Source organism: Simochromis diagramma, unplaced genomic scaffold (assembly GCF_900408965.1).
Source record: "Simochromis diagramma unplaced genomic scaffold, fSimDia1.1 OVJJ01000702.1, whole genome shotgun sequence".
Lineage (NCBI taxonomy): Eukaryota > Metazoa > Chordata > Actinopteri > Cichliformes > Cichlidae > Simochromis > Simochromis diagramma.
The window spans coordinates 78,825-147,230 of record NW_024387239.1 but is presented as its reverse complement, the minus strand read 5'-3'; the positions used below and the strand labels follow the sequence as shown (position 1 = coordinate 147,230).

General features: G+C 40.5%; 3 protein-coding genes and 1 long non-coding RNA gene across 4 annotated transcripts; 2 read left to right on the top strand and 2 right to left on the bottom strand.

Moving 5' to 3' along the window:
* Nucleotides 1-16,618: 16,618 nt before the first annotated feature.
* LOC120747007 lies at nucleotides 16,619-21,290 on the bottom strand. The gene is made up of 6 exons (XM_040052580.1): nucleotides 19,492-21,290; nucleotides 18,343-18,753; nucleotides 18,167-18,252; nucleotides 17,624-17,760; nucleotides 17,033-17,157; nucleotides 16,619-16,690 (listed from the first exon to the last, which is right to left on the bottom strand). Exons 2-6 carry the CDS (start codon nucleotides 18,523-18,525, stop codon nucleotides 16,619-16,621), a joined length of 603 nt encoding a protein of 200 aa, XP_039908514.1. The 5' UTR covers nucleotides 18,526-18,753; nucleotides 19,492-21,290.
* Nucleotides 21,291-22,952: 1,662 nt separating this feature from the next.
* On the top strand, nucleotides 22,953-28,775 carry LOC120747016. Its single transcript, XR_005699022.1, has 3 exons — nucleotides 22,953-23,234; nucleotides 23,836-24,544; nucleotides 28,765-28,775. It is a non-coding gene; the product is annotated as an uncharacterized LOC120747016 (long non-coding RNA).
* A 634-nt stretch (nucleotides 28,776-29,409) lies between these two features.
* Nucleotides 29,410-31,832, bottom strand: LOC120747006. Its single transcript, XM_040052578.1, has 4 exons — nucleotides 31,327-31,832; nucleotides 30,616-30,696; nucleotides 29,519-29,992; nucleotides 29,410-29,418 (listed from the first exon to the last, which is right to left on the bottom strand). The coding sequence occupies exons 1-4, from the start codon at nucleotides 31,654-31,656 to the stop codon at nucleotides 29,410-29,412; spliced, it is 894 nt and encodes a 297-aa protein (XP_039908512.1). The 5' UTR covers nucleotides 31,657-31,832.
* Nucleotides 31,833-31,841: 9 nt separating this feature from the next.
* LOC120747005 lies at nucleotides 31,842-36,236 on the top strand. The gene is made up of 8 exons (XM_040052577.1): nucleotides 31,842-32,169; nucleotides 33,704-33,754; nucleotides 33,893-34,499; nucleotides 34,579-34,798; nucleotides 34,926-35,137; nucleotides 35,250-35,397; nucleotides 35,476-35,585; nucleotides 35,922-36,236. The coding sequence occupies exons 3-8, from the start codon at nucleotides 34,320-34,322 to the stop codon at nucleotides 36,234-36,236; spliced, it is 1,185 nt and encodes a 394-aa protein (XP_039908511.1). The 5' UTR covers nucleotides 31,842-32,169; nucleotides 33,704-33,754; nucleotides 33,893-34,319.
* Nucleotides 36,237-68,406: the final 32,170 nt, after the last annotated feature.

The window sequence follows — 68,406 nt, the reverse complement described above, 5'->3', positions numbered from 1 at the left end:
TATAGGTAGAAATCATTAGAAAAAATTAGAAACGCCCAGCCAGAATTTTTTGGCTGAATTGTTTTGCACCTTCCCGTCCTCATCATGAACAAGCAAGCTCCAAGGAAACTAATCTCTCCCTGAAGACACCGAGTGCAGTTTCAGAAGCACGAGCATGAACATCAACAGTGGACAGGAGTCCAAGAGACAATACCAGAGTTCTGAGCAGAGAGGTCCAGCAGCGCTGTGGGCAAACGGCATCAGAAAGAGAAGAACCACCATCTAGGTTGGATGGATGGAGATGCGTTTCCAGCAAGCTGCAACCTCACTGTGTGTGAAGGACTTTTGAGAAGACTGTCTGAGTTTGACATTTGCTATGTTTGGAGTGAGATGGCAATGAAAGAGACAGTGGGACAAAGAGAGACATGGGACAAAGCTTAAAAAAACTGACTGCCATTGGACTGAAAAGTGGGAGAGAAGGCCCCTCCGTTCCTTCTTGGGCCTACGGGTACATCTTTCGCCATCTTACAATGCTGTGATTGCAGCCATTCCCCAACTCTCTGTGAATGGTACTCATGGCCATTGATCCGTGGGCTTTGATCAGTGGGTTTTGTCAGTGGTTGTTGATCAATGGTCATTGATTCTGATTCTGATTCTGAGAATTTGCTAATTAAGATTAAGGAACTGACCTCCCAGCCCATTGTTCCTTCAGTGGGCTGGTTTCAGTCATTATGCAAATGTACTGTTTATAAAATTGGGGAACCTGCAGTCAGCTGAGACTGAAGAAGTCACTTGGATGAGTGAGCACATTTCTCCCCCACAATGCTACGTCCAGATGAACAGAATCAACTTTTGAAGATTTACTTAACTGGATGATTGAGCAGCATTGAAATCCAATACAGACTTCATGATGGTGGCCTGATATCCAAAATACCCTAGTAGGCCCTGTGATCACTGCCGGCGTGGAGCCTGATTGCCTTTGTCATAGAATCCAGAACTGGCAGGTTCACCACTGGCATTTGTGGTCCATAGCAGTAGTGCTGCGTACCCATGCAGTGATGCAGCTGGTCAGTTGTGCTCTCCACAATGCAGCTGTAGAACCTGCTGGGATCTTGGCCGACATACCAAATTTCCTCAGCCTCCTCAGGAAGTACAGCCACTGTTGAGAATTCCTGACCAGCAGTGTGGTGTTCAGTGACCAGTGAGGTCCTCAGTGATGTAGACGCCAGCTATCTAAAGCTGCTCACCCTCTCCCTTCAAGCCCTAGGATAAACAGTGGCAGGTAAGGCCTCCTCTTCTTCCTGGTGTCCACTTCATCTCCTTTGTTTATCAGTGTTGAGGGTAAGGTTGTTGTCAATGGAAAATTGTATTTAGTAGTCAGTATAATCTTTTAGTGATATAGTTTGCATATGGTAGATCTGCATGTAGTTATTTGTATTAGGAAATATTCAACCATGTATACTTAGAGGCATTAATTAATTGTGTGTGATCTCTACAGCTGCAAAGGCTTGGTGTGTATTCCACACTAGAATGCACACCCACATCCTGGGAGCACGAGAGAGGTCATACTTTCTCTTATTGTTTTACGGCAGGTTAACGTGCTATGTTTTTTTGTTTAAGTGCTTCTTTCATATGATGAACTGCTGGACTTCCTCACCATGTTATTTAGGGTGAGGGGGAGACTACCCTTTCCTGACCAAGGATGTACCTTTTGTGTTTTTATGACCCTTTGATCGCAGGCCACACACACACCACCACACACAACACCCACCACTGAAGTATAACTAGCTACAGGGACAACAATGAGACCCCCCTCCCCAACGTGTGACTGTTTTTCACAAGTTTTGCATGTGAAACAGTGTCACTACTTAACAGCGTACGCTATGTTACTGTTTGTGTTGGGAGACCCGATCCTTGGGGTGGACCAATTTTTGACGCAGCGTGTTTTGGGGTTTAAAAGCCACAGAGACAGTGTTTAGAAAAAATGCGTCTCAACTGCTCCGATACGCCTGACACATATGGGATCACTACAGGTTTTCGCTTAGGCAGCAGTTGTCCTTCTCTCCTCGATCGGCTGGAGCTTTCTTTTGGCGTCTTCCCATCTTTGACAAAAGTCCAGCTGGGATAACCACATTTACTTAGGGCCTTCTTGATGTGCTGTTCTTCTGCCTCCCTGTGTCAGTGGGGATGGTGTTCGCTCTTGTTACCCCCACTTAAAAATGAAGTGTTGACTGGGGTGGGGGGTAACACAAAGTGAAAAAAGAAAACATAAACTACTGGAAAATAGATGTCATTAAACACGATTTATTGCACAAAACTACTAAAATATAATGAACACCGGGAAGCTCTTTTCTTCAGGGTCTCCAAGGCCAAAACAACAAACAAAACACCCCCTTTAGCTAACAAATCAAACCAAGAACTCTCTAACCAAAAACAAATACAACAGCTGAGCTCCCTGTCTAGCCAAAAACAAAAAAGGCAGAGAACCCCTACCTGCTTCCACAACGATGAACTAATTAACACAGTAAGGGAACACCTTTGCTTACAATAAAAGAGAGAAAACTAAAGTTTCACAGAGTGTAAGCTCTTTCTCACACAACACACACACACACACACACACACACACACACACACACACACACCACCAACACACACACACACAAAGGCTCGCTGCCCAAAACACGGTAGCTCACAGCTCTGGCAAATGGTGATGAAGTGGCAGGGTGTGGCAGTTTTAGGATGGCAGATTACTATGCCGTTGGCTGACGAGCTGCAACACACCTCAGCTCTGGCTCATGAGGCAGTACCTGCCAACACAAGAAAAGGAGAAAAAAAACCCTCTCCTCTCAAGAGGGAGAGCCACTAGAGCGTCACCGACCATAACCAGCTCTGTGTTTGTAGCGTCCTGATGACGCCCAGTTTGCTGCTCCAGTGGATGATGAGAGTCAAACCTTAAATACTGATCCCTATGTTGTCGGTTTACGTACACGTCAGCTTTTATGATGTCCCCCATTACTGATGGAAATCTCACAGTCTAAGAAAGCTAATCTGCCACTTTTCATATCCTCCCTGGTGAATTTGATGTGTTGGTTCACCGAGTTAATGTGATCCGTGAAATGTGGTACGTCCTGAGATTGGATTTTCACCCAGGTGGCATCCACATATCTGAACCAATGGCTTGGTGGTGTTCCAGGGTAGGATAGCCAAGCCCTCTTTTCCACTTCTTCCACATATACAAATTGGCCACGATGGGTGAAACGGGAACCCATGGCACACCCATGTTTCTGCCCTGTAGAACTCACCCTTGTATGTGAAGTAGGTGGAATGAAGACACAGTTACAAAGCAAACACACTGGTCGATGCTGAGAGTGGTCCTGTTGCTGAGGTTGGGGTCATCCTGTAATCTCTTACGGACTACCTCCAACGGCTTCCGCGACTGGGATGCAAGTGAAGAGAGATGTAACGTCGTACGAGACCATGGTTTCATTCTGCCTCCATAATGACATTCTCTTACCTTCTCAACAAAATCAGGGTTGTACTGGATGTGGTGTTCACAGCTGCCTACCAGCAGGTTGAGGATTGAAGCCAGAAACTTGGAGATGTATAGGTGACCGAGCTGATCATATAGACAATCGTTCTTAAAGGTGCACCCTGTTTTATGTAAACCATACAGACTTGGTGTAGACTCCCCTGGGTACAGCCTGTGCTATGAGGTCCAGTCAATAGCATTGTCTTGTTCTAACTGCCTCAGACAGCCTATCACCCTCTTCCTGTAGCCACTTCCTGGGTCTCGTTTCAGGGGCTCATAAGTATTTTCATCACTGAGCAGTGACAAAAACCCTTTAGCAAGGATGTTTTTCTCTGTTTGGGTGAGCTGTCTGTCAGACAAATTCTTCACCCACTTGTCCACATCCTCAGTGTCGCATCCTTCTCTCTTCTGGCCACTGAGGAAACTCTCTGTATATTGCGGTGGTTTCCAACGTACAACAAGTAAGTCAAACTTCCTTTGTTGCCTGGTCTTAGACTTCTCAGTGAAGTCAAACACCTTTTTAAGAGTATTCTTATCTAGAAGCATCTCTGTCAGATCCGCTCCTCTTGAGATTTTAGCATGTCGATGGTAAAACCTGTTTGCCTCACACGTTCATTAAGCAACTGATGCTGTGCCTTCTGGAGGATTTTTGTTGCTCGGAAGCCTTTAACTGAAGAGCTCATTTGCAGACTTTTAGGAGTAATCCTGTTTTGTCGGCATCTGAGGCTGAATCTCAGGTGGTTTCTGTAATCCGCCATCTTACGTGCTGTTTGCTCCCTTGGGGCCTACGGGTACATCTTTCGCCATCTTACAATGCTGTGATTGCAGCCATTCCCCAACTCTCTGTGAATGGTACTCATGGCCATTGATCAGTGGGCTTTGATCAGTGGGTTTTGGTCAGTGGTTGTTGATCAATGGTCATTGATTCTGATTCTGATTCTGAGAATTTGCATAATTAAGATTAAGGAACTGACCTCCCAGCCCATTGTTCCTTCAGTGGGCTGGTTTCAGTCATTATGCAAATGTACTGTTTATAAAATTGGGGAAACCTGCAGTCAGCTGAGACTGAAGAAGTCACTTGGATGAGTGACGAAACATTTCTCCCACAAAATGCTACGTCCAGATGAACAGAATCAACTTTTGAAGATTTACTTACCTGGATGATTGAGCATGCATTGAAATCCAATACAGACTTCATGATGGTGGCCTGATAGTCCAAAATACCCTAGTAGGCCCTGTGATCACTGCCGGACGTGGAGCCTGATTGGCCTTTGTCATAGAATACCAGAACTGGCAGGTTCACCACTGGCATTTGTGGTCCATAGCAGTAGTGCTGCCGTACCATGCAGTGATGCAGCTGGTCAGTGTGCTCTCCACAATGCAGCTGTAGAACCTGCTGAGGATCTTGGCCGACATACCAAATTTCCTCAGCCTCCTCAGGAAGTACAGCCACTGTTGAGAATTCCTGACCAGCAGTGTGGTGTTCAGTGACCAGGTGAGGTCCTCAGTGATGTAGACGCCCAGCTATCTAAAGCTGCTCACCCTCTCCACTTCAAGCCCTAGGATAAACAGTGGCAGGTAAGGCCTCCTCTTCTTCCTGGTGTCCACTATCATCTCCTTTGTCTTATCAGTGTTGAGGGTAAGGTTGTTGTCAATGGAAAATTGTATTTAGTAGTCAGTATAATCTTTTAGTGATATAAGTTTGCATATGGTAGAATACTGCATGTAGTTATTTGTATTAGGAAATATTCAACCATGTATACTTAGAGGCATATAATTAATTGTGTGTGATCTCTAACAGGCTGCAAAGGCTTGGTGTGTATTCCACACTAGAATGCACACCCACATCCTGGGAGCACGAGAGAGGTCATACTTTCTCTTATTGTTTTACGGCAGGATTAACGTAGCTATGTCTGTTTTAGTTTAAGTGCTTCTTTACATATAGATGAACTGCTGGACTTCCTCACCATGTTATTTAGGGTGAGGGGGAGACTACCCTTTCCTGACCAAGGATGTACCTTTTGTGTTTTTATGACCCTTTGATCAGCAGGACACACACACACACACACACACACACACCACTGAAGTATAAATAAAGACCAGGGCAAAGCTCAGCGCGAGTCTCTGAGACTGCCCTTGCTAGCAAGAACTCTGTGTGTTTCTCTTCTCTGAGTCTTTACTGAAGAAGTGTTTTAGAACATTTTCCCTAACATTGATTTGGTCCTTCGAGCCGGAGCAGAAAATACCAGAATTGTTATCTGTGACTCTGTTCCAAGATCCAGCACTGATTCCTGACGCCGTGGGGAGCCAGCACCGAAGCCTGTGCACAGCCCTCTTGGATGAGGAGAGAGCCCCAGGACGTTAAATTCGGGTCTGGGCCGGTGTTATAATCTGGTCCACGGCGGTGGGATTCAGTCCGATGATCTGAATCACCAGTGGGACGTCAGGGGTGAGAAACACTATTTGGTATATAAAGACGGCCGCAAAAGTTTAAAGAAATGTGATAAAAAAAAAAATTAGGTTTAAGTTCGCCAAAAGGAACCGTGTTTTGACCAGTTTTAGAGGTAGCCGAAATTATCTCGTGACAAATTAGGTTTAAGTTCGCCAAAAGGAACCGTGTTTTGACCAGTTTTAGAGGTAGCCGAAATTATCTCGTGACAAATTAGGTTTAAGTTCGCCAAAAGGAACTGTGTTTTGACCAGTTTTAGAGGTAGCCGAAATTATCTCGTGACAAATTAGGTTTAAGTTCGCCAAAAGGAACCGTGTTTTGACCAGTTTTAGAGGTAGCCGAAATTATCTCGTGACAAATTAGTTCACAAATGTCTATGTGTGTGTATGTGTCTGGAAGTAAGTTGATTTTACAGCACAATACGCTGCTGAACTACTTCCATTTTTGTTTTCTTTGCTGAGGCTCACGTGCTGGTGACAAAGGAGAACGGTTGAGTTTCATCTCATAAAACTGATACCGCTTCACCGTTAGGGTGAAGTCGAAGGCCGTATCAGTAAACCAATCTGAAGTCAAGCGTGCCAGCGACGGCCCAGCAAAATCTTTGAAAATGGGGGATAAACAAGTAATATTAACACCTGATGAGAAATGTCTAGAAAAACAGCAAGCCGGAGCACGATTAATCCAAAAGAAAGAGAGAGGAATGCATCGTGGAAGAGCAAGAGGTAGAAGAAACAAAGTAGACAGTAACTCAGAATAGGATAGCAGCTCAGGTGAAAAGAGCAGTTCAGACTAGGAAGAACATAATAATCCTCACCCAGTGAAATTAGAGATCACAGTAGTTTGAAGTTGTTAAAAAAGGGTTGGAAACAGACCCGACTGAATAGATATAAATGCAAGAGGAGTAAAGTAAAATAAACAAAAGGCTAAATTACAACTTAATTTTAATGCATTCAAACCAATAATAAAAAAGATAACAACCTATAAACTGGTATTAATAATGAAAGCAGATAATTCACAACAAGAACTAGATAACTGTGATAACTGGAGTGTGCAGCGTTTCCGTGAGCAGTTTTCCTGCATCTTGACTTGTGTGTAGAGTGTTCATAGCATCAGCATTATGTTTTTGTTTATTTGTTTTGTTGGGTTGAAAAATAGTTAAACTGGTGATCATATTTATGGATCACCATGGCACATATCATCAGCCATATGATTTATTTACGCAGATGAAAAAGTGAGTGTGAATGTGTCTGACGTCACAGTGTTTTTGTGCGCTGTGTAAAAGTAATTGCCTTTGATTGTGAGAGCGTGTGATTCTGCAGGTCACCAGCTATTGTAAAGAGGAAAAAAAAGAGTGAAAAAGAGACAAAATTTACATTGTAGATGAAAAATAATCATAGGAAAAAGGTTTTGTGTTGATCAACCAAGAACAACTACAATCTCATTTTCTGCTTTTAAGAAAGGACTGTTCACAAAAAACACAGAGAGAGAGAGATGTGTGTTGATTAAGCAGTGATGATAATAATGAAAGTCTCTCAGTCTGTCGTTTACAGGTGGGGAACGGACCTGGATCAATTCTCCACGGGCAGCAGTCGGAAGAAAATTATAGGTAGAAATCATTAGAAAAAATTAGAAACGCCCAGCCAGAATTTTTTGGCTGAATTGTTTTGCACCTTCCCGTCCTCATCCTGAACAAGCAAGCTCCAAGGAAACTAATCTCTCCCTGAAGACACCGAGTGCAGTTTCAGAAGCACGAGCATGAACATTTAACAGTGGACAGGAGTCCAAGAGACAATCTGAGCAGAGAGGTCCAGCAGCGCTGTGGGCAAACGGCATCAGAAAGAGAAGAACCACCATCTAGATTGGATGGATGGAGATGCGTTTCCAGCCAGCTGCAACCTCACTGTGTGTGAAGGACTTCTGAGAAGACTGTCTGAGTTTGACATTTGCCATGTTTGGAGTGAGATGGCAATGAAAGAGACAGTGGCACAAAGAGAGACACGGGACAAAGCTGAAGAAAACTGACTGCCATTGGACTGAAAAGTGGGAGAGAAGGAAAGGAGCAGAAGAGGGCTGAGGCTGTTGTTTTAGTGTGGGCAATCAAATTAGGTTAAAGAATTCGGGGAGACAAGCGACTGCCTGGAAGTGGAGGATTGACACAGTGTCCAGACCACCACATAAGGAGGAAGAAGACAAGCACTGAGGTATGCAAGAGTACTGTTACAAAAATGGAAAGGTGACACCACACATGCAGATAATATGCACCAGAAAAAAAAAATCATACACAAAGTGTTACACATTAAAAGAGGGCATTTGTAGAAGGGGTTAACAACACACAGTGTGGTTGCCGATGGTAACCTGCAAGCATTTGGGGTTTAGCTGTGCCTGACTATGACAGAGTTTTTCATTTAGATGTTTCTGAAACAAAATTTGGAGTGAACGGAGTCTTGTTTCAGAAAAAGGGGGGAAGTTACATGAAAGGATACATAAAAACAGAAAATGTATTAACCCTACTAATACAAACACAAAATAACTCATGAAGATTAGACAACATCTTAAGCGTGTGAGTCTGTTTATCATCTTGTCCAAGTCACTTAGTGTGATGCAAAGACCAGTGGACTCAGAGCACATTAGTTAAGAAATGATCAAATGATAGTAGAGAAGTGTGTAAGAAAGGCAGTTTTAAGAACATGCTCTGCTGGATATGCAGCTCCACAGACATGCATTAAACCTGCCTAATAACACAAACACATGTAATGAAAATTAGCTTGTTATCTTTCATCAGTGTTAAAATAGTGTCAATTTAGCAGACACTTGTTATTAAATACTGAATTTATCCAATGCAAAAAATTGACTCTCTAGGTTGCAGGACAACAGTTTAAACTTTTGTGGGAAAAAAGATCCTGGTTTGACCAATCAGTGATCAGACAATAAATTTAGTTGTTAATATAGTAAATTGGGAGAAGCTTCCTGCTTGATTGAGGCAGCACATGTAATTTACTGTATGAGGGAAATTGTCTTTTGTGATACTATTTTGAACATGCTTTTCTGTTGTCCTGTCAACTTAGTGGGTTAATAGCTGATATGCAAATTAGTTGATCGGTTTTAGATTTAGATACACAACTCTGAATACGTCAGAACAAACGTCTTTTGTGAAGTGCATGACAGCATGTCACATGTTTTATGATGAAGGGAAAAAGGAAAATTGAATAAAATAGATCTGTGGCCTAAATGAGTGAAGAGCACAGACCTGGTGATTAAACTCATAAGTTAAAGAAGACATTAGGGTTATGTTGTGTGTTGTGCAGCTGATGGTTGGTTTGGAGTGAATCTAGCTGATGATTCTTCTCCTGTTGTGAAGTTGATGAGGAGTTTGTGTCATGACTTAACAAGGCCTTTTTATTTTGATACTTTCACAGTGCACTGAAAGTTTGGTTTGATAATCTCTGTTATTTTTCATTTTTATTTTTTGAACAGGCACTGATCTTGTTTGTCTATTTCTTTTCTTTAAGCAGATCTGCACGTCGGGAATTAAAAGTGCTACACGACCTGTCGAGAAAGCTGTTACAAGTGAGTTTTCTCCACATTGAAATGGGCTCAGGAGAAAGCTACTTATTGGGACAATATTAAATGAGAGTCCCTGTCCTAAAAAGGATTCAGCAGCGATGTAATCCGATCTAAAGTTCTTTTTCTTTTTGAGATGACGTCATTTTGCTGAGAGTGGAAACTAAATGCGACGATAGGTTCCACTATCAGCAAAGAAAGAATGAATGAATGGAAATAAAAAACAAACTGACTGACTGGTAAAAGCTGACAGGACTTGACCACGACTCAAGGTTAACCTCCACCTAGACAGGACAAAAAGGGTGGATGAATTTATGTGTTTTTGTTACAGGAGCAGAAAGATGACAGCAACATTCGAGTTTGCATGACGATTTAACCTTTGAAATGCCATTTTCTGTGTCTGTGCATCTACCAGGGGTGTTATTCACTACCTTGTGTTGCTTACAGAGGTAACGGTGACAAAGTATGCATATGCCTGCGCAGCGCTAACATTTGCATTTTCTTTTCTACAGCATTGCAGTTTTTCATGTGTTTGATCATGTGATTTATAAGAAGATTAGTTAATGTTTTTTTTTACTACAGGATTTCTGGGTTTATATGTGAATGACATTCTTTCTACAGCTAGGGTTGGCTAACTTTATGGTGTTTTTATGGCACCTCTGGAATGTGGATGGCCGACGCCTGCCCACCAGGATAATCAATGTGTGTTGCTAATGTTTGTTTTTTGAGACTGCATGTACAAGATTCAGCAGAAGCGGACAAGTGACATGAGACAAACAAATAAGAGATGCGGTGTTATGGAATAGTTAATATGGGCTCATTTGCTGGCCACTCTTGAGCCCATAAATAATATATGAGTGGAGTGACTTTGCTTACGAGAAGTCACTGATTACATTACTGTTGACTGAGTACATGGGATGATCCATGTCTGAGGCAAATTATGGTAATAATTGTAGTTTACTGATTTGAGAAAACCTGCACATGACACTTGTCTTGCTAGTGCTGAATGCTTATTACTTTTGTGATATAATTGTTTGTAAGTGTGAAGTTTGATTTCACTTCCAGATTTTGCTTTCCAGGCCATGATGGTGTGTATGCAGGCTCCTGGCAGAGCCAGGTGTTATGCAAAACACACTAACATTTTTATTGCAGGATTATAGGTCCAGGGTGGTGCTGCTCCAGAGGAGGAGATGCCCTGATGTTACCTGGGATATGATCTAGCTAATCTTTTTCTTTGAGACAGGAATCTGATTTTGATGAGTTGACTCATGGCAGTGTCCATGTGTCAAGAGAAGGGATCCAGGATTAATATGAAACAATGAATTAACATTAAATTTTGTTTTATATAATTTTTGCAGCGATTTGTGTGATTAACAGTTCACTCAACGGGTATTAAACCTATGCAAGTGATGCATCCATGTTCAGATGAGGCTTTGATGGCCTATAAGTGAAGTTCACTGAACTAAGGAATGTGGTTTGATGATTGTTGACATGCTCTCCAAATAGAAGTTTTTCCTCCTAGCAAGGAAATACAGGTGCAGCAGTAATCTCCTGAGAAATCTTCAGAGGCCCAGTGAGAAGCGAGAACCATTCCAGGCATAACTGACAGCCCAGGCAGTGGTTGAGGTCAAAGGTCGAGCTGGTTGGGGCCCATCATGAGATCAGATTTTGGAGCCACAGCAAGGACCATGAAACTGCGTTGGAATGAGAGCTGTGCCAAAAGGGCTTTTCAGAGGCCAACAGAGGAGATTGTGGACAACAGATGGGCACCTGAAGGATGAGGGGAGCGTGCCAAGCTCCATCGACAGCGCAGAGGGAATCTAAGGATGATATCATGATTCTGTGAAAGCACAGGAACCAGAAGCTATGGTGGTGATGACAGCAGTTTCCTATGAACATCACCTAATGCTGTGTCACTATACTGTGCATACGCTGGCACATTGAAGACTGCTGGGATCATAACGCCAGTATGATAACTGGACCCAGCACCCTTTCTACAAAGAGATTTTTCTGCAGAGGATGGACAGTAGAAGAGTCATAAGTATTCCTACCGCAGGATGAAGGCCTGAAGTGAGGTGATGGGGGTTGATAGAGGCCAATTCAAGTGTTTCTGACCATTTCAACTGCCTGCAAAATACCGGAGAGACCCTCCTGGATTTATCAGAACCACTGGAAAGAGGTCGAGGTCCCAGGAAACCCCGGCACCCTCAAGACAGCACAATAGAGAAATCTCACACTTGGTTGTTTCAGTGGTGAGGGGGGAGTGCTGATTGAGCCCCCGCAGGGTAAGCTCGCACTTCAACCTCCAGCCTCTGATCAACTCTAGGGCAACCAAGTGCGAGGCGTGACGGACCTGTGTGCAACCATGGGAAGGTGGACCCTCTTGGTTACCTTGACTACGACGCTCACTTTTACAGGACCCCAGCTGACGCAAACAACAGCTGAACCAGGAGGAAGACAGAGAAGATGGACACATGACAACTCTCACCTAAGAGATATGACGCAAGACCACATCCCTCCGTGGATGAATAATGCCTGGTACCGTTATATCCACGACAGAACAAAAGCAGAATCGGCAAATACAGACTATTATGTCTGTTCCCATCTACCCAGCACGGCAACATACCCCACACTATATATGTTCCTGGACTAACTCCCAGGGAAGAATTACTCTATGATACTAGCAGAGAAAGGGGACTTTGTGTCCTCTTCAACAACACATGCTGCACTTACATACCAGACGATGTACATTCATCAAACATGACTGACGCCCTGAATGCTGTGAGACAGATCCAGCAGGCCCAAAAAATCAGGACTATGTAAGTGATACAAGTGACTGGTTTTCTTGGCTTTACACTGGCTCCTGGTTACAGGTGCTAAAAAGACTACTCATCGGAGTTGGGATATTTTTACTTTTATTTTGTGTTTTTGTAACGTGTATATTGCCATGTCTAAAACTCATGATTAACCGCATAATATTTTCTACTGTTGCTGCATAAATAGCCATGACAAGTGATGATGATGATAATGACCCCGACCTGTTGGAACATGAAGACTTTGTGTGATTAATGACAAACTGGTATCTCACTTAAAGTTTTTCTGACAACAGGAGGGAATGTCAATGGAAAATTGTATTTAGTAGTCAGTATAATCTTTTAGTGATATAAGTTTGCATATGGTAGAATACTGCATGTAGTTATTTGTATTAGGAAATATTCAACCATGTATACTTAGAGGCATATAATTAATTGTGTGTGATCTCTAACAGGCTGCAAAGGCTTGGTGTGTATTCCACACTAGAATGCACACCCACATCCTGGGAGCACGAGAGAGGTCATACTTTCTCTTATTGTTTTACGGCAGGATTAACGTAGCTACGTTTGTTTTAGTTTAAGTGCTTCTCTACATATAGATGAACTGCTGGACTTCCTCACCATGTTATTTAGGGTGAGGGGGAGACTACCCTTTCCTGACCAAGGATGTACCTTTTGTGCTTTTATGACCCTTTGATCAGCAGGACACACACACACACACACACACACACACACACACACACACACAAACCACTGAAGTATAAATAAAGACCAGGGCAAAGCTCAGGGCGAGTCTCTGAGACTGCCCTTGCTAGCAAGAACTCTGTGTGTTTCTCTTCTCTGAGTCTTTACTGAAGAAGTGTTTTAGAATATTTTCCCTAACAGTTACCTTCTACATTCCTCGTACCATTTTGGGCCCCATTGACTCCCATTATAATCACATATTTTCGATATACTGTAATCCTGACATATGATAATTTTTTTCTCGTGAATACCTAATGGATCTAAGCCTCAGCCTTCAAAATAAAGGAAAAATAGGTTTTGGATCCAATGAGCACAATATTAGGTACAGCACCACCATAGACATTTTCAGTGGTTTTGAATGCAGGACATGGTTATCTTATTATGCAAAATACATGACAATAAAACAGCTGACCACCATAAAATAGTCTCAATGTAGTGGAACTGATATAAGAGAGTGGTGTGAATGTGATTGAGAATATATTTATATTTTATATATATATTTATAATATATATTATGGGTTTCCCCCCCCCCCAAAAAAAATAAAAAATAAACAGGGGTCTTTATGACAATAAAGCTATAAAAACATAAAAAATATTTACAAAATTATGAAAAACTTTATATCTGTGGTTAGGTCTGAAGTTGTTTAAAAGATCTGATGTGGAAAAAAAATGAAAAATTAATTCATATATGATATTGCTATATCACCTTTTGGATGGGGACCCATTTGGGTCCCGAGGGATACCAATGGATGTATATTGCAAAAACTCTTATTGCTCCAAAAATAATAATGCATCCAAATCAATTCTGTTATGAATTCTTTACCTATCCAAGGCTCTAATAACCTCATGCCAAGTAGTTCCATTTGCAACTCATTTTTTGAAAATATTGCATATTATGGTTTTTTACCCCCCAAAGAAAATAAACAGAGGTCTTTATGACAATAAAGCCATAAAAACCTAAAAAATATTGAGAAAATTATGAAAAACTTTATATCAGTGGATAGGTCTGAAGTTGTTTAAAAGATCTGATGTGAAAAAAAATGAAAAAACAATTAATAAAATTCATTGCTATATCACCTTTTGGATGGGGACCATTTTGGGTCCCGAGGGATACCAATGGATGTATAATGTAAAAACTCTTATTGCTCCAAAAATAATAATGCATCCAAATCAATTCTATTCTGAATTCTTTACCTATCCAAGGCTCTAATAACCTCATGCCAAGTAGTTCCATTTGCAACTCATTTTTTGAAAATATTGCATATTATGGTTTTTTGTCCCCCAAAATATAAACAGGGGTCTTTATGACAATAAAACCATAAAAACCTAAAAAAAAAATGTAAAAAATTAAGAAAAACTTTATATCTGTGGTTAGGTCTGAAGTTGTTTAAAAGATCTGATGTGGAAAAAAAATGAAAAATTAATTCATATATGATATTGCTATATCACCTTTTGGATGGGGACCCCTTTGGGTCCCGAGGGATACCAATGGATGTATAATGCAAAAACTCTTATTGCTCCAAAAATAATAATGCATCAAAATCAATTCTGTTATGAATTCTTTACCTATCCAAGGCTCTAATAACCTCATGCCAAGTAGTTCCATTTGCAACTCATTTTTTGAAAATATTGCATATTATGGTTTTTTACCCCCCAAAAAACAGGGGGTTTTATGACAATAAAGCCATCATCATCAAAAGAATCATCATCTCATTACCACACTTAAACAAAATCCTCAAGATAAAAAAAAACAAAACAACAACAACAACAAATATTTGGCCAGTGACAACCATCGTGGATTGAAAAGGTGAACAACAAGACACTAGCACATGAAAGTTAAAGCTGTAATCCATAGTTTAAGCTTGTCACAGTAACCTAAAAAAATGCTAAATGGTGTAGATAATTGTTGTATACTGTGTTTATGGTAGGCTAATATGACTTATGCTTGAATGCTAACTACACCTACATTGCATTAATGTCAGTCTGTAAAACTTAATGCTGAGGAGGGGAGGGAGGGGGAACAAAAAGGGATTTATCTTACATTGTATGTTGTGTAGTGAGCCTACACAACAACCTTTTCCTAAACTGGCCTGTTGGTTTGTATTTTTAGCCTTTTGTAGTGTTGAGTCTGTTTTCCCTGCGTGTAACTAGTAAAGGTGCGGCTTTCAGCTCCTTCAAGAACGAGAGGGGGAGTGGGGGATTAGGCCTTTAAAATTTCAAGTTCTCCTCCTCCTGTCCTCAGTGACATTACTTTACGGACTACTGCTTTAACATGCTTAAAGATCCAAACTATACTCTGATGACCAATAACACCAAAACATCATTGCTTACCTTTATCCAATCCCATTGGGGGCTTCAGCGTCTTTTTCCATACACCAAAAAACTGCACCTTCTGGCAGAAATCTTGCCATCTTCCCTTCAGTTCATTGATGAAGTTGGCATTTTCTTTATCCAAAATGCGATGAAGCTCCTCCATCACCTATAAAATATTCAGCATACCAATACAAACATGTCAATGCATCACTGAGGAGCAAGAAGTTGGTATGATAAACATTGTTTGGCTTGAATCACTTGGATTCAACAATGACTTACATGTCCAATGTCCTTGAAGCAAGGATATGCTTCTAGAACCTTTTTGTGTCTGTCCTCCTCGCGAATGGTATTTGAATCAATGAATGCTCTTCTGGCTGGAAATTCCAAATCCAGGAGCTGAGAGACATCCTGGTGGTTTGGGTTTTTTCTTTTAAACAAAGTTTGTAGGGTCTTGTAGTGTTTGGCCAAGGTTGCTGGACAGTGGGTGTCTGGACTGTTGATATCTGCAGGCTTGTTTGCTGCAAAACACAAAATTACACAAATAATGTCTCTCACTTTAAAAAAAAAATCTTATGTCATTAAAATGACACGTGTCAGAAATCTGCCATAAAAAAATATAGACTATACTTTAATGGAGTTAAATCTTAAAAAAAAAAAAAAAAAAAAACAGCTCTGAACTTAACTATTAAATACTGTAGAATAAGGAGGGGATGTTTTTCTCATTATCATTTAATATTTTAATATGGCATTATTAGTTCATCAGAAGTATATAACCAGCTTTGCATTAAACATAAATTGAAGTTTTTGACCTTACATTATTCTTTGCATTACAGTGATGGTGATAACTTTAGTTTGATCTTTTCCTTACAGGTACCAGAATAATAACATGATTTTCCATTGCAGATGTAACCATGATCATTCCATACACATTGCAGTTCGTTGCTTATTCTAGAGTTGTGCTCAAGTTAATTAAAGGTTAAAAGCTACAGCCAGCGCGAGTCTGGCTGATCTATGGAGGGCAAAGGCTTTGAGCTTGGAAGGCCGCACGCGCTTACACAGCACTTATAAGATGTTATTCTTGGTGATTTTGTGCTTAGTCATATTTTAATATGTTTTGAGTAGAAATAGCTGATCCAGCAATATTCAGTTAATATAATATACTTGATTTAGAGCAATACACACTGATGGTCTGAGTAAATGAAAGAGTCCTTGTAGCTGCCATGTTGTGTCTTAGCAGGGTACAGACGGTTCCAGGAGACGGGGGCAGTCAGCGTCTGCCCTCGGGAAGGAGACAATGTTACTCTTTGTGTTAAATAAAATTGTCAACATTGATTGTATTACACCTGTCACTACGCATGAGGGGGCGTTCTAATACCCTGATTTCATAAAACTATGGTGATGTGTTTTTTGAGACGAGATCTGAGACTGTCTGCATACAGTGTCCATCTCCCACGTGTGACCATTAAAATCATCGTTTGACTCAACCCGACCGGACCAGTGTTGTTATTATGGGTTTTTTCCTCTGGTGTCCATCCCCAATATTTTGAACTCATAACAATACTTATTCATTTTTCAAAATATTTACCATGTAAATGCCAATTTACATATGGTCATGCAATCATATACAATTATATGTAGGCACACAAGTGCACCCCTATAAAGATGTGCCCACACACACACACAGCCATGAGGCAGTTGGATGGACTCACTATTAGGACTTGGCAGGTTAGAGGGTTCTTCTTCAAGTAGGTTTTGTGCTTTCCTTTTTCCTTAAAGACATAGCAAAGAGATATTTTGTGTCAGGGTAATACATTTTAAAAATTAGTTTGGAACCTAAATTAAAAAACAGTTAAAAAGAGAAAAAAAAAGCCTCTAGTGAGGCACATTGTTTTTTAAAAACATTACTTTACATGATATACTGAGTGGTTATAGACAGTGATGTTGCACAGACTTATAATATAAATACACCACAGTACCCAGCTCTTTAAATTTATAATATACTGGCTTTTATTAATACCAATACTTTATTAACATTAATTTCCACAGAAATGTTAACAAACTGATGATAAAACAGGAAAAATGTGATGTAGTTATCATTTTCTGATGCCCATTTTAAAGCCTTTTACTTCTGTCATGTCAGGACTGCCATCTTGACTCAACATGCAGGTATATTTGTTTTATTTTTTTAAGATGACCACACAGTGACCGGTTTGTAAATGTAAAGTTGAAACTCACCTTCTAACTCACTTGTTTTACTGGCCGACTCTGGGCTGCTCCTCCCTTCTGTGGACAGATCCAGAATGATTGTTGAGTCACTTGAATCCATTTCTTCTACGTCACTTGGCTGATCAAGACGTCGCCTCTTGGCAGAGCTGCAAAGATTAGTCAGTTAATCAATTAGTTATCAACTATAAACTCAATCAATTCATATCTTTATTGTATAGCCATTTTCATATATACAAAGTGTAACACAAAGTGCTTCTTCCTTTCATGCTAAAACAGGTGAGGAAACTAAAGGCAGGTCACCAAATACTTGATTGATCATTTTGGATCACTTCTTTCTTTCCTTAATAAAATGCCCAAACATGATTTTAGCTTTTTTGTTTGTCCTCTATCGTTGAAATTAAAATTGTCAGGTTGTGGACAAAAGAAGACTTTTGGGGAAAAACTTTCACAACTTTCAGACATCGTACTGACTAAACAACTTATCAATTAATGAGGAAAATGAATAACAGAATTATCATTGCTAAAATTAAAATTAATTAGTTGTAGCCTTACCTCTTTGAATGTCTCCCATCTGGAGTAGCTTTTTGGGGGGATCTCACATTTTGCAGTCTTTTGTTTAGCTCTGTGTACACAGTAACCTGTATAGGACATTTAATACATTATTCCAACCACTACTAAAATGTCCAACATGAAACACTTTGGTATTGAAGTGGATGCATTTCACTTACCCATGTATTCTTGATGCCTTGGTCCTGTAGCATAGGGTAGTACTGCACTATTCTCTTTGCCATTGCTGTAATTTCTGGTTTTGATGGGTATCTATGCGATTCTCCATCCCCTTTTGCCCTCAGGATTGCAATCATACTAGTCATGGTGTTTCGGATGAGCCGACATCTGAGCTCCTTTGACATTTTGCAGCTGCGCTCTTCACCTTTCTTTCATAACTCAAAGTATTGTTGGCGGACTTGCTCAAGCTCAGTGTCAGTGTGCAATACATATTCTGGATAGAATAACTTCACAACCTTTTCAGGGTTTGTGCATTTTGCTGGAGTTGCATTTACAGTAGTGGATGTCTGTTGCTTGGGTGACTCATTAATGGAGGAGCTGCTTGAAGATTTTGAGTCATCTTGGCCAGATTCCTGTAAAATAAATAATAATGAATAAAAGCAAAATGCAATTTTTGTGTGTGTGTGTGTGTGTGTGTGGAGGGGGGGGGAATAGTGAAGAGCCATTCAACTCTGCCCACGGTTAAACTAGTTGTAATCGGTGGTTTGATCACATTCCAGAGTTGAGAAACCTGGTAAACTGATTTGACAATCAGGTTGTTACTCTGCAAGGGTTTTCTATGATGGACGGTGGTTCCTACAATGTAAGGCAGCTTCAGGGAGACAATATTTTCTATTCACAACTAAGTGACCATAGACTGACCATGATGTGACTTATTTATCAAAGTTGAGGTTTGCAGATTGATTTATTCAATACTGTAATTTTGATGTAAAAAAAAAAAGAGAAAAAAAAGTGTTATTCTTCACAAGTCTATAAAATTGCCTCCTTAAATTGTAATGATTACCTATATTGCACCCTTCAATTCTATATAAGAACATACAAAAGAAAATTCAGGTAACAGTAGTATATGTGGTTTGTAGTATTTTAGTTGTGATTAATCACAGAGTTGGGTTGTGATTAACTGAGTGCATTTTGTTAATCAATTGACAGCCCTCATTAATAGCAGGTTGATAGCAGGTTCATTCCATTATTCCCTTAAAATAAACTAGGTATATTTGGTGACTGGTGTTAAAACAAAAAAAATAATAACAAAAGGAACAAAAACACGACGATGCCAATTTTAAGAGGTGGTGAGTGACTGAGAAACTGACCTCCAGTACATCCCGACAGGCACGCCAGACAGCTTTTCTCCGTAAAAAGTTCTCTGGGCCTGGGAAAAGATCCTGCAAGTCTTCACGAGACAGGGTGCCCATCATTCCCTCACTGATGTTTGCAGCTATGAACACATTGGAAGAAAAACATAGCAAGATGAAATTATGCCCTACAAAGGAAACTGCATGAGAGATGAGACTATGAAAGTTGACACTTCATTAAAATTTTGTTGCTATTGCTAACTAGTTTAGTATAGAAATGTGGATACCTCATTGTCTGCTTCTGTTTTTTGTATAGAGCTAATGATCAACATGCTAAAAAGACTGTACTTAAGTAAAAGTAGTGTTACTTCAAAATAAAATGAAGTAGAAGAAAAAAGGGTTTTCTCCTCAAAAAATTACTTAATTAAATTAAAAAATATATATCTGCTGGGCTAACTGCTGTGGAAAAATTCTGTTTACAGACAAACAAATCATCACACTACTTTAGCATTGTTGACCTCATTTTTTATATATTGGACACTGAATTTTTATCCAGCTTTAGGTATTATTAAATGAACTGAGCTTTTTGGAATGTAGTGGAGTACAGTTACTTCTTTACAAATCTATTCAAGTAAAAGTGTAAAATATAGTGCAGTAAAACTACTATAAGTACTTTTTTTCCCCAAAAGTTAATCAATTAAATGTAAATTGGTAAATGTTACAGAGAACTATCCACCTCTAAGGATGAATAAATACACTTGCATAAGTAAAACAAATAACTACAAATGTTCCTAAAATGAGGAAATGATCACATGAAATGGAAAGTAAAAAAAATTACTTAAACATCATCAACGACATTATTTATAAAATAATGTAATTTGCACACTTCCGTGTTGATGCACCTATGTAAAACATAAGTCCATTTAATCTGTTTAAAAATAAAATTTGCATACATTACCCTTTAAAACCGACACTGTGACCTCATCCAGTCCTTCCATGCTGTTAGCCTACTTAGCACACTAGTTAGCTTTTTTTGGCGTTAGCTTGCCTCGTCCAGTCACTGTTCAGCTGCAACGTTACACAATATAAACACACAAAAACATTTATAACTTTCGAAAGGAGTGTAATATGTACAAAAAATGAGCGCTGCATAATACATTTTAACTTACTTCCAATGAAACACGAATGCAAAGAACTCTCGGACAGTAGTGGCAGGCACGTGTCTACATGAACCTAAGATGTCCACCAGATCATTCACGACAGCCAGAAACGAAGTTCGTCTTCAATTTGCCTGACATTTTTGTAGCCCAAAAATCGTAAAAGGATGATTGATTGGTTTTTAAACCAAACAACTGTCTCTGTGCATTGCAAAATAACGTTAATTATTATAGGTTAATAAAAGAAATAATTTAGTTTATCCCCCACATTTACGACAATTTAGCAGGCGCATTTAACCATGGTAATGAGTTATTTTACGGCACAACTGCAGCCCGCACTACCGAATGAAACATACTAGCTTCCAACATGATTTGGCGTTGCTTTATATGCTACGTGTTTGTAGCATTGAGTCTGAGACAACTTTTGAGTCACATTAATACCATGCACAGCCGCAGCCCTGACTTTCGCGTGGTGTGTGGAATTGATGGCTGTCCGAGTGAGTACAGAGTGTATAACTCCTTCTACTATCACGTAAAGCGGACACACGCGCGTCACCTTCTCGGAGTGGAAGCGAATGAGGAGGATGGATCAACCCGCCACGGTTTACCTGGAGCAGGTGAAAGGACGGCCCCAATCAACCAAACTAACGCCAGTTCTTCAGTAACTGACGAGGGGCTCAAGCATCCCCGCACTAACGATAAGTTATTTTAACAAAAGCCAGAGAAACGAGCTGCAGAAGCTGTAACATAATGTTAGCATTTACTTTGGCTGATCCAAGTACGTCCAATAAATGTTTTGTTTTTGACAGACTCATGTTGTACTTTTATTTTAACAGTGATGAGTGTCGAACTAGTTGTTTCGCTAAATTAAGTAACTCACCTGAAACGTAAATGAGAGCTGTGGCAGAAACGCAAAGCTGCAGTCTTGTCAGACTGTTTTTTTTTTCCAGTCATCCGTTCGCTCCGGTGAATGCATCCAAACTTTGCAGAAAGTCCTATTAGTTTAAAAAAAACTTGATATATTGTTGAAATACGTGTTGAAATCAGCTGGTAAAAGCCAGTCAGCTAACTGAATAGGTCGCTATCATGTTTACATATAATGTGTTCAAGGTCAACTTAGGCTACGTCCACATGTACACGGGTATTTTTGAAAACGGAGATTTTCCGTTTTCGTTTTAAAAAATAATCCCGTCCACACGGAAAGGCAGAAATGAAGGCAAACGCTGGTAGGAACATGCCAAAGCAACAGGTGGCGATATATTCCTAACCGTGCAGAAATGTTGGCCAATCAGAAGTCTAGAAGCCTTGGTGGGAAAAAGTAAACAAAGCTGGGGCATAGAAGCAGAACCGAGTGGTATGTGTGGAGGGACAGTAACTGTGTGTGTATATGTAAGCATTTAAACAGTGCAGAGAGTACAGTAATAGTATTCTAGAAATTCATTTCACCGAAACAATAACGTGGCGCACAATGTGACGTCAAAAAAAATGCGCACACCTTTGACGCTGCGTTTTCTCCGTCCACACGCAAATGCAAAAACGGAGTTTTCAAAAATATCCACCCTGGCCCGAGTTTTTAAAAATCTCAGTTTTCAGTGACCAAAAACGCCATTTACGTGTGGACGAAAGGTGCAAACGCATAGAAAAATTTGCGTTTTCAAAAATACCCGGGTACGTGTGGACGTAGCCTGAGAGAATGACTATTAGGCAAAGCAAACCAAAATTACATGATTTGTTCAGAGTTACTGTCAAAAATTTAAACACACAAAAAAATACTCATCTTCACATTAATAAGAGCATTAAAGTCAATATTACTTTTATTGTCAGTATTGGTTATTTTTTTAAAGGTGAAACTACTAAATATAACATATTTCAAATTGTCAGTAACTTGTCCGACAGTAAATAACTGACATAACTAATTACTTCCATGCAAACCAATCAGTAAGTTATTTTGTATATTTTTTAAATGAGTAATCAGTTATAAATAACTATTTACATTTCCGAAGTAACGTAAGACTACTGACAACATTAACTGTTACTTTTTTTTCTAAAACTATCTTTTGTTTTTCTTTTCTTTGCCTTTTTTTCTTAGTAACTCCGGAGGTTATGTTTTTGGTGGCATTTGTCTGACTGTTAGCAAAATAACTCAAAGTTATGGACAGATTTTAAATTTTCAGAAAATGTCACAAATGGGCCAATAAACAAGTAATTCAATTTTGGGGGTGATCAGGCATGATCAAGGAATTTAAACTATACTGTACTGAACGCTCCATGTGCTTTGCTAGTCTTATTAATCTATTATCAAGTACTGCTTTGTTTGTCATTTTAGTTGTCATTTTAAAAGCTCAAATTAAAGACATCAGTCAGTAAAAAATACATCTACCTTGTACCTCATGGGCATGAATCTAGCTAACTAATGAATGCAATATTGTTTGGTGATTGCTACCTATCAATGCAATTATTTATTTCTGTTTTAATAGATATGTTTTTGTTATTCTGTTTCAGAGTGGATTTCAAGAAGATGGAGAGGGTCACCTGAATCTTGACATTTATAAACATGCAACTGCATTTCTTCTTCAAGCCAAGGAAACCCATCGACTGACACAGGTAATTTATGCCATTAATTTTCCATTGAATTGTATTTCATTGTTAAAGAACCTAAAAGCAATATGCTTAACTTATGCTTAACAGTGCTCAAGCTATAACTTGGGCACTGTTCAGACCTGGCATCTTGAATGATCTGATCATAAATGGACAGCTTTAGGTATGTGAGTGAAACACCTGACATTAGAATGTACTTCATGGGGGACCACTCAGATCTCACTCCCCCACTATATATGGAAATAGACATGTATGTTGCATCCAAAATCTGCCTATCACTATATTTCCTTAGCATGAGCTAAGAATAGAGACAACATAATACACACAACACAAATTTTCAATTTGCATTTCCACCTATGATCCGATTCCTCAAAATGCATTATAATTAAGTGAAAACAAGGTTTTAACGTTGCATAAGGCAATATTATTCTTTACAAAAAAAATTGGGTGGTGGGGGTAACTTATTTTGCTCATTGCATCTCACTAACTTTATGTAACTGAAGGTTTCCTTTTTCAAAAATTGTGTCTCTGTGAGTTTGCATGTTGACTGTGTTTTCATATGAATTTTGTAATTAAGGATTTTCCTTTGTTTTTTCCTCTTCCACAGAGAGCTGTTAACCACATCGTGAGTGGAATCCAGCAATATCAGGCCGTATTATTGGAGCACCTAAAACAACAAATGAGTGACATGATTGAGAGACATTCTGGGGACCTGGATCAACTAAAGAGTGATGCAGTGGGGGTATTTGACCAGTTTGTTGACCCTTTCACTCAAATTGCTTCCACCCATTTGCAGGACAAGACCATTAAAGAACTGTTAAAACCAGTTGAACCAGAGATTATTGTCACAAAACAAACAGTCTGTTATTCGAAGCGTGGAGACTCCAGAGTTCTTGCCATTAAGGACCATTGTTTTCATTACATACCGTTGGTGAAAAGTTTGGAGCAGCTGCTATCGCATCCAAGAATGCTTGCAATGATTGATGAGAGGCCAAAGCCATGCAAGGATGGCTTTCTTCATGATTTCATTGATGGAGACATTTTTAAGTGGCACCCACTGTTTATTAAAGTCCCTACAGCATTACAGTTGATTTTATATACAGATGAAATTGAACTATGCAATCCTCTTGGATCTCGGGCAAACAAGAACAAGCTGTTATTGATTTATTACACCTTAGGTAACATCAGCCCTAAGTACAGATCAAGACTTCCTGCTATTCGTCTGCTTGCCATGGTAAAATCAAAAGATCTTTCCCGTTGTGGTATAGATGAGATATTTGAGAGGATTAACCGTGACTTAATTGAGCTGTGTGATGGTGTCCAAGTTGTCACTGCAAGTGGTGAGAGGACAATTAATGGGGCACTCATATCTGTATGTGGAGACACTCTAGCTCAGCATGAAGTGGCTGGATTTAAGGAAGGAGTGGGTTTTGCCTACAGTAAATGCAGGCACTGCGAATGCCACTTTGAAGACATGCAGAAAAAATTTAATGAAGATTTGTTTGTTAAAAGGACCATGGCCAGTCATAACAGGCAATGTAATGACATTGAGAAGGCAAGTACTGACTTTCTGAAAGACAAACTAAAAATAACGTATGGTATCAACAGGAGAAGCAAGTTAACAGAATCTCCTCACGTTGATATAATCAATCAAACCCCACAAGACATCATGCATGTTATTCTTGAAGGCGTTGCCCCATATGAAATCAAATGTGTTTTAAAGAATCTTGTGCTTTCAGGGCAAATGAGCTTAGATTCATTCAATAGTGCAATTCTGTGTTTCCCTTATTCTCCTGTTGATGTGAGGGATAAGCCTTGCCCCATATCTGTCAGTACGCTATCATCAAATGACAATAAATTGAAACAGTCGGCTGGGCAGATGCTGGTTTTGTTGAAGATCCTTCCATTTCTTATGGACAAAATTGGAGAAAATCATTACACACAAATGCTACGTAACATGTTAGAGATCATAAAAATTCTGTTTTCACCTATTATTGCTGTCTCAACTCTCTCCAGATTGAAGCTTTTAATAGAGCAGCATTTAAAACATTTCAAACAACTGTTTCCAGATGAAAATATTATACCTAAACAGCATTATTTACTGCATCTTCCTTCTCAGATTAAGGCTCTTGGTCCTACAGTGAGGCATATGTGTATGCGTTTTGAGTCAAAACATTGTTTCTTCAAGCAGTGGGCTCTGAAAAGTAGTTTTAAGAATATTTGTAAATCTCTTGTGAAGCACAACCAACTTTATGAATGTAGTCAGAACGTGCATGAGAAACATCCCATTTTTTCAAGTGAAGTCGACATGGGTCCAGCCAAAGAGGTGAAAAATGTTCATTATGTAGAAGGCAAGATTAAAGACTTCATTGAGCAAGTTGAACATGTAGTTTCTGTACAGTGGATTATGCTACATGGAAATATACATTCATGTGAAAAATCTTTGGTTATTTCTGATGTCATAAATGATGCTCCAGAGTTTGCACTTGTTAAAAACATCTATATTGTAAATGCATCTGTGTATTGTTTTGAATGCCAGCCTCTCTCTACAGTTGGGTGGAATGATCAATATTTAGCTTATGAGGTAGAAGTTCCCTGTCTAGCTCAGGCAAATATTTTTTTGGATGCTGGAAATCTTGTTGATTATACAGCATACCACTATGTAAACTTTAATAACAGCAAGTACATTCCAGTGAAGTATGATCTAACCGACATCATCAAACATTATTCTTGAGTCTTTTGTGAATATGTGGGCTGAAATAATGTTTTTAAAGACTGGCAAAAAAATTGTTCTATTTACTTTTTATTTTACTTTTGGCGCAATCTGTTCAGTGCAACACAACTGAGAGGGAAACAATTTCAGTGTTTTGCCTCTTTTTCAATGTCACATTGATATGGTTTGACTGGTATGTAAGAAAAATAAATACACTGTGCTTAAGATACTAAGACTCATAATAATGCAATGTTGGGCATGATATTAACCTGCAGTTCTCAATAAAGTAGATTTGATGTCCTGATTCAAGTTAGGTCTATTTCTTGAAACAAGATGATACATCTTTTACAAATAACACAGCAGCTTAAAACGTTTATAAAATGCCAAAAAAGCTTGTTTCGTGTGAGATATGACTCAAAACAATATGTTCAAGTGTTTTTCACTTAACAAGATATCCAAGATGCACTGTCTAAAAACAAGTTCCTATGTCTCACTGAAACGTTACTCTTTAGCTGATTATGGCTTATTTTAAGTGTGATTAGATATTGTGACTTGAAATAAGACAAATATACTTGGTAAGATTTTGAGTTTTTGCAGTGCATTGCACTGCAAATTTCTTGTAGCTTGACAAGATTTATTGTCTTAATTTTAGCCAGATTATTTTGTCCATCTTGTTTTGAACATTACAAGCTAGTTTCCAGTCTCAAATTCAAATTCAAATTTTATTTGTCACACACACACAACCATACACAGTATGACATGGGGGTGAAATGCTTGTAGCTGTACAATGCCCGACCATTAAATGACAGAAGAAAAGTTTTACAATATTTACAATTTACAGTTTACTACAAAAATTTACAAATTAACTTAGGAATTTACAGTAAAGAATGTGCAAATAGCAGAAGAGATTATAAAGATAAGGATTATAAATTATAGGAATTATAGGATTATAGGAAATGTGTGGTGGTGCGTGTGGTGACGTGTGTGAGAGTCCAGTCTTATAGTGACGTGTTTGGGAGAGTCCAGTCCTACACCTGGTTCAGGGCCCGAATAGCCTGGGGGAAGAAGCTCCTCCTCATTCTCTCTGTTTTGGCCTTAAGGGAGCGGAAGCGCTTCCCAGACCTCAACAGTGAGAAGAGTCCATTGTTGGGATGGGAGAGGTCCATCATAATCTTCCTAGCTTTGGACTTGCACTGCTTGGTGTAGATGGACAGCAGGTCAGGGAGCTCTGATTGAATGATGCGTTCTGCCGTGCGCACCACCCTTTGCAGATCTCGTCTGTCCTGCTTGGTGCTGTTCCCAAACCAGGTGCAGATGTTTGCCGTCAGGACGCTCTCGATGGTGCAGGAGTAGAAGTTCTTGAGCACCTTCAGTGGCAGATGGAAGTCTCTAAGTCTTCTGAGGAAGAAGAGACGCTGACGGGCTTTCTTAACCAGGGTGTTGATGTGACAGGACCATGACAGGTCCTGAGTGATGTGGACACCCAGGTATCGGAAACTGTCCACTCTCTCCACTGGCGTGCCACTGATGATGAGGGGTTTGTAATTCCTCGCCTGCTTTGTAGTGAAGTCCACGATCAGCTCCTTAGTCTTGCTGATGTTTAGGAGGAGGTTATTCTCCTGGCACCAGGTCTCCAGGTTCCTAATCTCCTCCAGGTAGGCCGTCTCGATGTTGTCGGAGATCAGGCCCACAACAGCAGTGTCTCATGTGTTAGATGATTAAACTTGTTTCAAGTATATATTACTTTTTTTCTTATTTAGTCTGTATATCTAAAAATGAACCATTTTACATTTATTTCAAGCAAAAACAGCTTTTAGATAGAGTGTAAAACAAAAATTATCTCAAAATAAGAAACAGTCACCTTTTTCCTTGAAATAAGAAAGTTACTCATTGGAAGGTATTTATTTCAGGTTTTTAAAGAAAGGACATCTTCAAGGTTATATTTTGTCATAACATAGACACTGTTTCTGAAATTGACTGGGTAATATGACGTAAAATCAAGTAGGTCTTCAACATCAGTCAGTTCAGTTGCTTGGGCAAGGTTGGGAATTGCAATTTCATAGGCAAGAAAGTCTTTGTGGAAACCCAAGGTTTCATACACCTGGTATTCAAAACAATAAAGTACACTATTAACAATAAAAATGTTTTTTACAAGTCCAAAGATAGGGTTTAAACCATTTGCTGAAATGAGTATAAGAGACCTGTCACAGATGTATTTGTTTCCATGTAAAATAAGCCACTTTACTCTAACGGCATGATATATAGCATCTTCAATCCCCAAAAAATCTACAACCTTTGATTGCAAATGGTCCATATTAGCAACCTCTGACACAGGACCTAGTTCTTTCTCATTTACAAATATCGGATGCTCAGTTCCTGCTTCACTTTGGTAACACTACAGCAGCTGATTGTGGTTTACAAGAGACTTGCACACATTCTTAAAGTTTAACTTGGATGACCATTGTTTAAAAAAACTGTGTTTAGACTCGAATCTCATGCACATATGACGTATTACAGGTCCCAGGGCAATAATTTGAGAGGGAAGATGCAGCATGTAATGTTGCTTTGGTATTACATTTTTTTCTGGGAATAGTTGCCTGAATTGTTTAAGATGATCTTCTATCATTTTTTTTAGTTTGGACACAGTTTGTAAAGACACAACTTGGGCAAAAAGTATGTTAACAATTTCAATTAAATCCAAAATAAACTGGATAAAGGGATTTTTCTCTACAACACTGTACAATAAGAATGGCAAAATCTTGATCAATATAAGCATTTGTCCAGAGGATTGTTTGAGTCTGTTGTCACTTGAAGCTAAAGTAGCAATACTAATTGGTGAAGGCTTGTCACGTATGTCCACTGATGAAAAAGGAAAGTTCTGCATGGCAGAATTAAAAAAGTCCAAATCCAAATTTCCAGATAAAACAAGGTATTTCAACACACACTTAATTTCCATTGGTGCCACTCCTTCAAGAATTACATGCATAATATCCTGTGGCATCTGCTCTATGAGATTAAAACCTGGGAAATCAACTAATTTGCTTTGTCTATTTATGCCAAAAGTCGTTTTGAGCGAGGATTTCAAAAATTCAGTAGTTGCCCTTTCTATTTCAATGCACTGCCTAATGTGTCCGTCCAATGTCCGTCTGGTGAAACTATGTTCATTGAAATTTTCTTGCATTTCATCAAACGTACACTCACAATGACGACATTTGCTATACGCAAAACCAACTCCTTCCTTAAATCCTGCAAGCTCATGCTGGGCCAGAGTGTCTCCACACACAGCAACAACTGCTCCGTTTAAATAAAATTCCCCATTGACAGTGTTAATCACAACACCATCGTACAGTAACTTCAAGTCCTCATTGATTCTCCGTAGTATTATATCTACCCCACACTCATCTATGTCCCTAGACTTTGCGATTGCGAGAAGTCTGATGGAAGCCAACTTTGATCTAAACTTAGGGTCTATGTTGTCTAAGGTGTAATAAAACATTAGTAGTTTATTTACACTCGCACGTGACCCTAGGGGGTTACACATTTCTATCTCATCAGAATGGAGTATCAGTTGTAAAACAGAGTTCTTCTTTGAAAACAGTGGGTGGGTTTTGAAAATAATTCCATCATTAATGTCATACAAAAAACTGGCGTTGGGGCAACTCTGAGGTCCAGCACTGAGCATGTCAAATAGTCTTGAATTGGATAATAGCTGTTTCAAACTTTCAATCAAAGGAATGTAGTAGAAAGACTTGTTTTTGATTGCAAGAACTCTCGATTCTCCCTTTTTAACTCTACAGGCATAATTGGAAATGATGATCTCCTCAGGTGTGACAGGGTTGAAATGCATCTGTGTTACACGGTCCTGTAGGTTTGAAGCTGCACATATGGGAACGGGATCCTGAAAGTTGTCCAATGTTGAAAGAACTTCTTGTTGTAAAGGTCCATTGCTGTCAGGTTGCCTTTCAAGGATGGTCTTTATTTTTCCCCTCAAGGACGTCAGAAGAGCTGTTTGATACTGTTGGACACCAAGGACAATGTTGTTGACACTCCTCTGAGGGGGGGGGGGGGGGGGAAACACATCAGAGACATGAAAGCGTAAATAGAAAATATAACAGAAGCAAAATGCAACTCTATTTCTTTAGCTCAAATTAATGAGCCACTGAATGTTGTAATTTACCAGTGGAGCAGTAGAAGAAGAAATCAGCCAATAATTGGCATTGTTTTGCATGACATGCCACATGCATGACTCACGTGGCACAAACACATTGCACCGAGCAAGATGGAGGAGCATGAAAGGTTACAACAGAAAAAGTGAACAAATGATTACCTCATTTTTTTTTAATGTAATTCTACTTTCATTTGTCTTTTATGCCTAAAAGTGAACACATTTTACACTGTTAAGCCTATTTTAAACTGTTGAGTGTGCCCAGAGTTACATACATTGCAGTGAACTGCACAACTCTTGTGCTTAACTTCTTCGTAATGTACATTTGTTCTTAATAACTTATATAGGTGAAAGTAATAGCTGAATAAAACCAGCGATGAAAAACAATCAATTAATTGCAAAGATAGTGGACAGATTATGAAAAAAAATCATTAGTTGCAACCTTACATTGAACCAGACTTATTAACAAGTTAACAATGACACCCCCATAATATCAGATGAAGCAGTACCTGTGATAGGTGGCATTGCTCCCGCACACCAATAGCAAATGCAGCTGCACATCTGGCAAGATCAACAGTTTCTCTTTTACCCTACAGGACAAAAAGAATTACAATTGTGTAAGAAAAATGACTCACTCAGAATGTGTTTCAAATTCCACCAGATGCAAAACAAAACAAAGAAATATTCCAAACTGTTGTACATTTTTGCTATTAAAAGATTCATACTACAATGGATAGCTAATGAAGCTGCAAATGTTATGAACAATTTAAGAGTTATTTAATGAAACTTAACCAATCTTTATGGAATCTACTCTGAAGTTAACTGAAAGAAAAATTTGAAAGCTGCTTGGTTCATGGAGCATCTAACAACAACCAAGGCAGGTACACAACACTGGTAAATAAGTTTATTTATTATGTTTAAGTATGGTAACTAAGCCTACATTGTTGTTGTGCAAGCCTGAATTTCAGCGGATTCATGCATTTGAAATTCAGCACTGGCCTTCATACCTATTAAAATATTCTAATCAAGTAGTTTATCTTAGAAAACACATAACTTTAAAACTATAATCTTCACTTGAACTGAGTACATTTTCTCTAGTTAGGCTTTACTACGGTTTTACTAAAGCTGAATTGGGGTAACTGTGCTTGGTTAAGGTTAAACAACACACATACATTTAAAAATTCGCGCGCGTACACACAGAAACACATAAAGTACATTACCTGATTCTGACGAGGTGTTTGAAGCTCAGCCGCGTCTTGCTCCATCACGTTCTGACTTTCCTGTCGCTCCTCCTCCAACACCTCCGATGTTACTGGGGGGTCTAGTGGTGGTGGCTCTACTTCAGTGCCATTGCCATTGCTAACAGTTTGTCTGGGTTCGGCAGTATAGTCGGCAAAAATGGCTGTACCAAAATTTTCGCCTCCTAATACATTTGCATCGATGAAGCTGTCAGCCATCCTGTAGGCGGGTTCCCAGTGGCGATGTATTGTGGATGTGTGCGTCTGAGATGGTGGTAAAACGAGTTGAAAACACGGTAATCCTCGGCGCATCCATCGACTCCACAAATGACACGGAAATCTGGACTGCGACTGTGTGCAGTATTAATGTGACTTAAGAGAGACTTCAATGTTAACGCCACAAAGACGAAGCAAATCACACACCTCCAACAGGCCATTGTATTAGACTAAAGTCAAGCAGAAAATATGTTGCAGTGTGGAGCTGTTGCCGCGCTAGTTTGGGAAATACCTAGTTCATGGGGGGAGGGGGGTATTACAAGCTGTAGCTGTAAAAACAAAAAATGGTCACAAATAAGGTAAAATGAAATAAAACCTATAAGAGTTTATTTTAAATCAATGAAGAAGAAATTTACCTATCATACTGACTGTGTTTTATGAACGTACAAACCACTAAATTGTATATAGAAGCAAAAATTGAGATGTCCACCCCCTTCATGTTCCATGTTAGTTGTTACCCAACTCCGTTTGAATTTGGAGTCACAGGAATCTTCTGCACCTGAGCATTGAAAGAAAAACTGTAAGAGAAAACTTCGTCAAGAAAGAGAGGTAAGCAATTTAAATTTTTCGAATGTAAGTAGTGTGTAGTCTAATCACTGTTTTAAAGTCAAGCGGACAGAATAATAAATTTAATTTGAGCGCGGGAAGGAGTAATGTAGCATGCTAACAGATGCTAGCGTTAGCTTAGCAGCCCTCGCATGTGGTTCAGAGAACATTTAGTGAAGTATCTACTGTAATGTTGTGAGAATTCCTAGCTATGCTATTTATAAGGGGCAGTATTAGCCGTTTGTATGAACTTAAGTTAATAGGCACACTGAGAATTTCTTTCAATTAGCAAGAGAGCTAATTAACCACATTCAGGGTTTTCCAATTGTCTTTGACTGATTTACTAGCTGCTTGAATTCCCTCACAAGGTGTGGGTTTAAATTAATATTTTGATATTAATTGGATTTATTAAAGTGGGCTCAAAACAGTGTTATTCAGGAATCAGGCCGGTTGGTAAAACAAGTAGCGCTGTGTATTGATTCAAAATTGAAACAGAAGATGGCTGCACTGCATGTACAAGGATGCCAGCTGCCGTTAAACCCCGAAGAAGAAGAAGAAGCTGTATCCCAGAATTCATAGCGCGGCCTAGCTCAGTTTCCAAAAATGGCGGCAGCTAGTTAGTTTTAAAATTTCTCTTATTACTCTTTCTAGGTCACAAAATAAATGTTTAACATATTTTCAGGCGAGAATGTAGCCGTGTAAACTTCAAATATCTGGACAGTTTATCAAGACACCACATATTTTCAAAAGCGCTCCGACGTTTTCGGAGACGTCTGTTACCCACTAGCTCGATAGCTAGCCGGGGTTTAACGCTCACTAGAGCCGTGAGAACACCGGACTCCGGGCGAACCATTTTCAAAACCACCGCCGTCTTTCACTACTCAGGTGAAACATGATATATAAGTCACTTAAATAACTTAAAAATGTTATTGTTTGGCTTTTTTCAGTATTTTATTTGTTCCTGAGTAAATCGGTTTGGCTGAGATTAAAGTTATAGTTTTTACACAGCTGAATAAACGTCAAGCAGACAACTGATTATTAGAAGTGTGAGATGCTCGAGAATTTACTCCGGTGTCCTTTTATATTTTAGATAGCAATGAGCAATCTGCAAATTTCTTTAAAATGTAATAAACTATCATCTTGCCTTTATTTTTAGTTAGCACATGCCTTAAACACTTAAAGCTATAAGCTAATGATCGTTATGTAAGAGCAGATGCTGCTGGTGCAATAAGCTGTACATTTTACATCCAATGGATGCATGATCTGGCAGCCCTAGTCAGCATAATCTTATTGATGAAATTCAATGACACAAATCTGGGTGAGTAAAAGTTCACTGGGCAATATTGTATAACCCTTTCAGACCTCAGCCAGGCTGTCTGGGCATTTCTTTTCTATAATAGCTTTAAAAAGGGTAAAAATGTTGAACAATCAAAACGATTCTTTGACGTGAATCAATTTGATTCTCATGGGACTCAATTAAGATTCAACTTTTCAAATGTTTTTAACATAACACTAATTGTAAACGTTTGTCTTGCAGGTGACTGAGCAATGGAGAAGCTGGATGATGTAACAGTATCTGTCCTTAAAGGTTATATTTGATAATATATTTGTGTGTGTGTGTGTATGAATGTATATATATATATATATATATATATATATATAAAACCGGTTTTGTTTGTTCAGTTATGTGCTTGCACAGTTTAACTGGTGTTTGTCTTTTTGTTAGCTGCAAGCATTGACGAGCGCATGCTTTTAACATTGACCCGTGATGATCTGAGGGACCTTTTTTCTGGGCCTGAGCACTTTCTCAGAAGAAAACATGTGTGGTAAATAATTCATCCTGAGGTATTATGTAAAAAATATTTAATTCAACTAATCTCCAGAAAGTATGCTTTTATTTTAGCAGTACTTGACATTTTTATTTTCTCACCCTAAACCAGGAAGACCATCTGCTACCACAGAAACCTGAAACAACTTCTTCACCCAGGGTAGTTGCAACAGGCCCTCCAACTGCTGATGCTAATGTAAGCCAGCTGAAAACCTTGCAGCTCCCCAGTCCTCCGGAATATGTTCTGTACACTAACAGTGAGTTGGAGCAATGCCGAAAGAGTTACCTGGAGTTGGCCTGCTCCGGCAGGGAACAGGCATGCGTCATGTCAAAAGAACTGAGATGCAGATTGGTGAGAAATACAATCACAAGTATGGTGTCCCTTTTGAGAGCAAGCCAAGGCCAAATGGAGCGATACCCCTCTAAGAGCGAAATCACTGCAATGGCTAAAAAAGTTGTGGAATATTATCCTATGCTGCAGGATAATGATGCAAGCGTAAAACACGTAAGTTCTTGTATTTGTGTCTCATATATAAATCATTTTGTTTTGTTCAGGGGGCATGATATATATGTATTTTCACCAGGAGAGCATTAATGCCAAGTTACAAAAAAGGCTGCAAAATATGAAAACCCCAGTAAAAAGGCAAGGACCAACACCGGAGAGGGGACGGCCCAAGAGAAGGCTCACTGACCTCTACCCAAGGGATGAAGAAGCTGATGATGAAGATGCTGATCGCAGTTCTTCCAGTGGTGCATCTACTCTGTTATCACCTGTCAGAAATTCTGACAATGCCTCCACTTCATGTGAGTACATACTAGTAATTTTGTAAAATGGTTATCAACACACAGCCAGTAGTAGCTAATGTTTTGTGGAAGTCTACTTCAGTAACAATGAAAAACCAAAATGCTCTTGTACTTCTCTCTATCTTAGCTGACAAGGATAGTCGGCAAATACAAGCAAGACATTACAAAACATTACAAGAAATGTGTAAGAAGGCAAAACCAAACCAAGAAGATGTGTCCCAGCTATTAGACCTCGAGTTTGAAGCCAGAAGATCCTTCATTGACTCAGACACCATGAAAGAGGAGAACAGAGCTCGCCTCATCTTGGATGCATATCCATGCTTTAAAGAATTGCATCATGTAAGTTTTTGGAAGAGTTAATCAATAATCACTTTAATTTCAAATATATTTGGTGTGGTAGTAAAGTTATTTTGATTTTATTTGTTTACTTATTTTTTTAAACCTATTGTAGGCGTTGGGTGAGCTTCGCAGAATTTTGGATCCCCACAACAACAAGTTCATCAGTCAAGTAAAACTGAGATGGGAAGAATTCTGCTCCAGGGTAGAGTTCTACGGTGTGTCAAAGAAGGCAATGAATCCACCAATGACCATGGACAAAAGTAAGTTTTACCATTTGAATACAAAGTTCTCATCCTTTAAAATTTATGTTTATGAAGGTTTGTTTCTGCTTTTTCCAGCTGAAGCCCACCTTGCACTGATGAAGGCTCTTCCAACGCTCTTTCCCACACCTGCCCATCCACCAAAAAAGATGGGGAATGCTTCTGAAGCATTTCTACATGTCCTGAAGGTAAGTTTTATAAAATTTGCTTATAAAGATCTACAGAAAATTTGGCAAACAAAATATTTCGGTCAAACATGACTCAAAAATGCTTTTTCGGTTTCAGCCGAAAGACTTAAACCTATAATTTATTGTTTTCATTAATTTATAATGTATTTAATGTACACGAGTGTGGTCACATAAGGAGTCGCTTGACACTGATAAACCATAAGTCAAAACTACTATAAAGTGTGTGTAACCAACAAAGAACAAGATAATGACGTCTCCGACGTTATGACCAAATCCCAGCAAAAAAACATACAATTAACATAAGATGTTGACTGTCATGTCTTTTGTGTCTTGCAGCCTACAGAAGATCCAGATGCTGTTCTCCAGAAACGAAGCTTGTCATGTCCAGTAGTGATGTTCGATGGCTGCAAGTGTGTCATTGCTGTTGGTAATTTACCAGTTACAACATTTGACAAAGAAAAAAAAAAAAAAAGAAAAATGATATATGTGATGGCATACTTTTATGCACTCCATCTGACTTACCCCAAATGCGTGGCAACCCTGCTGTCTGTCATTCAGACAGAAGTTCTCCAGGATGCCATTCATGAGCATGACACTACATCATCTTACAGAAAAGCCCTGGCAGAATGGCATGCATTTATTGGAAAATAGTGTGTAAATTTCAGATAAGATTAGGAGAGGGCACTTCTGTTTTGTTTTTTGTTTTTTCAATCTGGGTCTTATTTCTAAAATGGAAAATGTTCATTTACTCACCCAGACAAGTTTTGTGGTATTTGGTGTCATTCGGAAGAAATTTGAATCTTTGTCGTCTTCCTATGTCACTCATCAATTTTAATGGGGCAATGGCGAAACCTTTAAGGCTGTTGAAATGTTGAAACCACTTAAACAAACTCATAATGTTGGACCTGTACTGTTCAATTGTATCTTTATTATCTGCAGGTTATTGTTAAAGTGGACAAATAAAGATGGACACTTTTGCTCTGTTTCAGTTTTGTTTTGTACGGTGGCCCCTAGAGACAAAGCACGTACAAACTCCAAAACACTTGCAAAATCCAAAACACTTACAAACTCCAAAACACATGCAAGCTCCAAAACACTTACAAAATCCAAAACACATGCAAAATACAAAACACGTACAAAATACAAAACACATGCAAAATCCAAAACACGTACAAAATCCAAAACACGTGCAAACTCCAAAGCACTTACAAAATCCAAAACACGTGCAAACTCCAAAACACGTACAAAATCCAAAACACATGCAAACTCCAAAACACGTACAAAATCCAAAACACATGCAAACTCCAAAACACGTACAAAATCCAAAACACGTACAAACTCCAAAACACGTACAAAATCCAAAACACGTGCAAACTCCAAAACACGTACAAAATCCAAAACACATGCAAAATCCAAAACACGTACAAAATCCAAAACACGTGCAAAATCCAAAACACGTGCAAAATCCAAAACACGTACAAAATCCAAAACACGTGCAAAATCCAAAACACGTGCAAACCCCAAAACACGCGCAAACTCCAAAACACATGCAAAATCCAAAACACACGCATACCCCAAAACACATGCAAATTCCAAAACACAACGGAAGTGCTCCAGGACGCTAGGGGCAGTGTTGAGCTTTTGTTACCTAGTAACTACACAAGACAGGAAGTACCAATGACCGGATTTGGGGTCTGCAGCCTTAAAGGCCGCATTTTAAGGCCGATTATGTCACAGCGACACGACGAAGACTGTCCCAATTCAAAGGCTGCTCGAAATGCGGCCCTCAAATGCGTCCTTAATTTCCCTGAATTTTAAGGATGGGTCAGTGTAGCCTTCATGGCCCAACATATCCCAGACTTCATAGCGCGGCGGTGGTGTGGATAATTTTGCCGAAAAAAAAACGGCGGAAGCGGAGCGGACGAAGAGTAAACTTTCAGAAGTAAGTACTGAATATTATGTCACTTATTTATGCGCAAATGTTTTTATAATGAAGAACATTAAAACATTACTGTTGGCAACATGTCGGGAAAGTTATGTGACATTAGCGACGTTTGTACTAACTTGGTTTTAAAGCCTTTACTTCAAAATATTCGCCGTTCAATAGCTGACTTTAATCTTACAGAGAATCTGATGATTTTATGCGTAATTAAAGTCAGTCATGTCAGTCAGCTGACGGTTCACTCGTTAAGCTGAAAGAAAGATGCTTTAATCACAGGAGTCACACATGTGTCCACTGTACCATCTGGGAACTCTTCTTGTTTAGCACTCGTAATGACACAAACACTAAATCCTCCTTCTCTGGTGCTGTTTTGTAGCAGTGTGTACACCTGAGACTGTCACCTGTCTGTCTGTCCTGCACTCTCTCTCTGTTTCTTTCTCTCTGATTGTGGAATAAAAGTATGAACATGTATTTATAAGTCACACTTGTGTTTGAATCCTGCAGCTTATCACACATTTGATTTCTATGTGTGACACGTGCAAGTGTCCAGAGTGAGGACAGACTGAGGGACCCACTGCTGCACATCATCTGTGAGGCTTTGCACCCCTGATGATCCACCAGGACAAACTCAGCAGTGTGTGAGGAAGAGGAGGAGGAAGAGCCAGCAGCAGCTGACAGATGGAGAGAATAGATAGACTGTTCCCTGTTTGTGAAGGACTGCTAGAAAAGTTTAAAATAACTAATTGTCTGTCCTGAATCAGTCTTATTAGGTAATGTTCAAATAATTTTTATCATTCCCGTGTTTTCAGTGTGGGAGAAAGTACTCAGGGCATTCAGGTTACACACTATGAAAGGCAGCAACAAGTTTAATGTTCAGAAACCTAAAGTATGTATCAGCAGCAGAATGGAACTAAAAATAAATGTTTGTTTCAGTTCTATGAAGCTTTGAGTATTTTGGATTAGTAGCACTGCTGTGTTTGTTGCATCATATTGCTGTAATTGTTTATATGCTTTATATATTCTGAGGTAAGTTGATCTATAGTGTTACATCATATTCTATAAGGATGTTATGTGTTTGTATACTTTCTGCCCAGTTTGACCCATTTAGCAGAAGTCAGCCTGTTTAAGGCTCTGATATCTATTCTGTATGACTTAAAGCAGTTATGACATGGTCTGATTTTCTCACCCAATAAAGGAATATTTAATACATCAGTCTACTCTTCATTTTATCAGAAACGGTTATCACAGCTTGTACATTTTCTTTTTACACATGTATGTAAGCATTGAGCCAAATTTAGTAATGCCAACATACTGAAGGAACAACATTTGTCTCTTATGTATGATACACCTATATATGCACTATCAATATACATTTTGAACCAGCTGCAGATGTCAGAGTAACAACTGACTGACCCCCACATAAAGTGCGTTACAGTAGTCCACAGGGGAAGAAATAAAAGCATGGATCACGGTTTCAAAGTGCTGCCTAGAAAGAAAAGATTTCACTCTTGCCAGTCGCCTTAAATGATAAAAATGGATTGGTCCAACTTAAAACCTTGGGCAGTAACAACAGGTTTAAAATATACCTCCAGGGGTTCCAAATGAAAAGAAGAGGACTCACAGGGGCCACTGGGTCCAAACACCAACAAATCTGTTTTCTTTTCATTCAAATTTAAAAAGTTTAGAGCCAACCAAGCTTTAATGTCATCTAGGCATGTCAAGAGAGGTTTTATTCAGATGCCATCCTTCTGCTTCAGTGGCAAATAAATTTGGCAGTCATTCCTATATACTTGTCTTTGAGTGAAGATTTAAGGTGGTAAGACATGTAAATAACTGCAACTTGAATCTGTACTGAAGCTCAGTATTTGACACAGAGTTCATGTTCACTGCTGTAATAGCTAATAATGACTAATATAATAACCATAATATTGGCCATATTATATTTACATTACCAAAGTGATATGACTTTAGTCTTATGAACAACATTAGCTAATTGTTATTTACTAGCTAATCTTAAATGACTATTCAGTACAGAAATGAAGCCCAAAAATCATGTTTTACTGTCCTGTGGTCTCAGCCTCAGATACTTATCAAATCACACAAAGCTCTTGTAGAAACAAACAAACAAATGAAAAAAATATGTTCTCCTTCATTTCTGTCAAAAAAAGTTGTATGACACGTTTCCAGCTGTTAGTATCATGGTTGCTAGGCAACCTGGGAAGCGCGACGGAGACTAGAGCCCATGTGTTTGCAACAAACTTGCCGTTTATTTTGCAAATCGAGCTCAACACTGCCCCTAGCGTCCTGGAGCACTTCCGTTGTGATTTGGAGTTTGCATGTGTTTTGGATTTTGTACGTGTTTTGGAGTTTGCATGTGTTTTGGATTTTGTATGTGTTTTGGAGTTTGCATGTGTTTTGGATTTTGTACGTGTTTTGGAGTTTGCACGTGTTTTGGATTTTGTACGTGTTTTGTATTTTGCATGTGTTTTGGATTTTGTACGTGTTTTGGATTTTGTACGTGTTTTGGATTTTGCATGTGTTTTGGATTTTGTACGTGTTTTGGATTTTGCACGTGTTTTGGAGTTTGCATGTGTTTTGGATTTTGCACGTGTTTTGGAGTTTGCATGTGTTTTGGATTTTGCATGTGTTTTGGATTTTGTACGTGTTTTGGATTTTGCATGTGTTTTGGATTTTGTACGTGTTTTGGATTTTGCATGTGTTTTGGAGTTTGTATGTGTTTTGGATTTTGTACGTGTTTTGGATTTTGCATGTGTTTTGTATTTTGCATGTGTTTTGGATTTTGTACGTGTTTTGGATTTTGTACGTGTTTTGGATTTTGTATGTGTTTTGGATTTTGTATGTGTTTTGGAATTTGCATGTGTTTTGGAGTCTGTACGTGTTTTGGATTTTGCATGTGTTTTGGATTTTGCAAGGTGTTTTGGATTTTGTAGATGTTTTGGATTTTGTACCTGTCTTGGTGTTTGCACGTGTTTTGGATTTTGCGTGTGTTTTGTATTTTGTACCTGTTTTGTATTTTGTACCTGTCTCGGTGTTTGCACGTGTCTTGGATTTTGTACGTGTTTTGGATTTTGTACATGTTTTGGAGTTTGTACGTGTTTTGGAGTTTGCATGTGTTTTGGATTTTGTACGTGTTGAGGAGTTTGTGCGTGCTATTTGGAATTTGTAAGTGTTTTGGAGTTTATACATGCTTTGTCTCTAGGGGCCACCGTAGTTTTGTCCTTAATCAGCAATATAATCTTAAAGTAGAGAAACTGAAGCCTCAAGTCTTCTTAAAGAAGAAATATCTTTAAAATGATTTAATGTACTAGTTTTTAGATTATTTGCCTTGATTTGTTTGTTAGAATAAGTGTTTTATGCCTATTTTCAGATTTAATTTGTTCAACATTTTACTTAGAACAAGTGGTTAAAGCTTATTTTAGGTTTCAAGCCATGATTTGTTGCCTGGAATAAGTGTAAAAGACTTATTTTTAGCTTTATTATCTTTATTTGTGGCCTACAATCAGTGGTTAAAGCTTATTTTAAGTTTCAATGTTCTGATTTGATGCCTGGAATGAGTGTAAAAGACTTTTTTTTTAGCTTTATTTAAATCTAGATATTGTTCTTATTTCAAGAAATCTTATTAAGACAAAAAACACTTACCCCATGGCCAGATAATTTCACTTGTTTTAAGCAAATCTTCACCAAAAATAAGTGTATTTTTCTAGTATTAAGGAGGTGGGTTTTTGCAGTGTGCTGTGTCAATAAAAGCGCAAAATCTAAGAGTGCTTTTGCTGTCTTAATTTAAGATGAATTCCCTTATTTTTAGTAGCTTTTTGAAGAGATGGTGTCTTATTCTCAGGAATTTTTGCTGATTATTGTTCTCAGAGTCGAAACATAATTCTTATAGTTAGCTCAATCAAGAAAGAAACAATTCAGTTTTAAGAAAATTTGTCCTATAGTAAGGTGTTTTTTTATGTGAAAAATCTAAATTAAGGTGTAGAATCTTAAAGTAAGCAAATAATTCTTGAAAACAGCTTGTTCAAGAAAGCATAATACTCATTTTAGGTACAGATTTTCTAAATATCAAAGTGTCTTTTACTTATAATAAGTCACATTTTCTTCAAATAAGCATACATTTTAGACAATTTTGTCTAGTTAAAAGGCATATGGCAGTTAGGTTAATTTGCTAGTTTTAAGAATTGTAGTCAAGCAACTTTTGCTTACCCCATTGGCAGATTTTTTGCTCAAAACAAGAAAATTTTGTCAGATTTAAGAATATTTGGCTTGTTTCAAGTATAGCTGTTTTTGCAGTGTATCAAAGGGAAGGTACAACAAAGACAAGCGAATGCGGGGATGCTTCTAGTTCCAAATAAACTCTCTGACTAATGACGCTAGTTTGGTAAACAATCCAGCAGGAAGAGCCAGTGGGACATTTTGTTGGACATTCTGAAACATATACAAGAGTTTAGGTAATACATTAGTTTTAAGAACACTTATCCTTCCAATAATAGATAGTGGTAAACTTATCCAACGCTCCAAATCTTTGGAAATTTTCTGTAGAATTGTATTATAGTTAAGTACCACCACATCTTTTAGTAAAGGAACTATTTTAATGCCTAGATAAGTGAATTCAGAATTAACAGTAAAGCCAGATATATTCTGACTTGCATTTTGATTATACCCTTGTTTAAGTAACATTAATGATGATTTTGTTACATTTACTTTATACCCTGAGAAGGCCCCAAACTGGTCTATTAAATGATTTATAGCAGGCACAGAAGTTTTTAGTTGCTTTAAAAATAATATAACATCATCAGCAAATAAAGCAATTCTATGCTCCTTTCAACCAATCTTAACACCTTGTATTTGTCCACTGGTTCTAACAGCTATTGCCAGAGGTTCAATAGCTAAAAGGAATAAAAGTGGAGATAATGGTGAACCCTGTGGGCACCCTCTTTTAATGTCAAATGGTTCAGAAATTATCTCATTAGTCACAACCTGAGCAACAGACTGACAGTGTAGTAGCTTGATCCAATGCAGAAATAATTTACCCATCCCAAATCTAACAATGACATCAAAGCGATATGGCCGTTCGTTTCTATCAAAAGCCTTCTCCGCGTCGAGCAAGAGAATGGCTGCATCTTCCTGTTCACTTTGATTATGAAGAATGTCGAGGACTCGTCTTACATTATGAAAACCCTGCCTATGTTTAACAAATCCATTATGAATGAATTTTCTATCTGCCAGAAATGAAGTGAGCCATTTCAGAACAGATACAGATATCCTTACCATATGATTTAAGCTGTGAATTAAGATCTGATGATTAACGGTATTGAAGGCAGAGCTAAGGTCCAATACTACAAGGATTGAGCAATCACCTCTGTCGGCGGCCATCAAAAGGTCATTTGTGACTTTGAGGAGAGCAGTTTCTGTGGAGTATGACTTTCTAAATCCTGACTGAAGTTTATCAAGAATGTTATGTTTCTCCAGTGCCTTCTTTACTTGGTACCAAATGACTTTTTCTAATATTTTAGAAATGAAAGGAATGAGATAGGTCTGTAGCTCAACTGAAGAGTCGAATCCAGGTTTGGCTTTTTTTTGTTGAATAACACCCTGTTTAAAGTACCTGGGGACAGAGCCGGACATCAGGGAACAGTTTATCAGTGTGACCACAGAGGGCCCAATGGTGTCAAAAACTTTGCAAAATAAAGAAGTAGGTAGGACATCAGCTGGACTCATTGAGGGTGTCATGGTCCTGAGTCTGACGACCCAGTGTTTTGTGTTTGTTAATATTATCTTATGTTCTTGCTTATTCTGGTTATGTCTTTTGTTAAGATTTGCTATTTGTTAGGTTTTGGTTCTGTTTTCCACTGTTCTCTGTCTGTACCACGTCTCTGAGTCCAGTCTGTGCATTTCCTGTTTTATTTTGAAGGTCTGTGTCGTATGTCAGTGTGCTCTGTTTGTGCTCTCCCTGTCTCGTCAGTGTAATCAGCATCAGCCATGTCTCCCAGCTGTTTCCTCTTACTTCTGTTCACCTCTTGTATTTAGTGTCACAGAATAAACATTCAGTGAGAATGCAAAAGCAGAACTTCCTGTTGAAACAAAAAGTGCTGAGATTTCCTCATGTACAAAACAATGAACCATCACAGTAAATTAAGTGCAGTGTGATTAGCTTGTCCTATATATATATATATATATATATATATATATGAACAAGAATGTGCACTTTAAGTTATTTCAGTTAACTGTTTCAGTTACAGTAACTATTCTGCATTGCATTTGCAAAATTGGCCAAAAGTCTGTCAGTCATTTGTGCATGATGAGGCCGTAGAATGATGCCACCATAGCTGAAAACTTGCTCCACAGGAGCACTACATGCCGGTACTGCCAAAACTCTGGTGGCCACATGAAACAGAGAAGGAAGAGTCTGCATGTTCATTGCCCAGAACAAGAGGGCGTTCTGTCCATCAGCAATATCCAGGTAGTGACTTAGCTGTAGAGCTGGACTCTTCCCCACATCCTCCTTCTGCCTCTTACAGTAAGCAGCAAAGAGTCCTCCATCTTCACAGGCCTCTTGGTGTTCCTCACCAGGAGTCACAGGTTGCTCTGACTTTGCAGGATCTGCCGCATCTTGCAGGATCAGATCTGGCAAAACAAATTAACAACAGCAAAAGAGCCTTTATTACAATTTTAGACAAAAAAAATACACAAAAAATATAAACTATATTCAATCTTTACCTTTAACTTTTTGTGTCACCTCTGTCTTTATGTCACAACTGCCCAACACATGGTGTTCTACCCACAACAGAGAAAATGCTGGATCCAAAGCAGCTGCTTTAAGGTACACTGGATCTGAAAAGGGGGCAGTGATCCCATCTTCTGTTCTAGCCATTCGCACACTGATAAAGATTCCAAAAAATCTTTTGTTCAAAGATGCTTGGAGGCTCCTGACCAGACCATTCAGGAAACGGACTTGAGGCTTCAGTTTCTCAAGGTGGTGATTGAGGGACAGCACAGATGGAACAACAGCACTAATCGTGACAATTTTCTCACCTTGTGTCAAATCTGTTGCTTCTCCAAAAGGCTTCAAGATGTCCACCATCTCCTTCAACAGGTTCCACTCTCGTGTTTGGAATAATAACTCCTTGTGCCCAGCCATTTCAAGAACAGCACAGAGTTTTTGATGTTCACATTGGATAACTGCCTTCACTTGTCTCAGTGTTGAATTCCATCTTGTGATTACAGCTGCAGGGATCGCTTTCTGTTCACCAAATTCAGCTTCAAACACATCTTTGAATGTTGTGCTTGTGTGCAGTAGAGAGCTGAGCTTAGATAACTTTGAAAGTGAAGGAGATGCCACTTTGGTCTCTGACAAACCATCTTTCACCACCAGCTGAAGTGTGTGCGCAAAACACTGCAGGTGCTGTGTCTTTGCCATAGCAGCACCTACTGTTTCCTGGTCTTCCAAGGTTAAGTCATGCCAGAGCTCTGGGTCGTCAAGATGATCACCATCATCATCATGTTCCTCACCTTGCTCAGTGGGGAAGCACACAGTGAATGCTTTCCGCATATTGGCAGCATTGTCACTAATAATATAGTCTAGTTTATCTTTGATGTTGTATTCGTCACATATAGCTTCAAATTTCTCACAGATTCTTTCACGAGTGTGTAATCCTTTGAAGCGGTCAAAGGCCAGCAGTTTGGATTTTAGCTGCATCCTCTCTGTCTCTTTCTGTATCCAGTGCACAGTGATACCAAGGAAACCCCTCATCCTTCGGTCTGACCAAATGTCCACAGTGACTGAAACATGATCAGTCTCGCTCAACTGAGTTTTTAACATTGAACGTTTCTCAGCAGCAAGGTTCTCTGTTTTTGATATAATTGTTCTGCGACATACCGGGCTGTATTTTCTGTCAACTACCGTCAGAAAGTGCCGAAAATTCTTGTTTTCCACAATAGAAAGGGGCAGGTTGCAACCAATAATCAAGTCACTTAATAATGCATTCGTGATAACTTTCTGCTGTGGATGAGTCATGCTGTACTGTCCGGCACAAGTGTCCATAAACTGTGATATGGAAGGCTGTTAAGGTTCATTTGTGATCCTCTTTTTCATCTGGTATTCTTCAAATCTGATAGAGGTAAGCATATTAGACTCATGTCAGAAATTCCATTACAGCCATTCATGAATTGCATTTGACTTTAAGTTGATCCTAATAATCCTAAATAACTATTAACACTTAAACCCTCATAGTTTTCAGACAATAAAAAAATATAAATGAAAAATATATAAACAATATTTATTAAAACACTTTTCTCAAAACTCTGCATACAGTTCTAATAAGCAATGTGTAGCATCCCTGTTAAGAATAACTGACCTTTGCAAATAAACAACAGCTAATAACATAACATCAAAGTATTTTATTTGATGTATTGACATAAATGACAGAAGAAAAAGGCCATATGTAGCAGGACTACTCAATTACACACTAAGGTGGGCCAGATTTTCTAACCAAAAAATTTTTTCCCTGCCTCAGACATGCAAAAGTTAAACACGACCATACACTAATTGCAAATTAAACAGTGATTTTGAATTGTGATGTGATGGTAAAATAAATATTTGTCAGTCTAAACTGGGTTAAATCTACGGGGTTAATGATGGGGAGGAGACGGAAAGAAACTCTCTTCCCTGAGTACAGCTACAGAACCCGCTTTCTGAAACGGACCCTGCTCACCATTCACCGACAATTCTGACCTAACAAGTTGCATATGATTCTTGGATGCGCTTGTAGGACCAGATTTAAAATAGCATGACAAACATATCATACCTGTTAAAGCCAAACAGTATCATCAACGTAGCCCGGAGAACATTTGCTAATAAGATGAAGTTAGCTAAGTCGCTATCTCATCGTAGCAAAAAAAGGCAGCACCTACCGTTCTTTATGCAACTTCAAATGTCGGACAAAGTTGGAAGTTGTTCCATCTCCGTCTGTAATTCTCTTCTTGCATGTTTTGCATGTTGCATTTCGTTTTTTTGTTGACTACTTCGTAGTTTATGTAGCCGAAAGAAATTACTCTTGGGAGCATTTTTGGCTCGAGCGTTTTGTTTTTTTTTAAATCTGGTTCATTTGATTGGCTGTGCTACAGCTCACGCTCACATACATACGGAGTGTGGTAAGAATGAATGAATGAATGAATAAAGTGAATTAATGGTCCACACTTTTTATATAATATGTATGTTAAATTTTAGATTTGGGTAAAATATCAAGTCTTTTCAAGTAAACAGGTTCAAGTCCATTTCAAGTCCCAAGTCACTGGTGTAAAAGTCCAAGTCAAGTCACAAGTCTTACAACCTTTTTTCAAGTCAAGTCTAAAGTCATAAAATTAACGACTCGAGTCTGACTCGAGTCCAAGTCATGTGACTCGAGTCCACACCTCTGACTGAGGGAGCTAAGTTTCCTCTTAGGTCACTGATCTTATTGCAAGTGTGATTTTAGAAGTGGTGGGAATTATTTTTGTCAGTCCTGAACCCTTCACACACAGACCCTGGGAGCAAATAGCTTGTAAGTAGTTTAACTGGTTTACAGAAACAAAACTGAAGACAAGGAGCATACGTCCAGAAACACAAGAAAACAGATCAACACAAAACCAAACTACAGGGTGGGCCATTTAGATGGATACACCGTAATAACATGGGAATGGTTGGTGATATTAAAGTCCTGTTTGTGGTACATTAGTATATGTGAGGGGGCAAACTCCTCAAGATGGGTGGTGACCATGGTGGCCATTTAGAAGGCCATCTTGGATACAACTTTTTTTTTTTCCCAATAGGAAGAGGGCCATGTGACACATCAAACTTATTGGTAATGTCACAAGAAAAACAATGGTGTGCTTGGTTTCAACGTAACTTTATTCTTTCACCAGTTATTTACAAGTTCCTGACCACTTATAAAATGTGTTCAATGTGCTGCCCATTGTGTTGGAACCCTCTTCTCCCACTCTTAGTAGGTTAGTGTCAGACCACTGCTATTGGTCTGACACTAACCCACTTCAACCCAAGTGAAGCTGAGGGTTGAAGTGGAAGTGAAGCAGGTGGTGGAGTAGGACTGAACTACAGGCTGCACTGACAGCAGAAACCTAGCAGGCTCTACTGTCTTCAGGGGTGCAGAGGTGGCAACTGACACAAACTCAGCCTCTGGGAAAGCCCTGGGGTGAATCTCTGTCTCTATGTAGCCTGACTGGGCCGAAAGGTCCACTAACCTTGCGTCGTCTAACTCAAAACTCCAAGACTCTGAGCTCCCTGATTCAGGGTTGAATACTTCTGATTCCACTGACTCAGAAATCACAGTTGTTTCATTAACATTAACAGACACAGGTTCAACTGATTTTAAGCTCATAGGTTCAAAGCTAACTGCCAACAGTCTCGAACATAGCGGAACAAATCTTGGTCTTCTCAGTTTCAAAGTCAAGTGGAGAGGGAACACCAGATTTCTTCTCAGAGAGAGGCAGCTTGGCAGCAAAAACAGTCTTAAAAATGGCAGTCAACATAGAAGAACTCCTCTGAACTTTCCTGATCTTAGTGAGTGAAGTTGTTCTGGTGTGGTGATGATGGCGAGGGCACCGTTTCTTCCTTAAGGGAAGATCAATGATTTGGCTATAAACATCGACGGGAAAGGCGGCTGACGCTGAGAATACCAAGCGGCAAGGGCTTCCAGGAGGGCATCTGAATTTTCCTTGCCCAGACCAGACCATGCCAAACAGTTCAAAGCAAGCTCTTAGAGCTGTTATTATTTGTTTTAATCTTTTAATGTCCAGAAAAGTGATGGTGAAGGTAGTGGATGACAAGAAGTTATCAAAAAACACTACTTCTGGAAGCCTCTTTAGTGTTCCGCAGTGTGAATTATGCGCTGGCAATAATCCCACAGCTGCGCAAAAGTACTCCCCCCTCTGAAGCAAAACGTGAGTCCACTGGATCCATGCTGGTCGCATCGTTCTGTTACGGCTCTGTGTGCGGGCAGGCGGAGGTGAGGATCCAAATGCAGGACTCATGGAGAATGAATTGCAACTTTATTGCTGGTGATGAACAATACATGAACTTAATAATGAACGCTGAGAACAGAAACACATAGGCACAATCTGAGGTTATGACGCAACACTGACACAAAGAAACACGGGGCTTAAATACACTGAGGAAGTCATCAAGGAATTAGACCTAGCGAGACAGGGGGAGCGAAGCTAGAAACACTGACATCATAACCCTTCAAAATAAAACAGGAAACAATTCAAAAAGACACAGACTAAGAAACATGGACTTTACACAGAGTGAACACACGGGCAGAGAAGACTAAGCACAGAACTAAACCTAAACTAGACATGAAGGTACAAAATCAAAATGTAAGAACTAAACCCTAAACCAGAATAAAATGAAATATAGATTTATAATAATAATCAAAACAGGATAACTAAAGAATCAGAACATAATGGCCTGTATTTGTATAGCGCTTTACTAGTCCCTAAGGACCCCCAAAGTGCTTTATATGTTCAGTCATCCACCCATTCACACACACATTCACACACTGGTGATGGCATCACAAGTCATAATACAGAAGAATACCAAACACATAAAAAACTGAAAATTCTGGGACAAAATGACCCAGAACCGTGACAGGTTGGGCTCAACGTCAGTTAATTTATTAATAACAAACCCTTCTTAGAAATACTGTCAATGCGGACTCTTTGCTGTGCGACTGTGCTACTGTGACTTGTCCAGTTTTACTCTGGATGAGTAACAGTACACACACAGATATGCATCAACATTTAAATGTCTAGCTCAGCAGAAGGCTACCAGGTTGTTCTTCAAAGTGACATTTGCTGTTTGGAAATTCTTCAAATCTAGTGCAAGTTAGGTTAACCAAGAAGAAATGCTGTACAGGTGTGTCTGCACTGCAAAGAACACAATTAACTTATTTCACCGCATGAAAACACACCACAAACTCAAGTATACTCCATACATGAAGGTAAGAATAAAAAACATTGCAGTGGTTGCTAAAATCAATCAATTGTTCAACATGAACTCAAATGTCTATAAAAGCGAGGCTATTACAGTACATAGTACATAAGGATATCCATCCAGCTCACAAAGACACACTGAAATATGATGTGGCCAAAAACATCTTTGGCCAAATCAAATTCCATCTGGCCATGTGTGTTTCCAATAAGCATGGTGAGAAATTAATGTTTCAAGAAAATAGTCAATTAATTAGACAAAAGATATGTTATCCCCGCCCAAATTTTGTGTGTCATGGCCTGCCATCCTAAATAAAGTGATGGGCAGGTATTTTCACCACAGGCACTCTGACGAGCCTAGTAGGTCACCAGAATGGGGTGATACTGTCGTGTTGCTGCATTCCTCCTGTCCTGACTCACCATTTTCTTTCTGTCTTTGTCCTCTATTTGTGTGAATGAGTTTTGTGTGTGTTAAATAACTTGGCCTTGTGTTTCAGGGACAGGACTTTGGTTCCTTCCCTTCAGTGCCACGCACTATAAGCTACTTAGTTTGTTGCAGAAAGTACTGGTTGTTGGACAGAAAGAGAGGTCTTTGGAAAATTTGTGAAGCGAAGGAGATGTGAATTTGCATGTTCTGTAAGTTTTGATCCCCCAGCACTTTATTTAAAAATAAAAGCAAATAACAATGAGTGTTTTCTATGAGCTAAAAACACTCAATTTCAGAAAGTTATTTATTTATTTTACCTATTATATAGTTTTGATTTCAGTGAGAGGGGAAGGTCATGTATTCACACAGCTTTAGCTGTGAGCACTGAAACCTCACCCACCTGCTGTTTAAGTTTTCTGTATACAAGACTAGAATATGAGAAGAAAGTTAGTCTAAGGGGGAAAGGGAATAAAAGGGCTTGTTTCAGACAGAGAATAAACTGGGAGTTTGTACCAGTTAAATGATAAAGGATTAAACTGTAAATTATCCAAAGTTATTCTTTTTTTTTTTTTTTTTTTTTTTTTTTTTTTTGTGTCCCGTTTGGATCTATAGCCATCAGAATTGTTGTCTTAAGGCCAAGAAAGATGCCAAGCGGATTTATTTTACCAAGTGGATCGTCATGGCCTTGCCATATTGGTCCATTTGATTGACCTTTATTATAATTATGAATTTATTTTATTTTCAGTTGCTACAAACGGGACAGACATGACTGGAGGATAGGACAGGGAGAAAGAATGAAAGAAAGAGAGGGAGAGAGAGGGAGAGAAAGAAAACCAAATGGGAGAAGAGACGGTGAGAAGGGGGGGGAAGAAAGAAAAAAGAAAAAAGAAAAAAAAAAAAAAAAAAAAAGAACAAAACTCCTGGGTCACCTGTATGGAGAAAAAAAAACAGAAGAGAAAGCAAACAACAAAGAGCAACATAATAAATAAAAAAAACGGCACCATCACAATAAACTAGTTAGCAGTAGATATCAGTAGATACTAAATAATAAACGATATTGTGCAGCACGCAAGATAGACAGTGCACAATGTGCTTTGAGGCAGCAGCCAAGAAAGCTGTAGTCCGCGTCTGTGAATACCCGTGTGTACACCTGTGTGCATACCTGTGTGGATCAGCATGCTTGCATTCCAAAGGTTTCTCCATGTAACGATCTGCTAGGGAGTGTGGGGAGCCACAGCCCCGTCCTCCAGGGCATGAAGCAGGTATGGAGGAGATCAAGACTCCAGACATCCAGAGGCCCCCAGAACACAAGAGACCAAGGAAGACCAACAGAGGGGCAGCCGCGCCACTGTCCCAGTAAGAGCTGAGGAGAGTCCCAGATGAGGGCTCACTCAGCAGCCGCGGAGCAGAAGCCAGGGGGAGTTGCAGTGACGCGCCCGTGAGCTCCGCCGGCAGCCAGCTGTGCCTGAGTGACCGAGCCCCAGGCCGAGAGGCCAGGGGCACCCCACCTCCGGAGTGGCCCGAGCGAGCCCCAGGCTCCAGGCCCCGATAAGCGGCCGCCAAGGAGTGAGCCGGTGTGTACCCGGACGCCCACCCCCAGACACAAAGAACCACCAACGCACCGACACCTGAGGGAGTCCGCCACTGGCAGGGGAAGTGGTGGTGGGTGGAGATAGGCCTCCAAACCTTGGAGGGCCTGAGATGTCCCCAGAGAGGTGGCGTCTGATACCCAACCTGACATATAGACACAGACATACAGGCACACACAGACACAAATATCCATTCCCACCCTCATGCTCTCATATGCACTTATTCCACACTCAACCAACATGGAGACAGACATAAAGAGACGCTGTACACACGGTCACACTCCCCAAGCGTACTCTACGAACCGGGTCTAGGTACCCTTGCCCCTGGAGGGGGGAACTGCACCCAGATCCAGGTGGTGTTACCCTTTTCCCTGCGGTGGGGAGAGGCAGACCGCCCCGACTCCGCAGCAGCAGGGAGGCCCCACACTCCAGACCGCAGTCGGACGGCCAACTCCTCCTCCTAGCCCCCCCGCTCCAGCAGGCCGCAGAGAACGGGGGTGAGAGAAGACTCCAAACCTCCCTCCACCCGCTCATTGTAGTGTTGATGCATGTGCGTTCTAAGGTGCAATTAAAACCCAGGAGGGCATGGAGCTACCTGCCAGAGAGCAGCAGGTAAGCGCATAGTCCCTCCTGCTAGCCCTCAATGTCTACGTGTATTCAAAATTGAGAGGTGGGCAACGATGCCAGGGGTGGGGTGTACACCCTGATGGTAATTCTGACTCCGTGTATCGTGCCCACCCCCAAGATCCTATATGTATGCGTAATGAGAGTGTGAGTAATGTGAATGTCTAAGTTGTGGGATAAAATTGAGGCAGAGGCAGCCAGAAGGGGACGGGGGGGGGTAGCCTCCTCTGCACCCTGGTGACATACCCCTACTCCAAGGCCCTACATGTGTGGGTGGTTGTGGTGGAGCGGGAAGAGGGAGGCAGCTGGAGATGGGGAGGGAAGGAAGGGAGGGGCAGGTGACCCCTCCCTGGGGCCAGCTCCCCCGCTGACCCCAGTAGGCACTCCCATACTCCGCGACCCGCCAGGGAAAGGGGGCCCAGGCCCATCCAGACCGGGGCCCAGCGCAGCAGCGCGCCCCGGCCCCACAGAGCCCGGGACAGTCCACCCAACCCCACCACAGAGAAAACTGCACCCACCCCACCATCCATTCATCTTCCAGACTACATGAGACAATAGACGCCCAGGCTGAGATCTTCCTCCACCTCTCCTGTGTCTCCCCCTCCTGCAGAGAGTTCCTGAGGAGAGGAAAGCTCCTGCAAGGTGTGACAATCTCCCCCACCAGTTGAAGAGCCCCCCAGGCGGCTCGACGCACCGGCGGCACCCCGCGCCAGGGATGGGCCCCCATGCACCCACCCGCCCACAACCCCGGCGACACACAAACCAGGACCCAAGGCCCCGAGGCCCGGCCAGGGCCCCAGCCCAGAGACGGAGCGCCCCCAGAACCTCACGCCCATCCCGGACCCACCCAGGGGCAGACAGGCTACCAGGTCAGTAACCCACGTCCGTCAGCACAGACCCTCCCCTAGCCCCGCTGCACGCAGCCACGAGGAAACAGTCACCCGAGAGCCAAAAGAGCCCCCACCCGGACATGACCGCTACCCCGGGTTGAGCCCCCCAAGGAAGATGCCTCCGGGGAACCCCCCGATGCCCTAAGCCTGTCCCTACCGCCACACCAATCACAACAGTGAAGGCGGGACCAAACTATGACCCCCCACCCCCACTAAGTGATGAAACTGATCAAAGGAGCCCAGAGCAATTGATCTGATGTGGTGGCAGAGGCTGTATCAAGACTAATGTAATCTAATAGATAATTTCTATATTGGTTAGAATTAAGATTGTTTTTATTTTTCCAGTTCATGAGGACAGTTTTCTTGGCTATGCATAGGGCAGTGAAAACCATATGGGCTATATTCTTTTCTGAAGTGACATTATCTAAGCTGCCTAACAAACACACTAAGGGGGAAGTTGGAATGTTACATTTCAGACACTTTGATAAGTCTTCACATATCTCGCGCCAAAACTTCTGCACTGGTGGACAGAACCAAAGAGCGTGAGTGTAATTGTCTGGTGTATTGCCTTGACAGTGTGAGCAGTTGTTGGAAGATGTAAAGCCCATCTTGAACATCCGATGACCTGTATAGTGCACTCTATGTAGTATTTTGTATTGTATTAATTGCAGACTGGGATTTTTAATCAATTTAAAGGTTTTTAAGCATACCTGAGACCAGAAGTTGTGGTCTAAGCTGACTGATAAATCTGCTTCCCACTTTGCAATAGGAAGGGATATTGATTCATCTAATTTAGAAAGTGTTCTGTATATTTTAGATAATAATTTGGGGGATTTAAGAGTAAGGAAATGTGCCGCACTTGGTGGCGTTTGTAATTCAACTTGACTGAGGTTAAATTTCTTTTTTACTATGGATTTAATTTGTTGATATTCTAAAAATCTTTTCTTGTTGATCCCATATTGTGCAACTAGTCTGTCAAATGGAATAAATTCTGTTCCCTCTAATATATGTTCTAAGTATTTAATTCCTTTACAACTCCACTCTGGGAAATTAATCATATTATTGTTTTGTAATATGTCAGGGTTGTTCCAGATAGGTGTACGTTTGCATGGGATTAATGAAGACTCCGTTATTTTTAGAAACTCCCACCATGCTGTCAGAGAGAAGCTGATGTTGATACTTTTAAAGCATTCATGTCTTTTGATGTTTGAGCTAATAAATGGTAGGTCTGAAATCTCTAGATCCTTGCATAGTGCCTGTTCAACATCTAGCCAGGGCTCATCTAAGAAGGTATGTTTTGACCATTCTGAGATGAACTGAAGCCTGTTGGCTAAGAAGTATTGTTGAAAATTAGGCAGATCTAATCCTCCTCTATCCTTGGTTCTTTGTAGCGTTTTTAAGCTGATACGCGGGGGTTTATCTTTCCAAAGGAATTTGGAAATATATGAATCCAGAGATCTGAACCAATCTTGTGATGGTTTGTTAGGGATCATCAAAAATAAGTAATTTATTTTTGGCAAAATCATCATTTTTATAGTGGCGACCCTTCCCATGAGTGATATGGGTAAAGATTTCCATCTAGTCAGATCGCCTTCTACTTTCTTTAGAAGTGGGATGTGGTTTAATTTAGTTAAGTCTGAAAGCTTAGGAGAAACATTAATACCTAAATATTTAATATTTCCGGATTGCAGTGGGGCAGAGGAAGAATTATGGAAGGAGCAGTTAATGGGGAGAACTGTAGATTTTGGCCAGTTAATTGAATAATCTGAAACTCTTGAAAACCAGTTTATTAGAGTAATTACCTCAGAGAGGTTGGTTTGTGTGTTTTGCAGAAAAAGCAACACATCATCCGCATAGAGACTGATTTTATGTTCTATGTTCTTACATTTTATGCCCTTAATTGTTGTAGCCTGTCTAAATGCTGCTGCTAGAGGTTCGATAAATATTGCAAAAAGTGAAGGGGAGAGTGGGCATCCCTGTCTGGTGCCCCTCAGGAGACAGAAGCTGGAGGATGTCTGGTCATTTGTTCTGATACGAGCTGTTGGGGAATTGTATAATATTCTTATCCAGTTTATGAAAGAGTTTCCAAAACCAAATTTGTGTAAAGTTGCGAATAAAAATTTCCAGTTAACTCTATCAAATGCTTTTTCTGCATCTAGAGATAATATTATGGTTTCGATGTTTTTATTGTATGAGTAGTCTATTAAATTAAGTAATCTACGAGTGTTTGTTGAGGAGTGCCGACCTTTTATGAAACCAGTTTGGTCAGGATGAATTAAGAGGGGGGTTATTTTCTCTAATCTCTTTGAGAGAGCTTTGCAGATTATTTTAAGGTCTACATTTAAAAGAGAAATTGGACGATAGCTTGAGGGAAATAAAGGGGTCTTTGCCTGGTTTTAGCAGGAGACTAATGTTGGCAGAATTCATATTTGGTGGTAGTCTGCCATTTTCCTCGATTTCCTGCAACATTCTGTGGAATACTGGTGCCAGAATTGTCCAGAATTCTTTGTAGAATTCTGCAGGGAAGCCGTCTGGGCCTGGAGCCTTATTATTGGGCATACTTATCAGGGCTTCCTGGAGTTCACTTGGCGTCAGTGGCGAATCCAGTTCCATTGCTTGACTGTCTAGTAATTTTGGAAGAGTTACGTTGTCAAGAAACAGATCAATTTCATTTTTAGATGGGTTTATTTGTGGTGAGTATAAAGTTTCATAGAAATCCCTAAAAATGTTGTTTATTCTTCCAGGGTCATATATTGTGTTCCCCGATAAATCTTTAGCAGCACATATAGTTGTTTTTTCTTTATTTATTTTTAACTGGTTAGCTAGAAATCGACCTGATTTGTTACTGTGTTCAAAATTCTGCAAGCAAAGTCTTTGTATAAGGAATTGTGTTTTTTTATTAATAGTTTCATTTAATTCTAGTTTTGTCTTGCGTATTTTGTTCAATGTTTCCTGATCTTGGTCGCACGCGTAGGCTTCTTCTAGTGATTTGATGTTTTTTTCTAATTCCTGAATATTTTTGTTTTCTTCTTTCTTTTTGTGTGATGAGAAAGAAATTATTTTACCTCTCATCACAGCTTTCCCTGCTTCCCATAGAACAGAAGCAGATATTCCGGGAGTGTCATTAAAGTCTAAATATGAAGTCCATTCCTTTTTAAAATATTTAATAAAGTCTTCATCTTTAAGCAATGATGTATTAAATCTCCAGTTTTTACTTGGCATAGTATTATTCTTGTGCATTAGTGTTAAAGATACAGGAGCATGATCGCTGACAGCTATAGGATGAATCTCAGTGTCTGAAATGTCACTCAGCAGTGAGCTGCTGACCAGAAAATAATCCAGACGAGAGTAAGAGTGATGAACATGCGAGAAAAAAGTATATTCCTTACTGTTGGGGTGAAGGGAGCGCCATGCATCGCGAAGGCCAAAGTCGCTCATATACTGTTTGATTATATTTGTGGACTGCCAATTGCGCTGAGTTCCTGTTGTATTGAGCCTATCCATTTCTTCATTTAGTCCAAGGTTGAGGTCACCGCCAAGAATGAGTGTGCATTCGAGGTGTTCAGAGAGTGCACTAAAAAATCCGTGGAAGAATGAGGGTTCATCAACATTTGGACCATATATACTTACAATACATAGTTTTTTGTTCAATATTGATAGTTTAATAATTAGAAATCTACCCTCTGGATCTATAACTGTATCGAGTACTGTAAAATTAACATTTTTATGTATTAAAATTGCTACTCCCCGTTGTCTAGAATTATAACAGGCTGCAAACACGTTAGGAAACTCAGGTGTTTTAAGTTCGTTTAAACCTGTGACAGGTCTGTGAGTTTCTTGTAATAAAACAACATCTGCCTGTAGTTTTTTAAGCTGGTTAAATATCTTTAACCTCTTTCCTCTGGTGCCAGCTCCATTTACATTCCATGTGACAAACCTCAGCATGCCCATAATTGTGTGTGTATGTCTAATGATGTACGCTGGGTGTTTCGTTTAGACAGGTGGAGAAAATGTGGAAACATCCCTTGTTTGTAAATAGAAAGAGAGAGAGGGGGGAAAAAAAGTGTGGTGAGAGGCTCCATAAGTCTGACTATGTGTGTGAATATTCACTAATATGAACAAGCGTGGCTTGTGTTATGTGTCCTGCAAGTCTGTGCGTGCTGTGAGGCTGTCGTGAATGTGCTGCCGTTGAGCGGATGTGTTTGCGTGATCGTGGTGTGAAAATATGGAGAAATAGAGGGTGTTGTTTGTAGGTGAGTGGGGAAGAAGGTGATCACAGCAGTGAAAGACAAGAGAAAGAAAGAAACCACATGAACTGTGAGCAACAACAAAAAAAAGAAACGAAACGGAAACATTCCAATTAAAGTAATGACGGAGGGTGACGGTGTTATATCTGCTATGACATCATATTGATATTACTAGGTTAAACACATGTTAAAGGAGAAAGTGTGAATGTATAAGAAAAGAGTGTAGCGGGTTCTTATCTGGGATGCAGTCAATATAACCACGGTGTGGTGCCGGGGTCGCGGTACAGCTGTCCGTCCACGTAGAGCCGGTCCACGGCGATGACAGCACGGGAGCCTTTCTGGATGAAGCTACGTCGAACTGGGAACAGGACCTTGCGTCGTTCCAGGATCTCTTTGGGGAACTGGTCGTTCACGCTGAAGTCCGTTCCTTTCAGCTCTCTGCCGCGACTCTTCACCTGTTCCTTCTGTTTGAATTGACCGAATTTGGCCACAATAGGCCGTGGTCTCCCGGTCCGCGACCTCACGCCCCCCAAACGATGTACTCTATCGAAGTCGATGTTCTTTACGGTGTCCTCCGGCAGCTTCAGGTGGATTTTGATGAAGCTTTTCACCGTTGCCTCCGCGTCCTCTTCGGCAGATTCTGGAATACCAGAAAACACAAGATTATCTCTCATGCTACGGGCTTGTAGATCGATAACGGACTCTTTTATTTTTTTATTTTCAATGTTTAGCTGGGTCACGTTATCGGTGAGAGATTTGACCGACTCCCGTAGCGTGGTATTTTCAGCGGCAAGCGATTCCACCTGCTGCTGGCTGAATTCCAGGGATTCTCTCAGAGATTTAAATTCCCGGTGTAAAATCTCCACCAGGGACAGCCTCGCATCGAAACTGGACAATCGCTTGTCGATTGACTCCAGGATGTCTGCGATGTCTTTGCCGGCAGGCGATGTTGTACCGGGGGAGTCTGCCGGGCGACATCTCTTCGATGACGGCGTCTCAATTTTGGCCGGGGAGGATGCACTCTGGGCCTTCTTCATTACTAAATCTTGAAAACAGCGGTCGATGTAATCTTGGAGAGCGTCTAAACTCTCCCCGTTGTCCTCCAGTGTGTTAGAGATGATAAAACAGATGTTGTTAGTTATATGACAATTGATATTTGGTAATACTGAAGCTTGAAAAACCTTTGTTAAACTCTATGCTACCATTCGCTTTTTTTTCCGCCAATTCTCCGGCGTCTGACGTCACCTACAACATGGGTCGCTTACCTCACTCGTCACTTACCGTGTAGGTGTGTCCAAAGTTATTCTTGTAGAGTCCAGTAAAAATGAGCATAACAAGTCCCTTTTAACAACCTGACCTAAAGTTTGTTAGATTTAATAAAATTTCTATTAACAAGGTAGGTATGATGTGTATTTCAGGAAGTAATAATACTATCTCATTGAGCTGGAACACTAAAGCCTACATCATTGTCATTATTCAGTAATTTCCTCTATTAACAAATCTTCTGGTGTAGTCTATCACCCCCGTCAGGATGCTTTGACATTGTTATTTAGTAATGCTAAAGTGTCTGTGTCCACTCTTTGAAATGTAGGTTCCATCTACTACAGGAGAACAAATACAGTGGGGCAAAAAAGTATTTAGTCAGCCACCGATTGTGCAAGTTCCCCCACCTAAAATGATGACAGAGGTCAGTAATTTGCACCAGAGGTACACTTCAACTGTGAGAGACAGAATGTGAAAAAAAAATCCATGAATCCACATGGTAGGATTTGTAAAGAATTTATTCGTAAATCAGGGTGGAAAATAAGTATTTGGTCAATAACAAAAATACAACTCAATACTTTGTAACATAACCTTTGTTGGCAATAACAGAGGTCAAACGTTTACTATAGGTCTTTACCAGGTTTGCACACACAGTAGCTGGTATTTTGGCCCATTCCTCCATGCAGATCTTCTCGAGAGCAGTGATATTTTGGGGCCGTCGCCGAGCAACACGGACTTTCAACTCCCGCCACAGATTTTCTATGGGGCTGAGGTCTGGAGACTGGCTAGGCCACTCCAGGACTTTCAAATGCTTCTTACGGAGCCACTCCTTTGTTGCCCGGGCGGTGTGTTTTGGATCATTGTCATGTTGGAAGACCCAGCCTTGTTTCAACTTCAAAGTTCTCACTGATGGAAGGAGGTTTTGGCTCAAAATCTCACGATACATGGCCCCATTCATTCTGTCCTTAACACGGATCAGTCGTCCTGTCCCCTTGGCAGAAAAACAGCCCCATAGCATGATGTTTCCACCCCCATGCTTCACAGTAGGTATGGTGTTCTTGGGATGCAACTCCCCAAACACGACGAGTTGAGTTTATACCAAAAAGTTCTACTTTGGTTTCATCTGACCACATGACATTCTCCCAATCCTCTGCTGTATCATCCATGTGCTCTCTGGCAAACTTCAGACGGGCCTGGACATGCACTGGCTTCAGCAGCGGAACACGTCTGGCACTGCGGGATTTGATTCCCTGCCGTTGTAGTGTGTTACTGATGGTGACCTTTGTTACTTTGGTCCCAGCTCTCTGCAGGTCATTCACCAGGTCCCCCCGTGTGGATCTGGGATCTTTGCTCACCGTTCTCATGATCATTTTGACTCCACGGGATGAGATCTTGCGTGGAGCCCCAGATCGAGGGAGATTATCAGTGGTCTTGTATGTCTTCCATTTTCTGATGATTGCTCCCACAGTTGATTTTTTCACACCAAGCTGCTTGCCTATTGTAGATTCACTCTTCCCAGTCTGGTGCAGGTCTACAATACTTTTCCTGGTGTCCTTCGAAAGCTCTTTGGTCTTGGCCATGGCGGAGTTTGGAGTCTGACTGTTTGAGGCTGTGGACAGGTGTCTTTTATACAGATGATGAGTTCAAACAGGTGTCATTCGTACAGGTAACGAGTGGGGGACAGAAAAGCTTCTTACAGAAGACATTACAGGTCTGTGAGAGCCAGAGATTTTCCTTGTTTGAGGTGACCAAATACTTATTTTCCACCCTGATTTACGAATAAATTCTTTACAAATCCTACCATGTGAATTCATGGATTTTTTTTTCACATTCTGTCTCTCACAGTTGGAGTGTACCTCTGGTGCAAATTACTGACCTCTGTCATCATTTTAAGTGGGGGAACTTGCACAATCGGTGGCTGACTAAATACTTTTTTGCCCCACTGTATGCTCCAATCCCAATCTATGGAAAGCAGAAACGTATGAGGAGCCACTTTATAGTTGTACAAGCCACTTTATTTCCAATAATAAAGACCCACTTAAAAATTACATTTCCATTACTGAGCTCCCAGTACTGCTACCAGAACGAAGAGCTGAAAGAGCCTATCCAATTAATCAGAGAGCATTACAAGACTCACACAGGCTCTCTTTGAGAGAGGGCTGAAGAACACTGAATGAGGAAGCTTGTAGAAAGTGACAGAGAGCACAGCATCTCTAACAGCTCCACAAAGACTCCTGACAGCTCCCTGTTCTGTGTGCTTTTAGTAAACAGAAGAGAGATTTAAAGCTGTGAAAGTGATATATACAGGAACATACTGAAAGTCAGATTCCACTGCATGCCATGTGGTGCAACATGGCAACAAAATATATCCTCTCAAGAACCAGGAAACGGGCAGGGAAAATCATCACAGACCCCTCACACCCTGGACACAGACTTTTTGATCTGCTGCCCTCTGGCAGACGGTACAGAAGCCTGCAGACCAGGACCACCCGACATAGGAACAGTTTCTTTCCCCTCGCCATCTCCCTTCTTAACAGTTTACCTGTCACACTGCTCCCACTGCCAGACTGCAACTGCACCTTATGTACATTCTGTAGTATTCATTCCACCTCATTTCATTTCTGTATTTTTATGTATATAAGTTTAGATTCGTTATTTATAGTTGGTTTACACAGCTTTGTGTATGTATGTGTAATGTGTGTATATAGACACGTGTGTGTGTGTGTGTGTGTGTGTGTGTGTGTGTGTGTGTGTGTGTGTGTGTGCTTGAGAGCCACCATCTACCGGAACCAAATTCCTTGTATGTGTCTGCACATATACTTGGCCAATAAACACGATTCTGATTCTGATTCTGATTCTGATAATCATATTTATGCTTGAAATGGCAATCAGTGTTTGTTTTTCCCCTCGCTGTACACCAGAAACTCATTACAGTGTTGAATTTTCTGCATTTTCAGGCAAAAAAAAAATCAAACAAAAATCAAAAGCATGTTTATCAAAAGTATTGCAAACATTTGATTGCAATTGTTGCTGCTAAAGGTGGCCCAACCAGTTATTAGGTTTTGGAGGCAATCACTTTTTCACACAGGGCCATGTAGATTTGATTTTTTTATTATGTAGTTTTAGTTTGCATTATTCTCCTGAATTAGAAGAAGGTGATAACTATTACATTTGTTAGTCAAAGGAGCTTGCAAAGAAAAGTGTCTGGACTTCTTTAAGTTACTTGAAGACGTTTCACCTCTCATCCGAGAAGCTTCTTCAGTTCTAAGGTCAAATGGTGGAGAGTCCCAGATATAAACCTAGTGGGAGTATCAGTGTTGGAAAAAAAAGTGTTGAATTGTATGTAATAAAGTAATTGTTGATTGAGCATTTATACACCAAGTATTGTCCTTCCTTCAGCCCAAAGATCGAAAGAATTGGGAGGATTTAACAGCATCAAATACTTAATAATACCTAGTACTTTAGTCAATGTATGACCTTTAAGGAATGAAACTTCAACGTCAAAAAAATACAGGTAATTAAATGGACTGATTCTTATATAGTGCTTTTCTACTCTCCCGGAGTACTCAAAGCGCTGTATATAACATGCCTCATTCACCCAAGCACACAAGTGAAAACTAACCAACATTCACAATCCGATGAATGCATCGGAAGGCAACTTGAGGTTAGTATCTTGCCCAAGGATATTTGGCATGCAGACTGGGGAAGCCAAGGACCAAACTTCCAACCTTCCAATCAGTAGCTGATCTGCTCTACCACCTGTGCCACAGGCACCTCTAATTTACTTACTCTTTATTAGTTAAGTCAGCATATCCATCGCAAGGCAAGAAAAACCATAAACAGTTGGACAGTCCAACACAGGGAAAACACAAAAGGACAGATTCACAAATTCACAGATTTAAAGCCAATTTAGAAACACCAGTTATCCTGCATTACCATGCATGGCTTTAGAAAGCTTGAGAAATCTGAAGTACCTAGAGAGAAAGCACACAGGCAGAGACACTCACACAGAAAGGATTTTCGGCAGCTGCCAGTTTCAACTCAAGGAGAGCCCTAAGAGCTCTGTATGTGTTAGTCATTATAATTCTATGTAGTTAAAAATATACACTAAAACATTACTCTTAAGACAACCTTTTAAAAACATAGATTTCTCATTCTTAATTGTTAACTGTAGCTCTAAGCTCATGAAATATCTTTGTAACAGTTCTTCTTGGCAGTAAATATGGAGAGGACCCAGGCAGACCCATCCTGTCAGTTCCCATGTACAGTGGGGCAAAAAAGTATTTAGTCAGCCACCGATTGTGCAAGTTCCCCCACTTAAAATGATGACAGAGGTCAGTAATTTGCACCAGAGGTACACTTCAACTGTGAGAGACAGAATGTGAAAAAAAAATCCATGAATTCACATGGTAGGATTTGTAAAGAATTTATTCGTAAATTAGGGTGGAAAATAAGTATTTGGTCACCTCAAACAAGGAAAATCTCTGGCTCTCACAGACCTGTAATGTCTTCTGTAAGAAGCTTTTCTGTCCCCCACTCGTTACCTGTACGAATGGCACCTGTTTGAACTCATCATCTGTATAAAAGACACCTGTCCACAGCCTCAAACAGTCAGACTCCAAACTCCGCCATGGCCAAGACTAAAGAGCTTTCGAAGGACACCAGGAAAAGTATTGTAGACCTGCACCAGACTGGGAAGAGTGAATCTACAATAGGCAAGCAGCTTGGTGTGAAAAAATCAACTGTGGGAGCAATCATCAGAAAATGGAAGACATACAAGACCACTGATAATCTCCCTCGATCTGGGGCTCCACGCAAGATCTCGTCCCGTGGGGTCAAAATGATCATGTGAACGGTGAGCAAAGATCCCAGAACCACACAGGGGGACCTGGTGAATGACCTGCAGAGAGCTGGGACCAAAGTAACAAAGGTCACCATCAGTAACACACTACAACGGCAGGGAATCAAATCCCGCAGTGCCAGACGTGTACCGCTGCTGAAGCCAGTGCATGTCCAGGCCCGTCTGAAGTTTGCCAGAGAGCACATGGATGATACAGCAGAGGATTGGGAGAATGTCATGTGGTCAGATGAAACCAAAGTAGAACTTTTTGGTATAAACTCAACTCGTCGTGTTTGGAGGAAGAAGAATACTGAGTTGCATCCCAAGAACACCATACCTACTGTGAAGCATGGGGGTGGAAACATCATGCTATGGGGCTGTTTTTCTGCCAAGGGGACAGGACGACTGATCCGTGTTAAGGACAGAATGAATGGGGCCATGTATCGTGAGATTTTGAGCCAAAACCTCCTTCCATCAGTGAGAACTTTGAAGATGAAACGAGGCTGGGTCTTCCAACATGACAATGATCCAAAACACACCGCCCGGGCAACAAAGGAGTGGCTCCGTAAGAAGCATTTGAAAGTCCTGGAGTGGCCTAGCCAGTCTCCAGACCTCAACCCCATAGTAAATCTGTGGCGGGAGTTGAAAGTCCGTGTTGCTCGGCGACGGCCCCAAAACATCACTGCTCTCGAGAAGATCTGCATGGAGGAATGGGCCAAAATACCAGCTACTGTGTGTGCAAACCTGGTAAAGATCTATAGTAAACGTTTGACCTCTGTTATTGCCAACAAAGGTTATGTTACAAAGTATTGAGTTGTATTTTTGTTATTGACCAAATACTTATTTTCCACCCTGATTTACGAATAAATTCTTTACAAATCCTACCATGTGGATTCATGGATTTTTTTTTCACATTCTGTCTCTCACAGTTGAAGTGTACCTCTGGTGCAAATTACTGACCTCTGTCATCATTTTAGGTGGGGGAACTTGCACAATCGGTGGCTGACTAAATACTTTTTTGCCCCACTGTATCTGTTTTAGGGTTTGACTGCTGTATTCACCTCTCCGTGGCAAATCGCCTAACCTAAATCGGAAGAGTGAAACGCCTTCCCAGCCGCTGACTCCTCCTCGGTGGAGCCTGCTGTCTTGTCTCGTTTTGTCTTGTTTTAGCTTGTCTTATCTTGTTTTTATTAAGTAGGCTTACCTTTGTCTGGTTCGCCTGGTTTTATTCTATTTTATTCTGGACTGTTGCTCGTACCCACGCTTTTGTGATCGGGCTGAAGCGACCCTGTGCCCGAGTGTCGTGCTGGGACTCTAAATCGCCTTGGTTGCCGTTCTCAGCCGGTGGGGAGCCAGACCGGCTTGCGATTGAGAATAATTACTACCAGCACGAGTGGTAGTTTGACCCGTGGGGTATAAGCCTTCCTGCGTGTGTGTGTGTGTGTGATTTCTTTTATTAAAGTTATTAAAGTGCGTTTTAGTTTTTTATGATCCTTAGCGAGCCTGACGCTCAGTGTCCTTTTATTCTTTTAACATATTTTTCTGTGTTTTATTTCAGTGAACGGAGGACGTGCCAGTGGCCCTGGGACCTCAGGTGGTGGGTCATTTTCACACTTTCTTTTGTACAGCACCGCGTGGGCTGCAGTGATTCTTTTTTGTGTGATTTTCTTTTGGTTCCCCGGCTGCTGGTAAGTCCAAGTTCCATGATTGTTTTATTTTCACTTTAGGACACTGTCAACAATGACGCTACATCTTGATTTTTAATATTTTATTTATTTTTACTATAAATAAAACTGTTTTAATATTGGAGCCAACCTGCCTCAGTGTGCATCCTTGAATCTGTGCGGCCTCCTATTATCTATTTTTCTTAAATATATTTCCTGGGGCTGAAATTCCCCTAGGTGGCGTTGTCCTTTTATTATTTCCTTTTATCTAACCCCGCCGACCGCTTGGTCACAGGTGGGAACACCCTTGCAGGACATAACATGGCCCAAGTAGCTAACCTTCTGCCGGAAGAAGGCACACATTTCCAGCTTAGCCTTGAGCCCCTCCTGCTGCAGCCTTGCAAGCTCCATCTCTAATCGTTGCAGATGCTGAGAGACTGACGAGGAGAACACAATGATGTCGTCCAGATACAGCAGTAGCGACTGGCACTGCTCATCCCCGAACATCCTCTGCATCAGGCGCTGGAAGGTAGCAGGAGTGTTGCATACAATTCCACTCGAAACAAGCCAAATGGGGTGCAAAAAGTGATCTTAGGCTTATCCTGCTCAGAAACTGGTACCTGATTGTACCTGCTGGCCAGATTGATGGTAGAAAACCAGCGTGCGCCAGCAAGCGCATCCAGACTTTCCTCGATGCGAGGTAGGGGGAAGGCGTCCTTCCTCGTTTTCTTATTCAGCAAGTGGTAGTCAACGCACAGACGCAGGCTTCCATCCTTCTTGTGGACCAGCACCTACTCTCCCTGATTACCTGGGGGTCCACTAACTGGTTGATATGGGCCCTGACGACCTCATAATCGGAAGGAGGAATACACCTGTACCTCTGCCGGACAGGTATGTCATCAAGCAGAGGTATGTCGTGTGAAATGAGGTTGGTGCAGCCCAAGTCTCCCTCGTGTACAGAAAAACAGAGCGGTACTTCTGGAAAAGTAACCTCACCTCATATTGTCCTGACTCAGCCAGCACGGACAGCTCGATTGCATCCACCATGTCTGGAGCAGAGCCGCTGGTTGTATGTGAGGAAACCGTGACAGGAAAGGAGTGTTCCTTGCTGACACCGGTGGGGGGGGGCTAACAACAGTGGCTTGGCTTATCATTCCCAAACAGGTCCGTGGGTGGAGAACAGCTTCAGCCATCCCCACGTTGGTGACTGGGATGTAGGCAATGCCCTTATCCACCTGGACCAAACATGGAGAAGCCAACAGCCCAACCGGCAACCCGGACTCAGGAAGCTCAAAAAGCATGGCCTGACTAGACAGATGCTGAGAACAGTTGGTGGCCACCAGCTGTATGATGCCACCAGGTATCCGCACGGCACGCGGGTCCTGTACCTTGACGTTACGGACACGGTCCTTTGGGGCTTGCAAAATGTGCCAAAAAGAAGCTCTCTGTGATGGACCCAGTATCCGCCAAACATGGGACAGTTACCCCACTAATCAACACATCAGTCTTTGGACAAGATGGTATTAGCCGACCAAGCCTATCCTCTGGTGAGCCAGTGAACTCCCCAATTGAGCTGTGGCTCTGCAGCTCAGAGGGCTTTAGTTTTCCGACTGGGTAGCAGGAAGGTGATTGCCAACTGCTGTGCGAGGGGGGCCTGAGTCAGTGCACTCCCTAGCAAAGCATCCTGGCTGACAGCACCTGCAACAGATCACCAGGCAACCCCATGAAGACCGAACACCTGTTTGGGGGTTCTGCAAAGAAATCCCCATCTCAGTGAGCTGATTTAACTGCTCTTGCACGCATTTTAAGAGTTCCTTTAGCTCACGCCACTCGGACTCAGGTATGCCAACAGGAGCAGACATAGAGCTAGTGTGCACCCCACACTGGAAACCATATGCTGATGGGTGGGAATAGCCACGGTCATGAACATGACCTGAAAACCCTTCTCTTTCCCACCTAATTGCTTCCCTGTGCACCTCTAACAAGGTGGCAGTGGGCACACAGCGAACATATTGTTTGAGCTCTCTGCGGAGAGCACTGTCAACAACATGTTCCATAAACTGGTCTTGGAGCAACACCTCTGCATTATGCATGTCATCAGGTGCACTTTGTTTTATTTGCTCCACTTGTCCTGCTAGACCTTAGTGTAGCGTTCGATACTGTTGACCATAATATTCTATTAGCGCGATTAGAGCACGCTGTAGGTATTACAGCTACTGCACTGCAGTGGTTTGTATCATATTTATCTAATAGACTCCAATTTATGCATGTAAACGGAGAGTCCTCTTCACATAGTAAGGTCAATTATAGTGTTCCACAGGGTTTAGTGCTAGGAATTCTGTTTACATTGTACATGCTTCCTTAGGCAGTATCATTAGAATATATAGTATACATTTCCACTGCTATGCAGATGACACCCAATTCTATCTGTCCATGAAGCAAGATAACGCACACCAATTGGTTAAACTGCAGGAATGTCTTAAAGACATAAAGACCTGGATGGCCGCTAACTTTCTGCTTCTTAATTCAGATAAAACTGAGGTTATTGTACTCGGCCCTGAAAAGCTTAGAAATATGGTATCTAACCAGATTCTTACTCTGGATGGCATTACCTTGGCCTCCAGTAACACTGTGAGGAATCTTGGAGTCATTTTTGACCAAGATATGTCCTTCAATGCACATATTAAACAAATATGCAAGACTGCTTTCTTCCATTTGCGCAACATCTCTAAAATTAGAAATATCCTGTCTCAGAGTGATGCTGAAAAACTCATGCAGTTATTGCTTCTAGGCTGGACTACTGTAATTCATTATTATCAGGATGTCCTAAAAACTCCCTTAAAAGCCTTCAGTTAATCCAAAATGCTGCAGCAAGAATACTGACAGGGACTAGAAAGAGAGAGCATATTTCTCCTGTATTGGCTTCCCTTCATTGGCTTTCTGTTAAATCCAGAATTGAATTCAAAATCCTGCTCCTCACCTTGTAGTACCATATCACTCTATTAGAGCACTTCGCTCTCGCACTGCTGTCATGGGTTGCTCTGAGATCTTCACCAAGTGTATTTACAGACAGTGCGAGGATAGTGCTATATACAAGATGTGAGAGGCAGGGTTCCAGGGCTCCAGGGAAAACAGGGGAATCACACACGCGCTCACTCCAACCTCTCCCTCTCCGCTAGTGACCAGTCCCTCCTTCCACACTCCACACGGGGAAACATGGGGACGGGTCCGGGGAATCTAGAACACAGAGACACACATTAACTTTCTGAGACGGAGGCACGGGAAACTTGGGCTTGACTTGTAGTGACTAGAGTCTTCACAACAATCCAGCG

Bases quoted from the DNA above. Each gene is read 5' to 3' on its own strand.
- LOC120747007 (XM_040052580.1), bottom strand. From the start codon at position 18,525: ATGTCAAAGGAGCTCAGATGTCGGCTCATCCGAAACACCATGACTAGT. The intron at 18,253-18,342 runs GTAAGTGAAATG...TGTCCTATACAG, and splicing joins AAGGCATCAAGAATACATGG to GTTACTGTGTACACAGAGCT. The intron at 17,761-18,166 runs GTAAGGCTACAA...TAATCTTTGCAG, and splicing joins GATGGGAGACATTCAAAGAG to CTCTGCCAAGAGGCGACGTC.
- LOC120747006 (XM_040052578.1), bottom strand. From the start codon at position 31,656: ATGCGCCGAGGATTACCGTGTTTTCAACTCGTTTTACCACCATCTCAG. The intron at 30,697-31,326 runs GTAATGTACTTT...TTTGTCCTGTAG, and splicing joins AAACACCTCGTCAGAATCAG to GGTAAAAGAGAAACTGTTGA. The intron at 29,993-30,615 runs GTACTGCTTCAT...CCCCCCCCTCAG, and splicing joins AGCAATGCCACCTATCACAG to AGGAGTGTCAACAACATTGT.
- LOC120747005 (XM_040052577.1), top strand. From the start codon at position 34,320: ATGTCAAAAGAACTGAGATGCAGATTGGTGAGAAATACAATCACAAGT. The intron at 35,398-35,475 runs GTAAGTTTTACC...TGCTTTTTCCAG, and splicing joins ACCAATGACCATGGACAAAA to CTGAAGCCCACCTTGCACTG. The intron at 35,586-35,921 runs GTAAGTTTTATA...TGTGTCTTGCAG, and splicing joins CATTTCTACATGTCCTGAAG to CCTACAGAAGATCCAGATGC.